The sequence below is a fragment of the Misgurnus anguillicaudatus genome, chromosome 22 (assembly GCF_027580225.2).
Source record: "Misgurnus anguillicaudatus chromosome 22, ASM2758022v2, whole genome shotgun sequence".
Lineage (NCBI taxonomy): Eukaryota > Metazoa > Chordata > Actinopteri > Cypriniformes > Cobitidae > Misgurnus > Misgurnus anguillicaudatus.
In genome coordinates this window covers 15404758-15476846 of record NC_073358.2, presented here as the reverse complement: position 1 = coordinate 15476846, position 72089 = coordinate 15404758, and positions in this window count along the sequence as shown.

The following is a 72089-nucleotide window of genomic DNA, read 5'->3' as shown; positions in this document are numbered from 1 at the left end:
GTTGAAGCCGAAAGTGATGACCCCCGCTACCCCTCCGGCTGACATGTTGATATCTGTTCTAAGTGGGCCTGGTGTGCGTACGAGAGGGCATGACTGATGATAGTGTTGTGATTCAGTCATGACAACGCCATTCTCAGCCTGCGCTCCAGCTGGGTCAACTTTATTTTTTTAAATAGTTTATATATTTTATATTCAAACTGAAAACATGATGTGATTAACACTCAAGTCATTCAAGTCATCGTGTCTCAAGTCAAGTCAATCCCGATCTTTAACTTCCAAGTCCGAGTCAAGTATCAAGTATTTTATTTTTTTTCAAGTCACAAGTCACAAAAATAGCGACTCAAGTCGACTCGAGTCCAAGTCACCAAGTCACAAGTCCTCATGTCTGATTTATACACAAATCCGGACACCTCACTAATGTGTAGAAAATACATTCAAATAAAAACGGGATTGTATTTTATTTAAATCCTTCCTAAAGAATGAATAAATAAAAATAAACGAATTAAGTTTGTTTATAAAGAAACATGTATTATATATTATTATAGATGTAGAGTTGATTTGCAAAAACAGAAAAGTTCCATATGAAATTCTAAAATGATCATTTTTATAAGGCTCCTGTTTATGTTCAGTAATTGCGCTTTAATGGCAATGAAAATAACCTATTCATATAAAAACATGATAACAAACAGACACACATGTTCTTTTTTGTTTACTGTTTGCATGTTTAAAAGCAGATGCTGACAAGTTTGTGTTGTGAACATGAAAATAAATACAGAGTTAACCGTCAGAAAAACATCTGTGTGTGTTTGAGATTTTTTCTCAAATTACACTTTATGTGATGTTAATGTACCCATTGCAGGACTGAGATAGGCTGCTTTACTTGTATATAAGCAGAACAATGAGACTTTTAGGGAGAAGTTTGTAAAAACCCTCCAAGTAGTCTGAAATTCAGTGCTTTTGCGCTACTACTCATCAGAGATCAGATCGGAAGTAACGAGTAACTAACTACTTGTGTAGTTTTTTCATCTAATACTTTTTTACTCTTACTCAAGTAAATAATTAGATTGATACTGATACTTTTACTTTTACTTGAGTACATTTTTGCATAAGTACTTGTACTTTTACTTGAGTACAGATTTTGGGTACTCTACCCACCTCTGAATAAACGTTGTGCAATGTTTTGTCGGGGCTGAACGCAGCGCACCGGTGTGAGATTGAACATCCCCCTGCATTACATTGCGAACTTGAAGGACTCTTATTCTGCCTGACACAAGGAAGCCGGGCCGCGGTTTGGCAAATCAGATGAAGGGGGCGTTTCAGCGCAGACCAGAGGCGTAAATGAAATATAGAACCTATTAACTGATTTGTAAACCACAAATGAAAATTAATCTAATTTTCCATTTTTTTTAAATAAACGGAAAAACAAACCTATTTCCCATTTGTCTTTACATGATTTCAGATAGGATATCAAATGAATAAAACTTACACGGACCGTTACATCGAATGAAACATTCATCCGCAATGCGGATGTTGCAGATAAACAAAGATAAAACCTTTAAAGCTAAAAATATTCATCTTATTTTTTTCGACAACGTCAACGTACTTCCGGCCGCATAGATGATGAGCAGCTGAGGCAGTGGCTGAAGGCGACGCATTTACTTAAAAAACTATTGCAAGCGCATATATGTTTGTTTCTTAACAATTTTAACAGACGGGAAGCGGACTGAGAAACACCCTTATCCCAAGTAATGATTCGACTACGATGTTCCGGTAACTTTAAACCACGCCGGGTGTTGAAAAGGTGGTCAGTTTCAGGTAAGCTATCTTAGCTAAATGTGCTTGTTCGCCTAAAGTTAGATTTGTGAAGTCCTTTCTACGAATAAACTTAAGATCAGTAACGTTAGTTTATAAAATGCAACTATTTTAAAAGGGTTTTAATTGTCCACCTATATTTTTATATTTACGATAGTACAACAAGATATTATAGTACATTACATTGTTACAGTAGCTTACGTGATTCCTACAAGTTACCGAGATTTCAGATGCTAGTTGGTCAGTTCATTTCTCATTCAGATATTGATAATGACCTATTAAACGACATATTATTTAACACTGAAGTTAGATGTTGTGTGTATAATGTTACTGTCTCTTTTTATACACTGTTCTGTTTAAGTATGGGTGCCATCTATATATTAATTCTCATGATGCAAGTTTGTTTTAAATGCTAACATAAAACTGTTTGTGGTTATATTATTTTTCACAGATGCATTGATGTGTAGTGATGCAGTGGACAACTGTGAGGATGATACCATCAACATGTTCCTAAACTGTGATGCAGAAACACAGTGGCCCTCATTTATCATTATTGCGTAGAAACGGCCGTATATGTTGGCGTAAGATTATGCTTACACCTCTCTCAGAGCCTGATTTATGAAACTGTGCTTACCTTTGATATTGAGGTGTACGGAATACCTGGCCTTCATAAATGCCGCGGCTGAAAACGATCGTCATTAGAATAACACGCCCATATAAATTCAAGTCTCCGCCTTCCCCATGCCCTCATTTTACGTCATGGAGATGAAGACGGCAAAGAAGAGAAGCCGGGGAAGTGGAAAGAAACAAAATTGTTTTATTTGGGAGTTTAAAGAGTGGGATTAAAGACACATTAATAATTGCATGACAATTTGTAATATTTTTTTTATTATTATTAATATTTAGAAGAATAATTATTTATTATTATTATTATTATTTACTGTTGCCTACATCTAAATTCTATGTCTGCTTAATGGTTCAGTTAAGTTTTTTTAAATAATATTTTAAAATGATGTAATAACTTTTGTTGTGTGTTGTTCTGTATTTACATACAATTGTTTGTTAGCTGTATCTTAGATCCAGTTTGATACGGAGCTCCGGATATAATTCAAATTAACAATTTGTTTCCACGACATCTAATTCACAATTTGAAGTAATAATAATTGTAATAGTAATTACGAAATATTATAATAATTAATTCCAAGAAACAAACTGTTAAATATTGGGAACAAATTCTAAATTTATGGCCATTCTTTAGACTTTAAGAAAAAGATGTGTCCATAATGTAGCATAAAAGATCATTTGTGGCCATAATTTTGTCCGCATGTCATCATGATCGGATTTACGGCTCCATTCAACACAAGCATTTTACCTTACCTCATCTGTATTTATTTATCATCGAATGGTATGTAACTAGCTTACCTTTTAATGCATTACCATGTTTTTGTAGCACATCCTTGTGCTTTCTTGCAATGTGCCGCTTCAGATTCCAGGATGAATATTTGCTAACTCTTACAGTCTCTCCGCACTCCCTTTCAATTTTTTCTTCCTGCTCAATCTTAACTTTGATTTTTACTTTACATTTATGTATAAGGTTTGAATTCCATAACTTATTGCTAAGTTTTTACAGATTCTCGAACTAGCAAATTATCAAAGCGGTGCTGAGCGAGCGGAATTTTCGGAAAGGCGCTTTGATGGTAATATTACCGCACCGATCAACGCTCCGCTAAGCTCCGTTCACATGCTCTGCCCTGAAACGTCAGGTAAAGCGCACAGGCTCTCAACTGAAGGAATACATATGCATACAAATCAAATGCTTTGGTAAAGTCTCACAAATTAAACATTGAAGTCCATGTTGCATAAAAATAAACACTGAAGTTTATAATTACTGTTTTTTTTTGTTTGTTTTTTACAGTGGGTCATAATATATCATATATTTTAGTTTGTCAGTGCGTTTTGTGGTGTTAGGAAGTGTTTGCGCATTTCTGCACTAACTCAAAATGTGCGTACACCACCTCCTGAGCTGGCGTAGGATTTGAGCGTGCTGTACGTCAACGTCCATATTGATAAATCTCAAAGTCACCGTGGTTTTGGGTGTACGCCAGGTGTACGCTGGAAATTTGGTGTACCCACTTTTGATAAATGAGGGCCAATGGGAGGATCAATCCTTCTCTGACCACAACTACACTTTAAAATAACATCTCAACCTAAAGCAACATACAGTCTTGTTCAAAATAATAGCAGTACAATGTGACTAACCAGAATAATCAAGGTTTTTAGTATATTTTTTTATTGCTACGTGGCAAACAAGTTACCAGTAGGTTCAGTAGATTCTCAGAAAACAAATGAGACCCAGCATTCATGATATGCACGCTCTTAAGGCTGTGCAATTGGGCAAGTAGTTGAATTAGTTGAAAGGGGTGTGTTCAAAAAAATAGCAGTGTGGCATTCAATCACTGAGGTCATCAATTTTGTGAAGAAACAGGTGTGAATCAGGTGGCCCCTATTTAAGGCAGAAGCCAACACTTGTTGAACATGCATTTGAAAGCTGAGGAAAATGGGTCGTTCAAGACATTGTTCAGAAGAACAGCGTACTTTGATTAAAAAGTTGATTGGAGAGGGGAAAACCTATGAAGAGGTGCAAAAAATGATAGGCTGTTCAGCTAAAATGATCTCCAATGCCTTAAAATGGAGGGCAAAACCAGAGAGACGTGGAAGAAAACGGAAGACAACCATCAAAATGGATAGAAGAATAACCAGAATGGCAAAGGCTCAGCCAATGATCACCTCCAGGATGATCAAAGACAGTCTGGAGTTACCTGTAAGTACTGTGACAGTTAGAAGACGTCTGTGTGAAGCTAATCTATTTTCAAGAATCCCCCGCAATGTCCCTCTGTTAAAAAAAGGCATGTGCAGAAGAGGTTACAATTTGCCAAAGAACACATCAACTGGCCTAAAGAGAAATGGAGGAACATTTTGTGGACTGATGAGAGTAAAATTTTTCTTTTTGGGTCCAAGGGCCACAGGCAGTTTGTGAGACGAGCCCCAAACTCTGAATTCAAGCCACAGTACACAGTGAAGACCGTGAAGCATGGAGGTGCAAGCATCATGATATGGGCATGTTTCTCCTACTATGGTGTTGGGCCTATTTATCGCATACCAGGGATCATGGATCAGTTTGCAGTTTGTTAAAATACTTGAAGAGGTCATGTTGCCCTATGCTGAAGAGGACATGCCCTTGAAATGGTTGTTTCAACAAGACAATGACCCAAAACACACTAGTAAATGGGCCAAGTCTTGGTTCCAAACCAACAAAATTAATGTTATGGAGAGGCCAGCCCAATCTCCAGACCTTAATCCAATTGAGAACTTGTGGGGTGATATCAAAAATGCTGTAAAACCAAGAAATGTGAATGAATTGTGGAATGTTGTTAAAGAATCATGGAGTGGAATAACAGCTGAGAGGTGCCACAAGTTGGTTGACTCCATGCCACACAGATGTCAAGCAGTTTTAAAAAACTGTGGTCATACAACTAAATATTAGTTTAGTGATTCACATGATTGCTAAATCCCAGAAAAAAAAATGTTTGTACAAAATAGTTTTGAGTTTGTACAGTCAAAGGTAGACACTGCTGTTTTTTTGAACACACCCCTTTCAACTAATACCCCAATTGCACAGCCTTAAGAGCGTGCATATCATGAATGCTGTTTCTTGTTTGTTTTCTGAGAATCCACTGAACCCACTGGCAACTCGTTTGCCACGCAGCAACAAAAAATATACCAAAAACCTTGATCACTCTGGTCAGTCACACTGCACTGCTATTATTCCGAACAAGACTGTATATCTGATATGGTAAAACAACCGTGCGGTTTCCCGGACAGTGCTTATGTGTCCCAGGCTAAAATGCATATTTGAGCTACAATAATTTAAAACACCTTGTACTGACATACCTCAATATGAGTGCCATTTTTTTGTCACAAGATGTGCACCAGTCTTGTTTTTTGTAGGGTTTGTTTGTAAAAACTAAAATGTCCTAATATAATTAAGGCCTAGTCTTGTAAACCCTGTCTGAGAAACTGCTTCAATGTGTTAAGCTAGCACAAATGTACATATCTCTGCTAAGAAACAACCATCTTTGTCAGCTTTACATGAAGTAGTTTATTTTAATCCAAATATGTGCATCATGACTTTACCATTATAATCCAACTATGCTGTATGTGTGTCATGTGGTATGCAGTATGTGTATCAGGAGTTTAAAAACCATCTGTGTGTATTTAAGAGCCAGCTATGTGTATTCATGTTTCATGTCAAAGGGCACAAAGGGTTTGAGTATAGTAAATAGCCAAGGGTCAAATAGGTCATGGGAAGGAGACACTGGTCTGAGGAATGTCATGTGGTTCTTCATATTACAAATCCTATATTGTTTTAAGCATGGAGGGAAACCTATATATTTACCAAGCCACGGCTCAAAGAGTCAGACGGATTTTGGAGGATCCTCCCAGGACCACACTCTGGTTCTGGGGGGATTCACCAGGGCTGCCTCGGCTTTTTATTTGACCGGAAAATAAAACTCTATCTCTTGAAATCAAAACCTAAGACTGACGATTGTGTCATTTGAGGAAAAGGAAAACCACAACATACACAGGGTTGATATTGCATTCATTACACAGTCGCCAAGCACTTTACCAGTACATACACCAACAGCCTCCAGATATACGCTTGGGATCAGCTCCTGATGACTCTGATAAAGCTGCGTCTTAATTTATTGCAGGGTGGTCTTGCTGAAAAGTTAGTTGTAGTTCATAGTTTTATAAACCTTTACAATGTGACCTGATTTTACCTGTTGTAAAGTTACATTAAACCTTCATATGTGATCAGATGTCATGCAGTTATATTAAACATTTACAATGTGATCTGTTGTGGAGTAATATTAAACATTTACAGTGTGATCAGATGTCATGCAGTTATATTAAACATTTACTATGTGATCAGATGTTACCTGTCATGCATTTATATTAAACCTTTACAATGTGATCAGATGTTGTGTGGTTATATTAAACATTTACAATGTGATCAGATGTTGTGCAGTTATATTAAATATTTACAATGGGATCAGATGTTGTGCAGTTATATTAAACATTTACAATGTGATCAGATGTTACCTGCCATGCAGTTATATTAAACATTTACAATGAGATCAGATGTTACCTGCCATGCAGTTATATAAACCTTTACAATGTGATCAGATATTATCTGTAAGGAATTTCTTAAACCATATGTGAGCTTTGTAGATTCTACTTTTAAATTTAAGTCTGCTGATTTGAAGGAATAAGTGTTGGCAAGTTTGCAAATTAATTCTATCATGGTACATTACCACATAAAACGAAATAGTTATTGGACTGGCTAAGGTGCACATTTGCTTTAAAAAAGACGAAATCACTGTGTAAATATTGGTAGGCATAAGTACTTTAATAATTTTCAATGCTGCTCCTTCTGACAGGATGAGGTAATTAAATATGTCCCATAGCTTACTTGCCGCGCCGCTTCATATCGTCTAACCACGAGACGATTGATGGGACATTATAAGACTATCCGAGCGTTGTATGAGGTTTTAACCATGCTCCTAATTTAAAACATGTACAGCAGTAGCGATATTTGTCATTTCGCTAAAGTTATAGTGAACTACAAACAATCTTTTAACCACCAAACTAGCTACCGAATGCACTGTGCCATGTTAGCAGCGGAAGTCGGTTGACAAAATGCGGAAGAGCGAAGAATTAAAAAGGGGCGTGCCAGAATAAGGTGAATAGAGCTTAAAATGTGAACATCACGGTTGTTGGGGTTGCTAGTTATTCCCTGCTGTTTGCTTCGCAATAGAACTGTACAATACGGGATTGCGATTACCGCGACAACCCTAAATCATATGGTTAAAGACAGTTGTAGCCATTTGTGATTGACAGCTATTCATCCAGTGAGTCTCTCCGCACGGGATTGAACACTTATCTAGATACAGAAGGCACTTTGATGTTGGCAAATATAAACGTGCCGCGATATATTGATGATACGATCTGCGAGATCGCATGAGATTCGGATGTACTACATCCGCCATGTTGCTACATCACGTGACATACGTCGTCATCATGTCATTCCAGCGCGAAAACAGCCGCATGCCTCTTTTTCTTTGTTGGATAACTCCTCTCCCGGGGAATCATGGGATAGTAACGTGTCCATCGTATGCACACAGCAAATCTAACCTGAAGTAATAAGTCATCCGGGTACTTTTCGCATACTGCTTTTCAAATACAATGTATTCGGACATACTACTCGCCTCGCTTACTGCTTTTCGCGTACTTATATAGTATGGAAGTAGGCGGTTTCGGACGCAGCATGAATTTTTTTGAGATGTTGAATTATTTTGCACAGAATTTTTTTGAGACATTAAATTTTTTTACACTGAATCTTTTGAGATGTTCCAAAATCCAAACAGCGGCCATTTCTCCAACAGAAGGCTGCATCCTTCGGAGGTCGCATATGTATCCTGCATACGTCACCAAGCCTGGTTTATTTCAGTTAACTGAGCATTGCATTCGCAGGTCATATGCATATTTCAACATTTTATGATTAATTAAGTATAATAGTAAACTTTATAGTTGATAATATTTTGAAATAAGACCGTCTTTATGACGTATGCAGCCTGCAAATGCGAGGATGCAACCCTCCTTTTGAGAAACGGCCAATCAGAAATCCTGGCGTCTTCAGCAACAGAGCAGCTGTGGGAATGCTGTGAGCAAGCCGAAAAATTAAGTTAGGCTATAATTTTTTTTATATTCGTTCATAGACAAAGGCTATACAAGTAATACATTACAGTGTTTTTAAATCTAATTGTGATTACGTTAATTAAAAATTCATTCATATTAAATCTTATGCATATTTTTATAACACATATCCGGAACGCGCTTGAAAATACGAGGTAATGCGCATAAAGTTACGTTAATATTAAAGGCAGGAATTATCTAAAAAAACTTTTTTACAAATTTGTTTAAACTGTCTTTATATATCAATACATAAGTAAAATGTAAGTACTCTGAAAAAGAGAGTATAAAAATCGAGTGTCTGTAGACCTCTCACCACTAGGGTGACCACCTGCTAATAAGCCCCAGGGGGGACAAGGGGTGTGTTTCTGAGGGACAATGTGGGACACTCCCTGGCCCGGCGGTGCACCCGACCCACGGGCCGACTTATTGATAGTGGTTTACCCATTTCTAGCACATACCACTGCAAAAAACTTATTTTCTAGAAAAAAAACCTTGTATTTTTGTCTTGTTTTCAGTAAAAATATCTAAAAATTCTTAAAGAAGATGCTTTTCTTGATGAGCAAAACGACCCAAGAAAATAAGTCTGGTTTTTAGACACAAGAAATCAAATTTGAGTGATTTTGTGCACAAAACAAAAAAATCTGCCAATGGGGTAAGCAAAAAAATCTTGAACATTTTTCTAAAACACTAAATTCAAGAATTTGTCCTTGTTTTATGCACAAAATCACTTAAATTCTATATTTTTGGTCTATTTTCTTGGGTCGTTTTGCTCCCCAAGAAAAAGCATCTTAATTTAAGAATTTTAAGATATTTTTACTGAAAACAAGACAAAAATACCAAGACATTTTGTTTCTTGAAAATCATTTTTTGCAGTGTACATGGCATATTAATAATGCCCTATTCCCCTAAACATTATGTATGCTCATGAATAGGCCAACCAATGTGTATTTTTTTTAAATAAAGATTCATAATATTTTGAACATTCAATGATTGACAAATGCACTTTCACTTACGATTTACTTTAGCTATTTAATTTATTTTTCATTATAATTTATTCACTTTAAATACATTATAATATAAAATTATAGAATTAACAGGAATTGAAGTTGCTCAACAACACAGAAACAGTTAAAAGTCTTAACTCACAACTCCAGGGGTTCACGGAACGAGAAGAGGGAGGTAGGATGGTGAACTTGCATGTTAGTAAAGGCAGGCGCAGGAAAAAAACTGTTCAGTGTTCTGGAAACATCTTTAGGACTTTCAGACACAAATATTTATTAGGGCTGAAACGATTCATCGAGTTACTCGATTTACTCGATTCAAAAAATCCCTCGAGGCAAAAATTCTGCCTCGAAGCCTCGTTAAATTCCTATGACGCGCACTACACGCGCCGAGATCTGATTCATACAGACCATTGTTCAATGTTCAGGAAGCACATCATAGCGCGTGGTACATTTTGAATTTAGTTGGCGCGATGGCGGAGAGTAAATATGTCCATAAACGGCAGAGAGAGAATGTCTAAAGTTTGGGATCATTACATTATCATTAAATTCAGCATCTGAACCGAAAACATCCACTGCTGTTACACCAAGCGTCTCTGAAACAGGGTAACGTAGCTTCCGCTGATTTTAATCCCATACTGTATGTAGCGATGTCGTTATGCGGTTTGACTAGATATGATGTTTAGCGTTTATGTTTTTAAGTAGTAAACGTATTAACGTTCAATTGCAGGAGAGTATATAGCTTTAAATAGAACCCCTTCACACACGCATGCACTTTACAGGTGTGTGTACCAAAAAACGGACCACAGTGCAATCATATATGGGCAACTTGTAATCTGACATATTTTGTTCAATAATAATAATCTTTGTCTTATTGGAGTTTAGCATAAGTTATTCTCTCTCACGCGAGTCAGACCGATCGCGCAATGCATCACATATGCTTAAACTTTTATGTAGCCACGCAACAATAATTTCAGCATGCATTCACTGTATACAGCGGGACGTGATGTTGTGATTTTTCAAACGGATTCTTAACCTAAAATGCACCGCAATGCAAGTGATGCAAACCAAATGCAGCGTTCTATTGCAATGAAGCAACTGGTCTGACTGGGGTATCACTCTTCTTCCTCATGCACAGAAGAACGCGTGCACACATACAAACACAGGTGTCACGTGCGCGGACACACACAGGTTATTACCATAGCAAAAAGGGTCACCCCAGAAATGATATATTATATGTTAGTAGCCTAATGGTAAATGCTGCAGGTGTAGAAATGTACATAAACCAGATATTTACTTTGATGTCAGGGCTAGATTACAGCATGAAACCTGTTGTGCATATTAATAAATTAAAGTGCTTCATTGTTGGCACTGGCACTTATAAACAATAAATGGGTAAAATTGAAATAAATAGGCTTATTGTTTGGAGCCAAATACCTCTGTTTTTTAAGAAATAAAAGCCAAATGCTTGAACATTTTACAGCCAAGTCATTTTCGTGATGCATTATTTGTTTTGGTTGTTTAAAAACACACACAAAATTTTATCCGATTACTCGATTAATCGATCGATTCAGTGCTAGATTAATCGATTACAAAAAGAATCGATAGCTGCAGCCCTAATATTTATTTTCCCAGTCTTTCTTGTACCCACACCTTCTGTTTTTAATTGATGATGGCGGTGCAGAGTCAGACTCAGTCTCTTTCTCCATTTTTCGAATTGGAAAGCGCGCATCTAAAAGGGATGCACGTGCGTGGCTGCGTGCGGACTGCGCTGTCATGACAATAACGAAAAGTTGACAACAACCAGTCAGCAGTTCAGCTGAGGGGCAACAGTAGCGTGCGAGTAGCGAGTGGCGAGCGAGCCTGAACTGCCTAGTAATGTTCGTTTGGCTGCCTGGGGCTCAAGGATATAGAGCGACCAACTTTTTTTAAGCAAGCATTGATTATGCGTGACACGGTCACAATTTGCGGGATGCATGAATTGGGCTTCAAACGCTGTGCGTTCACGCGCTACGCGGGATGGGTGGTCACCCTACTCACCACTGTTTTAAACACAGCTCATTTTTCCATTCACTCCACCCCCTTCCTTCTGGATTTCTTCTAAAGCCACGCCCCCAAAACACATGAACGCGTGACACCGACTGCTGGGAGAAGAATTTACCTTAGACAAGCGGAGAGGAAGGAGCGCGGTGCATGTAATAACATCAAGTCACAATCACATGTAATAATACACCTAATTTTATCACTTGGAATATAAACAGATAGGATGGCTTTTAGTACTCACTATTAAGCCAGTGTTTTGGATGGAAGAGTTTCCGTGATGAAAGTATTGTTGACTCTGATGAGGACTACACTCCGCAGACAATACCGCTACCGCATCATCGACTCGAGGAAAAGCCACGTGATATTTACTCTCGTTTGATTGCTTCGTTTAATTTATTTTTCATTATATTCATTTCAGCCTTGTTTGCCTTCGCTGACTGCATATGCAGGAACTGTGAGTTCTGAATGCACTTTCTGTGAGTTCTGAATGCACTTTCTCTGCCATACTTTTGCTCTTCCTAGAGTGCCTCGTGCACGTTCAAATCAATCGGGTGTGCGCATGTCTGGGCAGATCCCATAGCAACGGGTGGTGCCATGGTCGCGCGAGAGAGTGATATTCGTGCAAGCTAATCATTTGTTTCGTCCCGAATGGAAATAATTAACTGTGTTTAACACAGTCGTGGGAGGTCTACAGACACTTGAGTTTTATACTCTCTTTTTCAGAGTACTTACATTTTAATTATGCATTTGTACATATTGACAGTTTAAACAAATTTGTAAAAAAGTTTTTTTAGATAATTCTTGCCTACCCTGCCTTTAACTCTTGCAGGCAGCCAACATTTACAAACATGGACATATACGCACATATTTCAAGACCAAGATGGATCAGAACAACAACAATGCGTCAAATTCAAGTTTGCAGTCGACATAACAACAGTATTAAAGTTTGAAGACATTATTAACACACAAAGAAAAAAAACTAAATCTAAAAAATCTTTAAAATTCAAGTTATAGATTTGAATTTTTATGTTTTTATAACCTAAAGATGTTATGTGAAAGTTTGTAACAGAAAATAGTGTTTTTCATCTTGTCACTTTCATCTTGTTTTTACCGAGATTAGTCAAAATGGTTTATTGCGTTTTGGAACCAAACTCTTCATAAACACTTAAATTCATATTCAGCATGGAATTTTTTTTTACTTGAACACTGTATCTATAAATGTCTAGACATTTAACTTTTCTGCCCTATTCACATACCCCCCCTTCCCCTAATCTGTTATGTATGGGTAGTCATATTTTGTTTAAGAATCTGAGCAGTTTTTTGTGTGTTTTTCTTTTGTGTGTGTTTTTCTTTTGTGAGATGTCTTGTTCTTTTTGTATTACAGTGAAAATCCGATAAAATAATTTTGAAAAACATCTATCAAAGACATTCTCTATCAACAGTAGCAGCTTTTGTATGGGCCTTTCAATTATTGATGGTTTATCAACACCTTTAGAAATTTCATGTCAAGTTCTGAGGTGCCTAGATGTACTGTGTTTTGGCTTTACGAACAAGTCCATCAGAGCTAACAGTTGTCTCTTCTACTTTAACCAGTTTCCATTGACTTCTTGGCAAATCATCATCCTTTAATATAACACCAATTTCACCCATTTGAATATTCATATTAGGAATTGCGCCCCCAATTCAACCACGCCAACCATAATGACACGCCCCAGTTTCTATAGCATCAATTACTAGCTAAAATGAAACTAATCAGAAAAATGAACAATTTAACAATGAACATATCAGTGATAACACATATCTTAAAGGACCAAAACTATCTTTCAAAAAATTTTATTGGAAGTATAAATAATTTTTTCATTCATTTGCATGGAGAGGGCGGGTTTATAGCTTGTACTGCAACTAGCCACCAGGGATGATCAAAGAGCCAGCGGCCTCACTTTTCCAGACGTATGAGGCACAGCCAGTATGTGATCAGACTGTGTCCCGTTCATTCACAAATCCATCAGCACTCAAGCTTTATATGGTAAATAACCCCTACTGTATGTTGTGCTGGGTGCAGGTACACTGTAAAAAAATCTGTAGAAATTACAGTATTACTGGGTGTTACTGGCAACTAGCTGCCAGTAACTTACTGTAGATTTTACATTTATGTTATTTACTGGCAACAGTTTGTTCAAAGTTAAATGAACATGAAACATTTTTAGTTTTTTATCGTCTACAGTAAGTTACTGGCAACCATCTGCATAATTTTTTACAGTGTAGTGTTCATGAAAGTTGTTGTTTCCCAGTGTCGATTACGCATTGTTTATCTTTTCGCATAACTTTTAAGAAAACGACAAAAATGATTATATTTCAACCTGCCAAAGTGGCTAGTGGGTTTGGCTGTCTTACCCGCCACAGTGGATATCTACCCGCATTTTTAGGTGTTAATGTCACAAGGGAAGTAGTTTATTTTAATCCAAATATGTGCATCATGAGTTTCCCATTATAATCATGAGTTATGCAGTATGTGTATCAGGATTTTAAAAACCAGCTGTGTGTATTCATGTCAAATAGTTTCGTGTCAAAGGGCACAAAGGGTTTTAGTATAATGAATAGCCAAGGGTCAAATAGGTCATGGAAAGGAGACACTGGTCTGAGGAATGTCATGTGGTTCTTCATATTACAAATCATATATTGTTTTAATCATGGAGGGGAGGGAGCCAAAGCATATATCAGCAATGGTGCAAGAAGAAGCCAGTGGATCTTGCCAGATCTCCTCACAGCTTTATTTCGCTAACAATAAAGTCCATCTTTGAAATCAAAACCTAAGACTGAAGATTGTTTTATTTGAGGAAAAGGAAAACCACAACATTTGGCGTCACGAACAGGATTGAAAAGGGCTGGACAGTCGCACCACCTGGGCGAACCTGACGAACAACACAAACAACATGGCCATATACTAAGGTAAGCACTTTTTGCTTATTAATTAGGTTTGTTTTGTTGGCCAGAATTTGCTCAACGTGGTGAGAAATTTAAGCTCTTCTAAATTTAAGAACCATATATGTGAACAGGGTTTTGATTTCAAGGGTACAATCTAACTAAGGCATGCATGCATGAATCTGTATTGACTAACTGAGGAGTTGGCTTTGATGATCACGCGTAAGAGTTGCCTATGTCTGCCCTATAAATAAAGGGATAACAGTCTGGCTGAATTATACACCCTACAAATAAAGGGTTAGAGTATGCAAGAAATGAGTCCAAAAAATAAAGGGAGCCCAAATAAATAAAGGGATTGATATGAATGCTGAGTTATTACTGAAACATTCTTGGGTAACAATGTGGTTTATAGATTATTGAGCTAAAATATTGATGTATACTTTTGAAATTTAAGGTTTGGTCAAAACTTATTTTCTGTACCAAATATAAAAAGTTTAGGAGATATAACAGGTGGCTGATATTGTGGTTTGATATGTTTTGGATGTGAAAAACAATTTTAAAACATTTTGAGAAACTGTGGGGATTTTTTGGCGATATATATACTTAAAAGATAAGAACATTATAAAGTGTTCTGAGTAAAAGAAAATTAGAGGGCTGGTGTATTACAAAATAAAGACATGGCAGGCAGTCCTGTTGAACTCTTGGGAGTTAAATACCCATTGAGTAAAGATCTCATTAAGCATCTCTCTAAAAATTGGCAAAAACTTACAAAAAGTATGGTTAACAGATGGCCAAAAGAGGGGACTTTTGATGTGGCATTGTGTGAGGAAATGGAAACATTGGTTAAAAATTACAAAACCAAAGATACGAGTAAGAAAAACAAAAAAGAGAAGAAAAACGTGAAAATGAGCAAGAGGTGTTAGCATTGTTCAAAAAAGAAGGGGAATGTCTGCGTAAAAATTTAAAACAGGCCAAAAGGCTGTTGAAAGACATGGAACAAGAAACCATGATTAAGGAACAAAAATATGCAGACCCCCCTCCTTATTTGACCTCTTAGGGTCAGTTTCCATTGCTCAAGGGAACTGTTGAGATTTTGGGTAAGATGCAGATTAAGGGAAATGTGGAAATAGACGATGAGGAGAAAGAGGAGGAAGAGGAGATGGAAAAAGTAGTAAGACCTAAAACCAAGCCAGCTATAAAAACAAAAGAAACAACACTGCAGTTAGATTGTTACAAACAAGCACGAACAGCATTAGAAAAAATGAAAACACAGTATAAAATGAAAACACCAAGTGCAAAACAACCATATGACCAGGTAGAAAAGAAAAAAGAGATTACAAAAGAAATCTTACCAGAAAGAGAAGAATCTGAAGAAGAATATTTGTTTGAGGTCACATGTGAACCGAGCAGGGAGGGAGAAAGAGGAGCGGAGTCCCTGGTTGATGAGGGAAAGTGGTCACGCGGGGAAGAAAAATCACTGAGACCATTAACAAAACAGCTCCCCATTTTAATTAAAAGAGCGCACGGTAATTACGTGCCCTGGGGGTCACAAGATCTCAAAGGCCTTGTCTGCCGACTCCCGGACATCCACGAGGGGGCTGGTAAGTTCATCAGATTTTTGGAGGAAAAATTAGCTGGGAAGCTGATTGCAGTAGGAGACATCAAAGCCCTCCTAGCGAGAATTGTAGGGGGAGCTAAAACTGATCAAATCCTCCAGGACTCTAACATGCACAGAGCCGTTAATTCCTACGATATGAATGGGATTGATTTTGATGCATACCGCCCCGCAGTGTGGTGAGTTTTACGAACTGAATATGAAACCAGAATCGACCCCAAGGCACTGAAGGGGGAGGAACTGGGGTAAACAGAGGATCCCATCACTTACGTTCAAAGACAATTAAAGAGATGGAAACAAGAGACTGAGGCAGACCCCGAGGGGATCCTTTGATGACCACACTTTTCAGAAATGCCATAGTGGATCCTATGCCACAGACTGTAAAAAGCAAACTAGAAGATGTGGTAGGTCTAAACTCTAAATCACACAAAGAGTTTTGTGACCACGTGTCTCATGCTGTGGACTTATTCAGAAAAAATGAACAAAAGCTGAAAACGCAAGAGGAAGAACTGCAAAGAAAACTGACACAGTTACAGCTGGAAGAACTTTCAAATAAAAACAAGAGAAAGATTCAAGCAGCAGTACAGAAAGACGAACCCAACCAGATGTCAGTGATGGCTCCTGTGAATTCTCCCCCACCAGCTGTCCAGCAGACTCCGGCCACAACAAACCCTCCTAATGCACACCAGACCCCCGTACCCATCATCAATGTATACGCTCAGCAGACAGGGCCGATGGGGTGAAAAGAAATCCACCTCAAGGGGACAGGAGAGGAGCAGGCAGACTTCCTGAAGTAGCATGCTGGGGGTGCGGAGAGAGAGGACATATCAAGAGTGCTTGCCCGAGCAACCCATGAACTCAGCCCTCGAGGGGAAGAAGGGGGAACAATTGGCAGCGGTCTGTACGAGGTCCTGTGAACCCCTGGGTAGGCACAAACCAAGATTTTTAGAGATGCCCAGAGAATCCTATTGGGGAGAGACAGTTACCAATTTTAACCACTAATGCAAACCAAGAACCAATTTTACAGGTTGAAGTAGAAGGAAAAAACATACCCATGATGGTAGACACAGGAGCGGTTTATACATGTGTAAATTCAAATTATGCATCACATCTCCCCATGTCTGGCAAATTTGTAAAGACAATAGGATTCTCGGGACAAACGCAGTTAATTCCAAAGACTGCTCCGATTTGTCTACAAACTAAAAACAACCGTGTGACCTTACCAATCCTGATATCAAACCAGACTCCTATTAACCTTTTAGGAAGAGACGCATTGTGCAAATTAGGTCTTAAAATGTGGTGTTCTGCAGAGGGAGTGTATGTGGACATAAAAGGAACTCAAATGATGATCTCTGAGCCAAAAGCTAATGTGTACTGGTTAGGACAGATAGAGAATGATGTGAAACAAGCATTTGATAAATGGGGAAAATTCATTGAAGCACAGATTCCTGATGCACAAATACCAAGATCCCAGTTCCATTGCACAAGATGTATGACCCTTCAAGAAATACAGAACTTGAAACAAAATGGCAGGAAGAAACCGAAGGAAAAAATTCAATTGATTTCACATTCTATCATAATAGGTAAACAGGGAGCTGCTATAACCGTAAGTGAGAATGACTTTAAAAGCAATGGTTCAATGTAGCAGATTCTGTACCACATATATCGTCGTATGTAGGAAAAAATTGGAAAACAAAAGATATTGGGCCTATGCTAAAAAAGGCTACACAAAGTCACTGGGAGACAACTGACAATACATTGATTTTTCATTCAGCTGATAAAAATTACATTCAGATACTGTATGGAACTTCTTTGTTAGGTGTTCCTCAGGAAATCATGATTAACAAACAGGGACAAATTCAAATGATGTCAATACCTGAAACAGAGGAGAGTTTTTATGCTGAGTTACTACAAGATGTAGAACGACAAGTCCCAACAGAGCTATGGTCAAAATATGAAACAGATGTGGGTTTGGTAAAATCAGCCAGCCCAGTCAAAGTAAAGCTTAAGCCAAATGCATGCCATCCCAGGAAAGCACAATACCCGTTACGCCCAGAGGCTGAATTAGGCATAAAAGATACCATTGAAGGACTAATGAAAGCAGGAGTACTGTTTGAAACAGCTATTGTAACACGCCAATTTATCCTGTAATAAAAGCAAACAAGAATAAATGGCGCCTCGTACATGACCTATGAGCAATAAATGACAAAGTAGAGGATAGTCCGGTTGATGTGCCAAACCCACACACTCTGCTAACAAATGTCCCCCCTGATGCCAAATACTTTACTGTGATTGATCTATGTTCCGCATTTTTCAGCATACCAGTTGCGGAGGAAAGTAGATATTTGTTTGCATTTACATATGCGGGTAAACAATATTCATATGCAAAATTACCAATGGGTTTTAAGCAATCACCCACAATATTTAACCAGGTACTTAAAGCTGATTTGGAAGATCTCATGATAGACAGCACTTTGCTGCAATACATGGATGATTTAATGATTTGTTCAACCTCACTTGAACAATGCCATAGAGACTCAATAAAGGTACTTACTAAACTAGCTCAAGGAGGTCATAAAGTATCGAAAACCAAACTACAATATTGCCAGCCACAGGTGGAATATTTAGGGCGGTTAATCTCATATGGCACAAAGGCCATAGCCCCAACACACCTAGAAGGCATAAGTAAAGCACCATTGCCACAAAAAGTAGGACAGATGATGACTTTTTTAGGAATGACAGGTTTCAATGCTGATTGGATAGAAGATTATGCAATCAAAACAGCACAATTGAGAGACATCATGAAACAGGCAGGGTTACAAAATCTAAATGCCTCCTTAAATTGGAATGCAGATGCATTTGCAGCATTTGAATTGATTAAACAGGAACTACAACAATCACCTGTTATAAGTACACCTGATTGTACCAAACCCTTCCACCTGTTTGTTGCCAACAGAGCTGATGGATATGCTTCTGCAGTATTAATGCAAGAAACCTGCAGTGGTAGGAAAAAACAACCAATAGCATACTACAGCACTAAACTAGACAATGTAGCACAAGGGTATCCACCTTGTTATCAACAAGGTCTTGCAGCAGTATTTCAGACATATGAAAAAGCATCTACAATAACTATGGGGTACCCAGTTATCATAAATACTCATCACAAAATTGCAGAACTAATTGAACAAGGGAAATTTGTTTTGACACAAGCCCGTACTTTGGCATATTCATTGCTACTTACACATCCAGATATCACAATTAAAATGGTGTAATACAGTTAATCCTGCAAAGTTGATTCCTTTAGCTTATGAAGGTGAGCCACATGAATGTGCTGCTAACTCATTAGCATTCACCAGGTTACGACCTGATCTTGAATCTACCCCAATTACTGAAGCAGAAGTCAACTACTTTGTAGATGGGTCCAATTTCAAAGATCATTTAGGAATTCACACTGGTTATGCAGTCGTGAAATAAGAGGGAGAAGACTTTGTGCCTGTACTGTCCCAACACTGCACCCAGCCATGTTCCGCTCAATTAGCAGAATTAAAAGCTCTTACAGCAGCATGTAAATTGGCAAAAGGACAAACAGCAAACATATTTACTGACTCAGCCTATGCACACAGCGTCAGCCACTTTTTTGGGGCAGTATGGAAACAAAGAGGTTTTAAAAGGAGTGATGGAACTCCCATTCAACATGCTGAACAGATAGTTGAATTAATTTCTGCTATGATGTTGCCAAAAAGATTAGCCAATATCAAATGTCAAGCTCACAAAAAAGGAAATAATTTTGTCATCAAAGGTAATAATGCAGCAGATTCAGAGGCTAAAAAAGCCTCCGGGTGTCAGGTGGCAATAATAGCTCCAGAAGTTCTTATAGAACCCAATCCAACCATAGATGATATTGCTCAGATTCAGCAACAGGCAGGACCGTATGAGCAATCTATGTGGCACAGAAGAGGGGCTACAAAAGACTCCCAAAACATTTGGAGGTCTCATGAAGGTCACATTGTTGCACCAACCGCACTGTTAAATATTCTAATCCCAGACGCACATGGATTTAATCATTGTGCCAGAGCAGGAGTGATTAGAAAGATTAAAGAACAAGGGTATTGGTCTCCATATTTGTATGCAACCGTAGAGAAATTTTTGTAAACATGTGAAGTGTGTGCTAAATACAACGTCAGAAAAGGAATAACAACGCCAATAGGTCATATTCCGGTACCAGAGGGTCCTTTTAAACACTTGGTGATGGATTATGTGGATATGATCAAGAGAGTGCAGGGTAAGAAATATATGCTTGTTGTTATTTGTAGATTTAGTCGCTGGGTGGAAGCTGTACCGCCGGCTGAGAAGGAGCTGGGACAGTGATTACATTTCTGACAAGAGAGGTCATTCCTAGATTCGGAATACCATCAGAAATAAGTTCAGACAATGGATCTGCGTTTATTAAAAAACAGTAAAACAAGTACTACAACATTTAAGAATAAAGCAAAGATTAGGATGTGTTTATCATCCACAATCTCAAGGAATGGTAGAAAAAGCCAATGGAATCATCAAAGCAAAACTCAATAAAATATGTGCAAGTACTAAACTTAACTGGGTTGATGCTTTACCTCTAGCACTTATGAGCTATCACATGCAAACTAACAGAAATACACATTTAACACCACATGAAATGCTTACAGGTCGACCTATGCCCACTCCATATTGTAGAGGCCCATACTCGGGACCTCCATTAGAACAATTGCAAATGGAATTAAGGTCATACATGAAAAAACTAACTGCTATCCATAAAGCTATTTATGTGCAGGAAAAGAGAAAGCAGTTGTGTGAGGAGACGGAGACCACATGCCCAATTGCCCCAGGGGACCATGTCTATCTGAGGGTATTCAGGAGGAAATGGAACTAGGCCAGAAGGGAGGGACCCTATAAAATAGTGGCCGCTACCCCAACAGCAGTTCGAGTGGAAGGCAGCAACACGTTGTATCACTTGAACCACTGCACCAAAGCTCATACAGAAAAACCAGAGGCCGGAAAGGACAGCCTTGGAACGAACAACCAAGAATCATTGATGGATAAAAGCAATGAGACACAAGGTGTGGCATCAGGAAATAACCATGGACAGAACACATCTGACAACATGCCTGATCATCATATGCTTGTGCCCAATTCATGCTACGGACAACACAATGACACCAACCATTCAAGTTCAGAATCACACCACAACGCCATGGACTCCAACACCTGTAACTCAGATTCTGAATCATACTTCACTGTCATTAACTTCACTTGGAACAGCATAGATATTTAATCACACATCGCGGCCATCAATTTCACCTGCCATAACACAGACTTTGAACGACACATCCCTTACGTCACCGTCACTTGCAACCACAAAGACTTTTAATCACACCTCCTTTCAGCCAACCTCCCTCGCACCGACACAAAATCTCAGTCACATGGCCCTGTCATCAACTTTACTACCCTTAACACAAACGCTCAATCACACATCCCAGTAATTGACTTTTGCACCCACACAGGAACCTAGGAACAACACAATTGCAAATACAACTGAACTGACACTGAGTGGAAAACAAAGGAGAAACATTGAGGATGATTACAACATGTATGAAGAAGATACCCAACTAGATGTTTTATGGGAAACGGCACAAAGTAATCAATGGTATGAATGGAGAACCTTTACAGCAACAGACATACAAGAGAAAAACTGCCTATTTTGTTCTAAATCACCTGCAAGCCAAGTAATAATAGTACCAAATCCATTTGATTTTGAAAAATGTGCTGAGATGAATAGACTCTATTGTAATATGAAAATGCTTAAACCTACTTGTCCAGCAGAATGTTTGGGTTTTCTAAGTAATGCCAAAGACAGACCTATGTATCGACACATACGATCATTAGCAGCTAGATGTAAAGGTATCGATATATCTAAAATTTTGCAAATACAAAATAATCAAAAAATAAAGATTCCACAATGGTACACCATAGATTATAGTAAGGAATATGAGTGCTTTGTAAAAACCACAGGGGATATTAATATGGGACAATTTAAAGGAAAATGTAAAGTAATTGGACCATAGATAAAACAAAACTTCGACAGGCCGGCGACTCCTTAGATTTCCACCCTATTAGGTCATCAGGAATAAGAAAGGGTAAGAAAATAATTCCAGGAAAAACATGTAAAAATCAAACTATAGCATTACCTGATGCGGACACCTATAAAGATCAAACACAAGCGATAGCAGATTTTTTCTGGGTTTGTGGCCATAGAAAACTTTTACCGTTTTTGCCACTAGGATGGAGAGGAACATGTACAAGAGTACGACTAATACAGGAAATTCAAATAATGAAATAGGATTTTTATAATAAGTTGGAGAAAAAGGACACAAAGTATATTTAGACCCAATAGGTCAACCAAGAGGGGTACCAAATCAATTTAAAGCTAGAGACGACGTGAAATCAGGTTTTGAATCAATATTTATTTGGATTTCGCAAAATAAAAATACAGAATGGATAAATTAAATTTATTATAATCAGCAAAGATTCATTAATCACACCAATGAGGCTTTGATGTCGTTAGGAGAACAACTAGATGCAACAAGTAAAATGACATGGCAAAATAGACTTGCTCTAAATTGGATATTAGCAGACAAAAATAGAGTGTGTATTTTATTTGGAAATCAGTGTTGTACATCTATTCCTAATAATACTGCATCAAAAGGTACATTTACGAAAGCCATGGCGAAACTCAAAGACTTACAAATAGAAATGGAAAACAATGCAGGAAGGGATGAGAAAATATGGGATTGGTTCGATTTAAAATTAGGAGCATGGGGAGCTTGGTTTGCAAAATTAGGTATATTCTTGGGAGTAGCAAGCAGCATTGGAGGACTATTATTTTGTTGTATAATACCGTTATTAAAAGTCTTCATTATCAATGCCACAGTTAAACAAATGGAAGTGCTGAGATATCAAGATGATAGGAAATTGAAATCACAAAATAATCAATCTGTATATTACAAAGATCTGCTTTACAAGACAGTAATGAATTTACAACTAGTAAATGAGAATTCAAGCTCCTCTGATGAGGATGGAGATGAGGATTAAGAATGAAAAAAACAAACAAAAAAAAAACATTCATTTAAATTGTAGTCAAGAATTATTAAGCATGCTTTACTTAGTTGTATTATTGGTTATTTCCATTTACTGGTTTTATTTGAATTAATTACATTTATGTCTGTATTATACAATCTTTACTTAGTTTATTATGGGTTATTTACATTTACTTGTTTTATTTGGATTACTTTACATTTAATTTGTGTTGCAATCTTTACTTAGTATATTAGTGGTTATTCACATTTACTTGTTTTATTTGAGTTAATTTACATTTATTTGTGTTTATTATGCCATCTTTACCTAGTTTTATTATTAGATATTTCTATTTACTTTGTTTATTTTGTTTATTATACTTAATTTTTGAGTTTTTATGCTTCAGTTCAGTATCAATTAGTTATATTTACTCGTTTTGAATTTGAACATTGAATTTTTAACATTTATTTTGTGTTTATTATGCAAACTTTACTTTTGTTTTTATTATTTTTTACTTGGATTCATTAACTTTAACTTTATATTTACGATGTTTTATCATATACTCTACATAGCTATAATGATAACTGTAAGCGCAGAACCAATTGCGCACAAACTGTTTAGGACTTAAGTTCTTTTACTTTTACATTCAAGACAAAATGAGAATGGAAAGATGTGGTTTTTTCATATTACAAATCCTATATTGTTTTAAGCATGGAGGGGAGGGAGCCAAAGCATATATATATATATATCAGCAATGGTGCAAGAAGAAGCCAGTGGATCTTGCAAGATCTCCTCACGGCCTTATTTCACTAACAATAAAGTCCATCTTTGAAATCAAAACCTAAGACTGAAGATTGTTTTATTTGAGGAAAAGGAAAACCACAACACAAGATACCAACACAACCCCATGGTCATTATTACCAATCTAATGCGTCAAATCACCTACACTGTAAAAACAATTTTGCTGTCCTAACTGAAAATTTTCTAGTGACTCATAACATTGAAATTTTTCACTTAGGCCAATAGATTTTCTGTGAATTGAATTCACTTTATTGGGTGTACAGCTGCAGAGAAGTTGACCAATGTAAGCTGACAGTCTATGGCAGCTAGCACAGTAGCATCAGCTCAACAATGGAGAAAAAACAGCAGCAAGCGGCCCCTGCTTGTCCCTACAATCAAGGTTGGAAGAAAGAGAAAGTCTGTAGAGGAAAGAGCAGAGATTACAGAAAATGTGAAGAACACCGGACTCAAAGTAGAATCAATATAGGGTCCACCATTGACCGTTGGAGGAAGCTTCAGGGAGATTTGGGACTGAAAACCGACACTCACACGGCTGACTTTTTGTTGAGCAGGTAATGTTGTGGTTTTCCTTTTCCTCAAATGAAACAATCTTCAGTCTTAGGTTCTGATTTCAAGAGATAGACTTTTATTTTCCGGACAAAATAAAAAGCAGAGGCCACCCGGAGAATTCCTCCCAAACCCAGTCTGCCGGCCTGGGAGGAATCTCCAAATCAGTCTGAAGTCTGTGAGCCCAGGCTTGGTAAATATATATGGTCTTTGTTCCCTCCCTTATGCTTAAAACAATATGTTTCTGTTCAGGCAAAACCCACATGACATCCCTCAGACCAGTGTCGGTTCTTTAAATGAATACACACAGCTTTCCATTCTCATTTTGACTTGAATGTAAAAGTAAAAGAACTTAAGTCCTAAACAATTGGTGCGCAATTGGTTCTGCGCTTACAGTTATCATTATAGCTATGTAGAGTATATGATAAAACATCGTAAATGTAAAGTCAACGTTAATGAATCCAAGTAAAAATAATAAAAACAAAAGTAAAGTATGCATAATAAACAGAAAAGAAATGTTAAAGATTCAATATTCAAATTCAAAACAAGTAAATATAACTAATTGATACTGAATTGAAGCATAAAAACTCAAAAATTAAGTATAATAAACAAGTATACATGTAAGTTGATTCAAATAAACAAAGTAAATAGCAATAACCAATAATAAAACTAGGTAAAGATGGCATCAAAAACACAAATAAATGTAGATTAACTCAAATAACATAATAAAATGTGAACCACTAATATACTAAGTAAAGATTGCAACACAAATTAAAGTAACATACCCCAAATAAAACAAGTAAATGTAAATAACCAATAATACAACTAAGTAAATCATGCATAATAATTCTTGATAACAATTTAAATGAATTTTTCCCATCCTCATCAGAGGTGCTTGAATTCTTGTTTACTAGTTGTAAATTCATTACTGTCTTGTAACGTAAGTCCTGATAATATTTTTGTTAATTTCAAGTAAATTTTTCCATTATCCTGATATTTTAACTTCCATTTGGTTCTCTAACCAGACACCTACGCCTCATTTACCCACTAACCTCTAATTAAAATTGATTCAGTATATGTTATCATGTATTTCTAATGACTGCATCTAGTTTTTATCCTAAGATAAATTAATGCCTTATTTGTAAACTTAATAATCTACTTTTTGATTGTAGTGCTGTACATAATTTATTTATTCTGTATTCTTATTCTGACAAAACTTTATTAAATTCCTTATTTAGCTTAATCCCATGCCTTTATCTAATTTGGTACCCATTTGGTTGATCAACAGAATCTACATATAATTTATGATTAATTGTTTTGTTCATCCTTTTATAAGGATTCTAAATTCCTTTCTTTTGTAGTGATTTCCTGTCTCCATCATATTTAGGTACCTTTTCTCTCCCTCCTAATGATAACGAGGTCAAACATTTTCTATTTCTACAAATTTAAAATAATTCTCCAATCGAAATTATTTGATCTTCAAATATCTTTAATGTATATGTTTCTCTGATTTGATTATATTATTCTTCTAATAGCATTTCTTTTCCCACTTTTACACCTTAAGTTATACTTTTTGATGTCTTCATAATAGATCTAGAGGTTTTTTTAGTTGATTCGTTTAACATTCCTGTTATAAAGCATTTCCTATTTAATTTTCTTAAGTCTATAATTCCATAAGGCTTATATTTTCTTGAATGTAATCTTACTGTACCATTCAGAATTTTTACTGTACCATTCTGAAATATCTGTCCTTCCTTTTTTATTTTTAATGTTTTGTTATTTACTACCATTGACACAAATTTCCAAATTGTGGCCTACAAGATGTATTTTTAAACTCAGAATTTCCCAAAAGACCTAAATATTATCCAGGTAAGTTGACCTTAACTTTTCCTCTTATCCATAAGAATTCTTGTTGAATTAGCACCTTTATTATATTTATGTGGACTTGAAATTTTTATTGCATTATTGAAATCTGGTTTAGTTTAAATCATAAAAAGCAACTTTGTGAGCATATTTCCTTAACTTTAAATATTCCCCATTTGTATCATTGTTATTTTTGGGATGTTTCCCATAAAATGTCCACCTTATGTTCTCTGTTCAATGTCTCTATGTTTTCAGTCTTTCTTTCAGAGTCTGTTCCTTTGAAATTGTTGCAGATCTTTCACTGGGCCTCGTTTAAGGCAAAAGTCCATCGCCAGGAAGTTTAATTGACTGTAGCAACGCAAATCTTCTGTAGTAATCGGCTTCGTTTGTAGCAATGCAAATCTTCTGTAGTAATCAGTTTCGTTCTTTAATTGACTGTAGCAATGCAAATCTTCTGTAGTAATCGGCTTCATTTTTTAGTTGACTGTAGCAATGCAAATCTTCTGTAGTAATCAGTTTCGGGTTTTTTTCAATTCAATTTCTTTTGACAATTTCTCTTTTTCACTTTTTCCTCCCGGTGCTCAAAACTTTGCTCTCCATCCATCGGTATACTTGAATTGCTTTAACTTTGATTTGGTTTTGATGTTTCTTCTTTCATATCATTGGCATTCTTTATCCTTCTCTCCTTCCTACGAGCTCTGCTACATTGGCTGCTCCTCCCACTTGGACGTTCTGGGGCTGGTCTCATCCTGTCTCCCCCAGTTAGGCCCCCTGTGGCCGTGTTTGGCCTCCTCCGACCTCTCGAACCTCAGATAAGCTAGATCATCTCGCACTCATCAAGTCATGTTGTCTCATCTCCTCCTCAACTCCTTTCAGCTTTTTCTGTACACAAATAACTCAATACATAGACAATTAGTTTGTTCATATAACACTTAATTCCAGATGTTTTTACAATACGCATAGTTGTACGTTTGTTAGTTTACATGCTCATTAATACAAGGTAAAACATAACTTCTGTTACGATTAGTATTTTCACACATTTTGTTAAGTATGGCTTTGATGATTATTCCTTTTCTATACCTTTTTATCTACCATCCTTTGTGATTATAGATGATAGTCAATTTTTTTTCTTCTCTCTTATCCGTCACATCAATTTTTCCCTTCTTATCTCAACTCAAAATATTCATTCTCCTCATGAATCAAATGACTTATTTTCATTCCACTTATTTCCCCCATGTACATCTATGATAATAATATTTATGACTGAGATTTCTCACTTCTATACAATCTAAAAAGATCTCCTGACACTCTGAGGCCCTTTTTAGCTTCCACATCTGTTTGTCCATGCTGGCAAAATCAACTGTTCTCTGTGTCCCTATAACTCAATGACAACCAATCATTTTATCAACTTTTTAGCATTAATCAACCAAATTAACCTTTCCGCATGTTGGAATACTAGTTCATCCATTCTAAACCTGTATAATATTTTCCCTTATAATTAAATACGTAAATACAAGTATCTACTTCTTATGCAAATCATAATTCACAGTAAAAATGTTTATCAAATGGAGAAACACTTGTAAGCAAAGTATGTAATTTTTTGGATCATCAATCTTTTCTTGTCATTAATTGCTCTTAAATCGTGACTAGATACAATTTAGATTTATTTCCTTAAATCGTATGTTTGTTACAATAATTAGTTATTTCTTTTTTCTATTCTCACAGCTTTTTCTTGTTTACCTATTATAGTATCCTATGGTGTTTTTTCAATTTATTTCTTTTATCTATTTTATTTCCCTTTCTGCCATAGCTGTTCGATGCCATTTATATTTGCTTTTTAGCTTAGTACCATCATTGGAGTTCTAACTTCCTCTGTAGATACCAAATTCAAACCCCCCAATTTTCATTATTAATTTCTTCCTGTCAGATTAATAGGAGTCTGATTTGATTTCAGAAAAGGTAGTCACACCTAACAACATAAGTTCTTGATCAGCCTTTAAATTTGTCTAGCTGATTTTCACCTAAAGATTGTATGTGTCCCTACAGTTATAAGGTCCTAGCCAAACATTGAACGGCTGTTTACTCTTTCCCCTCTTTCACTCAAAGGCTCGTATGAAAATGAAAAAGTATAGTCCAGTTCCCTTTCAGTCGGTCACTACGACGTCACGTCGTGACCGACGAATTGGGAACTCGCTTAGAGAGACCAATCTGCTTCGAATACTACTAAAACGCTAATGAACTTGGCATTGAGATATTTGCATAATGCTGGCGCCGCCCCGCCAGGTGCGTAAGGAGCACGTGCAAATAGGGAAATCGGCTTTTTATCGCTTCGAAAGCCGGCAGTATCTGCTACTGAGAAGCTACTTTCTGCTCTTCTGGGAACGGTTGCTGAAGTTGATTGACAAGCAGTACTAACACAGCGGACGCTCGCAGTATTCCACTGCTCTGCATATTTTTTGTTTTGAGTTTAGTGTGTGCGTTGCCTTTCCCTGTGCGCATCATCAGCTGAGCACCTAAAGAGTGATTTCCCTAAAGAGTGATACGTGAGAGCTCTGTGTCTTTTTAAAGACAGCCACTCTCTCGTATATTCAGAGATCAGCGTTCTTTTCAGGATTGCTTTTCGTCCGTGCGATCTTGGATGTGAGAGGTATAAGGGTTCCAGTTACGGTCACGAGCGCTGTCTTCATGCTTGGGCATCAAGCACTCTGAGGCTGCGTTCGTGGAGAGTTTTTGTTCTCTCTGTGAGAGCATAACCCTCTTGGATTGCGGAGATGACTGACGTTTCTACGGGAATGCTGTCCGCGCCTTTGCAGTGCTGACACTGCCATGGTGCGGCTGTCAAGCGCTCCCATGACGCTCTTCGCATCACTATGCTGAGTAGGACGGAGGATGCGTCCTCCACCTACCGGCCTTTCATCCTCAGCCGGTTGAGGCTCCGGTGGAGATGGCAGAGTCGTGTTCTACGATTTCTGCCGAATCCATTGGACCTCCTTCTGGTCCCGTTCACTTCTGCAGCATCTGAGGGGTATCCAATTTTCCTCCGAAGTGGAGTCGTTCCGGAGATGGCGGCCGTGCCCGCTCGAGCGGCGGAAACGGTAGAGTTGGAGAGGTTAACCCCTCTCCGCCCGAACCGTACCGCCCACGTGATTGGTATTTCGGAGCTGCTCGGACCTTTCGGTCCTCTTCTCCTGTGCCTTTCTTCCCGACGGCACGAAGAGCTGACGTGATTTGCGGCCATCCGGTCGTTCAGCTTCAGCTTTCACTCCTCACCTCCCTCACCAATGGAGCCGCTAAGGGCGGGGACCCCTTTAGTGGCGCGGGGGGTTGCGATGCAGCTGCGTTCCTGGAGGGACCACCCAACCCTTCCCTCCCGTGTTTGTAGACAGTCGTCCGGTTACGGGCGCTGTCCGTCAGGCATGCGGAGAGGCGGCTTCAGCCCTGCACGCAATAACGTTGCTACAGGTTCACCAAGGATTTACGAGGGAAGCCGCGACCTTCAGTCGTGCGATGTCCACCACAGTGGTTCAAGATCGCCACCTTTGGCTGTGTCTGGCTGACGGACGTGGGCGAGAACAACTTCTTGAATGCTCCTGTCTCACAGACCGGCCTCTTCGGCGAGGCCGTGGAGTCGTACAGCTCCGCTGCGCAGACTGAGGTGATCTCTTAGGTCATGCCCCGGCGAAGGAGAGCTGCCCTTGGTAAAAACCACCACGCCGGCTCCTCAGTCGGCCTCTCGCCGTCGGCGTCCTGCGGCGACCACCTCCGTTCCCCTCCTCGGACCCCATCTCGGCAGCGCGGGGGAACCGGTCGTCAGCAGCTCGCCCCGCCCGGATTGGCAGAGGGTCACTCTTCAGGAGACTGTGATTCGCTCCTTCCCCCGATAGAGGGTCGGGTGGAAAATTCTTGGTTTGCATGTGTTCCACCGGCTGTTTAGCCGGTACCCACTTAACCACACATAGAGTGCATTCCTCTTCCCTCTCCAGGTCTCCAGAGGATCGAGAGAGCCGTGAGCGGGCACACACCAGCTCACCCTACCTCTCCTCTATCGCCAGCGGGTGTTCTGAGGAGTCCGAGCCCTCCACTGAGGAGACCGGACCACCAGCACCCTCATCGGAGTCTGTGCTCTCCGCAGAGGAGACCAGACAACCGTCACCTTCAGCGGGCTCAGGTCAGTGTCACACACACACACACATACTGTAGATGCTTATGCTGTCACAGCAGACGCACCGGCAGTCTCACCTGTCTCGCTTCGCTGCCCCACCGCGGGTACTTCGGTAGTGTTGTTAATTCTCCTCGTTCGGTGCCTGGGTGCTTGGCTTCAGTTCCCAGCCCGTTTCGTTGGGTTTTACGCACGTTCCGCCTCGGTTATGAAATACAATAACCGGCACAACCCCAAAATTCTCGGGCTTTCGTTTTACTATAGTGAAAGTGTCCGATGCACATGTACTGCGTGCATAAGTCGATGTCCTGCTGGCGAAGGATGTATCGAGCCGGTCCCTCTTACCGAAATGATGATATGATGATAGGGTTTTTCCAGCCTTTATCTCATAGTACCCAAAATACGCGGTGGGTTACGATCGATTTGATTTACGCACCGGCTCTACAAAGGTGGTCTTTTTTTGGATGATAACGCCGAGGCTCATATTTCAATATTCAGATCGGTTTGCAGCCTTAGACCTGTAAGACGTGTACTTTTTGTGTCCATCTCCCCTTGCCTTAGACCGTTTTTTCGCTCTGCGTCGTGGGGTGGGCATATTAATATTAAGTACACCATTCGAGCTGTCTCTCTCTCTCCGTGTCTCCATGAAAGTGCTAGTCACGGCATTAAAATATCAGAGAGAGAGCGTTGTTCGCATTCTGCTTTTATTTACGTTGACTTATAATAGCCCGTTCTTGGCAGACGTGCGCGAACACAGAGAGTTAATGCTTTGGCATCTCGCTCGTTTAAGTCATCAGGTCGACTGGGAAAGAGCAACTTTGCCCCGTGCAGAGGATCCTTTTTCTCAGTATGGAATTAGACTCGATCAACTAATTGGCGTGTTTTACAAGAGCGCGCAACTAGTCAGTTCTGACTTGCCTCGGTTTAATTCGAGGGAAGTACGCGGTCCCTCTGAAACAATTTCAGAGGCTCCTGGACATATGACAGCATGCTGCAGCTGTGACACTGCTCGAGCTGCGTCATTTGAGACCGCTTCAGCGTTGGCTTTACGATCGAGTCTCGAGGAGAGCGTGGCGCACCGGCATACATTGTGTAAACACTACACCTGTGTGTCATTTAAATTTCCCCGTAGTAGACCCAGCATTTCTGATAGCAAGATATGCCTCTGAGGGGTCTCCTGGCATTCTGTAGCATGCAATGCCCTAAGCACGGGATGATCAGCCACGTATGACGGGCTTGCAGTCTCTGGGGTATGCATAGCACCCCAACTGCCGCGAGCGATGCGCTGTATATCTGGGACTTGTACGCTCCGCTATGGAGATGCGAGGGAAGGATGTATTAGTAGACACCGATAACATTGCGACTGTTGCGTTATTTACCGTTAAGGCGGTTTTGCGCTCTCGTCACCTGTCGCATCTCGCTCGTCATCTCCTCCTTTGGAGTCAGAAGCATCTGAGGTCCCTTCGTGCCATTTACATCCCGGGATCGCTCAATACAGCGGTGACGCGCTCCCGAGCTGCGCCCCCGGCGAATGGCGACTCCACCCCCAGACGGTCCAGCTAATTTGGAAGAAGTTCGGTTGTGCGTAGATCTGTTTGCGTCGCCGGACGATACCCACTGTCGCCTATTTTATTCACTAACCGAGGGCAGCCTCGGCGTGGATGCATTGGCACACAGCTGGCCGCGGGGGTGCATAAATACGCATTTCTTCCAGTGAGCTTTATTGCGCAGACACTGTGCAAAGTCAGGCAGGACGAGGAGAACCTTTTATTAATCGTCCATACTGGACGACCAAGAATTGGTTTCATAGTTAATGCTCCTCGCGACAGCCCTCCCTGGCGGATTCCCCTGAGGAAGGACTTTCTTTCTCAAGGAAGGGGCACATTTGGCACTCGCGCCCCGACCTGTGGATCTCCATGTATGGTCGTTGAGCGCGCGCAAGGTTTAGGTGATTTATCGCAAGCGGTATCTAACACCATCGACGCGGTTCGAGCACCGTCCACAAGACGGGCTTACGCGCTTAATGAAACCTTTTCGTCACCCGGTGCTCTTCGCAACGCGAGGACCCCAGAGAATGCCCTTTAACATTATGCTTTTATATCTTTAATATAGGTTAGATGGTAGGCTGGCCCTCCCTCTTTACTCCTGAGACCTGTCCATGGTGCTGAAGCCTTGTGGTCTCATATTTTAGCCTTTGCAGTCTGCGAGTCTGCTAGCATTGGCCTCCATGAAGAGAGTAGGGGATTTACATGCATTCTCTGTTGACGATTCGTGCTTTTAGTTTGGCCCTGCTGTCTTGAGTGTAACATTGAGACCCAGACTAGGGTACGTGCCCAAAGTTCCCACCACTCCCTTCAGAGATAAGGTGGTGAGCTTGCAAGCGCTGCCCTTGGAGGACGCAGACCCAACCATGGCTTTGTTGTGCCCCATACGCGCACTGCGATTCTACGTGGTCCGCACGCAAAGCCTCAGGACCTCAGACCAGCTCTTTGTTTGTTATGGTGGCCAGCAGAAAGGGAAAGCTGTCACTAAGCAGAGGATGTCTCATTGGATAGTTCATACTATCGCCCTGGTATTTCTTGCCCCTTTAATTTGAGAGCGCACTCCACACGGAGTGTTGCCTCATTTTGGGCTATCGCTCGTGGTTCCTCGCTAACAGACATCTGTAGAGCTGCTGGTTGGGCGACACCTAATACGTTCATTAGATTTTACAATGTTCGTATCGAGCCTGTATCCTCTCGTGTTCTTTCCTCACCAGGGAGGGCACAGAGAGCAGACTCGCAAGTCGGCTTGCAGCCTCCGACTGAGGCTCCAAATTGAGTTTCAGTATGGAAGGCCATCAGAGCAAAATGCGTAATGGTTTGAATTGCTCTTCCTCCACTGCCTTGGCAGCCTTTGTTGCGGAGCATTGGCTGTCAGCCTTTCACTAGCTGTATTCTTACGAACCTACGTGATTGGCTTGGGCTCCACATTGTGTCCCAACGGGTTCCTTTGTGAGTATTATTCCGTGGGGTTAATCCTACTAGCCCACGTTTCCCTTAGCAGAGCACTGCTTTGCTGACACAGCCACGGCTGTCATTTAACCTCAACTACGGTTGACTTTCGCCCACCATTAGCCCTTAAGAGGGGCGGTGGCTTCCGCAGCGTTCCTATCCCGCTCTGGTAGGGCGCTTCCCAGTCGCTGGCACTACTGTGGGGTTAAAGGAACATCTAGTGCCCGGCCTTTCTGCCTTATCCTATTTCTCCATTCTCTTAAGGGGATTCGGAGGGCTTTTTGCAGACACTGGAAGAGGTCGGCCCCTAGTGGCGTTTTGGTAGGGATTCCCAATTCGTCGGTCACGACGTGACGTCGTAGTGACCGACTGAAAGGGAACGTCTCGGTTACGGATGTAACCCTCGTTCCCTGAAGGAGGGAACGGAGACGTCACGTCCCGTCGCCACAGGTGCTGCCACCTGCTGTTACGGCCGGTCACCTTTCTGGCTTTCTCAGCGAACAGAAGCTGATTTCCCTATTTGCACATGCTCCTTATATACGCACCTGGCGGGGCGGCGCCAGCATTATGCAAATATCTCAATGCCAAGTTCATTGGCGTTTTAGTAGTATTCGAAGCAGATTGGTCTCTCTAAGCGAGTTCCCAATTCGTCGGTCACGACGTGACGTCTCCGTTCCCTCCTTCAGGGAACGAGGGTTACATCCGTAACCGAGACGTTTTTCTCTTGTCTCCAAGAACAATATTGTCTTTGTGGGTCTCTCTGGACTCCACTCAGTCTTTTTTTTTGTAATTGTCATTGTGCAGTGCCCCATTCACTGCTTCATATAGTCCCATTCATGTAGGATGTGTCCACGGCTTAGTTTATGAATTCTCCTCTCTTTGCAACTCCAACACTTTGATGTCACACAGTTTTTGCCATTGTCTTTTCATCGCCAGCTTTTATTCACTTTCTTGAATGTCAAAGGATGAGAGCTTTCAGCTTTTCAATGTTTAACTTAACCCATTGCAAAATATTGCCGTTTAATTTAAAATAAAATTTATTTTGTGACCACCTTCAATCATCAGATGAAGACTCCTCTTCATTTTGTAATAATTTATCTTTGTATAATTTATCTGTGTCATTCACCTTTTAATAATTTTCCTGTGCTTTTTATTTTTCTCTTTATTTCCATCTTTAATAACTTGGTCTCTACTTTTTTTCTCTAATTTGTTGTTTTTTCTTTTCAAAGCTTTACTTCTGTCTTCCTGCTAGATTTTGCTTAATCCCACAATTCCCTTGAGCTATGGGAGTTGACCTTCCCCCTCCCTTTCTCTCTCTCTCTCTCTTTCTCTCCTTCTCCCTTTGAGCATTTCTTTGTCTGTTAATTATCTCCTCTTATCTTTCATTAGTTTATATTTTTATTTAATTGTATTTCTCCTCACACAATGCCACATCAAATGTTTCCTCATTTGAACTCCAATTATTTTATTTTCTAATTCTCCACACACCAATTGTTTAATCCTTATTTTTCCATTAATTTGACTGCTGTCAGGAAATACTTCGGAGACAATTGCAAGTTAACAGAGTTTATTTAGAAAAATATACACCCTCGACTCACTCTGGATGAAATCACTACTGTGGGAATGAAGCACGCCCACAGCAGGAGGAGTGAGCCGGCACTACAAAAGTCCAGTACAGATCTGAGAGAGAGAGAGAGCCACCCACGCTCTCCGTCGAGAACACCAGCACTGTCACCCACACGACAGAGGGATGAAACACGCCGCCCTGACGGCGGATGACAGGCGGAGATGGAAGATGGTAATCCAAGTTCACCGACGGAGTAATCCACTGAAGATTCCTGATGCAGATATAGACACCCGGAAGTAACTGGTATACCGCCTAATGACGAAGCGAACCAGTAGATCCGAGAGACAGACAGTCATTAGAGTCAATGTAATCCACAGTCGTGAAAATGTATAATCCACTCACGGGTGATGAAGTCAGCCGGTGGGAAACTGAGACAGCTGGTGTACCGCCTAAAGACGAGGCGAACCAGTAGATCCGAGAAACAAACAGTCAGTAGAGTGAAGTGTAATCCACAAGCGAGCGGTCCAGGCGAAGACGCGCCTCCGGATGCCGTAATCCAAACCTGGGGTAACTAGAAGAGGAAACAGGGAAACGTCCGACAAGACAAGGCAGAGTAGCAAGACTGTGACCAAACAAATGAGCGCGCAACGAAAGACAGGACTACGTGCAATATAAAGGAAAAGGTAAACGAGACACCACCGGTGAACAATCATCGAAACAAGGGGGCGGAGTTAGTGAACACACGAGGAACCGGCACCACAGGTAAACAAACACACACACACATATATCCCACACAACAGCCATCGATCACCCAGCAGTCATGACAGTAGCCCCCCCTCCACGACCGGCACCATACGGACCGGGAGACTCACCTTGTCGCCGACGGAGGTCCTCGATCAGCCCACGATCCAGTATATCCCGAGCCGGAACCCAGCTCCTCTCATCCGGACCGTATCCCTCTCAATCCACCAAATACTGAAATCCTCTGCCCCTGCGGCGAGAATCTAGTAACCTCTTAACAGTATAGACAGGGGCACCATCCACTAGACGAGGGGCGGGAGGGTTAGGGGCAGAGACAGGAGGGTTATAGCGGGCAAACATCACAGGTTTAACCTTGGATACATGAAAAACAGGGTGAACCCGACCAAGAGAAAGAGGTAACTTAAGCTTTATCGTCACCGGATTAATGACCTTAGAAATGCTGTATGGCCCAATGAATCGCGGAGCCAGCTTACGAGAAGGCTCACGGAGAGACAGATCCTTGGTAGAAAGCCATACCCTTTGACCACAAACGTAACGGGGTGGAGGTCGCCGATGACGATCAGCTGCAGCTTTGGTTCGTCTGGAATTAGATAATAACAGAGTCTTAGCTCTCCTCCAGGTGCGTCTGCACCTGCGTACGAAAGCTAACGCAGACGGAACCGCTGCCTCGGGCTCCTGTGATGGAAACAGGGGAGGTTGATAACCGATGGAAAGTTCAAACGGGGACAAATTGGTAGACGTAACGGGAAGAGAATTATGAGAATACTCAACCCACGGAAGCTGATCGCACCAGGAATTCGGATATTTAGACGACAGACAGCGAAGCGTTCTACCGAGATCCTGATTAGCCCGTTCGCATTGCCCATTGGTCTGCGGGTGATAACCAGAAGACAAGCTGGCCGTAGCACCAATTTGTCTACAAAACTCCTGCCAAAAACGAGAGATGAACTGAGGACCCCTATCTGATACTACGTCAGTCGGAATACCATGTAACCGAAAAACGTGATTAATCAAAACCTGAGCCATCTCCTTTGCAGAAGGAAGCTTGGGCAAAGGAATAAAATGAACCGCCTTAGAAAAGCGATCCACCACAGTAAGAATAACAGTGTTACCATTAGATGCCGGTAAACCGGTGACAAAATCAAGGGCAATATGAGACCAGGGGCGGGAGGGCACGGGCAAAGATTTTAGCAGACCAGCGGGTGGTAAATTAGATGCTTTATTACGAGCACAAACCGAACAGGCTAATACAAACTGTCTGACGTCTGTGGCCATAGAAGGCCACCAAAAACGCTGACGGACGGCAGCCAACGTTCTCCGAATACCTGGATGGCCGACAAACTTGGACTCATGACCCCACCGGATGACATCGGAACGTAACCGCTCAGGAACCCATAGGCGACCCGCTGGACACCCCTCCGGAACTTCCCCCTCCCGACCGGCCTCTCTCACCCGCTGTTCGATTCCCCATACGAGGGCGCCGACCACCCTCCCCTCCGGGAGAATGGTCTCAGTCCGCTCTGAATCAGACTTCTCGAACAGATGGGAGAGAGCATCAGGTTTAGTATTCTTCGAGCCAGGCCGGTACGAGAGAGTGAAGTTAAAACGATCAAAGAAGAGTGCCCAACGAGCCTGCCTAGATGTTAGTCTTCTGGCTGAACGGATGTATTCAAGATTCTTATGATCCGTCCAGACCAGAAAGGGCTCCGAGGTTCCCTCCAACCAGTGACGCCATTCACCCAAAGCGAGTCTAACCGCCAACAGCTCCCGATTACCTATGTCGTAATTACGTTCTGCTGGGTTTAACCGGTGAGAGAAAAAAGCACACGGATGTACTTTCCCATCAATAGACGATCGCTGAGATAAAACGGCGCCTACCCCGACATCAGATGCATCCACCTCCACTATAAATTGTTTAGCCGGATCGGGAATAGAGAGACAGGCGCAGAGATGAACCGGGACTTTAACGCATCAAAGGCCACCTGAGCCTCTCTATTCCAACGGAAACATACGTTAGGTGAAGTGAGAGCGGTAAGAGGTTTAGCGATCTGACCAAAATTTCTGATGAAACGCCGATAAAAATTGGCGAACCCCAGAAATCGCTGAAGCTCTTTCCGAGTGTCGGGTACTGGCCAATCGGCCACCGTCTTAACTTTAGCGGGATCGGGCCGAATCTCTCCCTCGGCAATAACGAAACCCAGAAACGAAACCGACTTTCTGTGGAACTCGCACTTCTCCGCCTTAACAAACAATTGATTCTCTAAAAGCCGTTGTAAAACCATGCGAACGTGCTGAGTGTGTATCTGCATGGAGGGAGAAAAGATGAGAATGTCATCGAGATACACAAAGACAAATCTGTTAATCATGTCACCCAGCACTTCATTGACCATGGTCTGAAAGACAGCCGGAGCGTTACAAAGCCCGAACGGCAGAACGGAATATTCCCAGTGTCCTGAAGGGGTATTAAAAGCTGTCTTCCACTCATCGCCCTCTTTAATACGTACCAAGTGATAAGCGTTACGCAGATCTAGCTTGGTAAAAACGCACGCTCCCTGTAACAACTCGAATGCTGATGACATTAATGGCAAGGGGTATTTATTCTTAACAGTAATGTCATTCAGCCCTCGATAATCAATGCATGGACGAAGAGACCCGTCTTTCTTCTTAACGAAGAAAAATCCAGCACCGGCTGGAGACGAGGAGCGGCGAATGAGACCGGCTTTAAGAGCGTCATTGATATACTTGTCCATAGCCTCTCTTTCTGGTTTAGATAGGGAAAATATACGACCCTTAGGCGGAGAAGTGTTGGGAAGGAGTTTGATTTCGCAATCATACGACCGATGAGGAGGCAGAGAAGTGGCCCGGGATTTACTGAAAACCTGCTGCAGATCCGAGTACTCCGCCGGGACCCCTGAGAGATCGACAGCCGGAACCTGTGAAACAGAACAAGAAACAGAAGAAGGAGCAGGACCAAGACATGAAACATAACACGAAGACTTCCAAGATAACACAACATTATTCTGCCAATCAACGTGAGGATTATGTTTAGATAACCAGTCATGGCCTAAAATGACTGGTGATTGTGAATCATCTAAAATGTAAAATTCAATCTCCTCACGATGATTGCCAGAAACAAACAAACTCACAGGGGGTGTACGATGCGTGATCACAGCCATATGCTGACCCTTCAATGTCCAGGCAGACAAAGGAGAGGAAAGAGGGATGAATGGAATACCCCAGGACTTGGCCAACCCAGCATCCAAAAGACACGCCTCCGCACCGGAATCCAGCAACGCCTGTGAATGATGGGAATTAATAATGACAGGAAGAGTGGTACTGCTTACGGGAGATTTAAATGACGATGCGCCCACCGAGACTCCCAGGTTCATCGGCGGGCGTGAGCTTTTACCGGACATGAAGCTGCCAGATGCCCTGACTTGCCACAATATAAGCAGAGACCATTAGACAGACGACGACTTCTCTCACCAGCAGAGATGCGAAACTTGCCCAGTTGCATAGGCTCCTCGGTGGAACTCTCCGAGACCATCTCCCCTGGTTCTGACGTCAGATGGCGAAATGAACGACGCAGATCTCTTTGCCGATGGCGAGACTCAACCCGCAGAGCCAAATCGATGGCAGCTTCTAGTGACGGGGGTGGCTCTCTCAGTGCAATCTCGTCTTGAATCGCCGGTGTGAGACCCTCGAGGAATTGAGCTCTTAATGCCGCGTCATTCCAGTTGCAGCAAATAGCGAGAGTCTTAAATCTAATAGCAAAGTCAGTAACAGAGTCATTACGTTGCCGTAATCTCACCAACTCGGCCGCTGCCATGTCTCCCTTGAGCGAACGATCAAATAACTTCAACATCTCCTCCTGTAGAGCCTCAAATGATAATGTAAATGTAGCCTTAGCTCCCCAGGCAGCCATACCCCAGTCTCTTGCTCTTCCCGTGAGTAATGTCAGAACATAAGCCACCTTGGAAGTGGATGAAGAAAAGCGACGGGGTTGAAGTGCAAAGACGAGAGAGCACTGTTGCAAAAAGGACCGGCAGGTGTTGGGATCGCCGTTGTAGGTAGGAGGTGTTGCCGTGTGTGGCTCCCGTTCAGTTGAAACAGCTCCTCCGGGTGTAGCAGGAGGTTCCCTGTTCGGTGCCACTTGGTCCAACCGATTACTGAGTTCCTTGAATTGCTCAGACAAAATGCTGAAATCTCTGGCCGCAGCAGACAATAAAGAAGAGTGTTGTTCAATGACCGCCCCCTGCTGGTGAAGGGCGGTCTGCACCTCCAGACTCTCCAAACTTGCTGCCTCCATTGTTGGCGCGCTCATCTGTCAGGAAATACTTCGGAGACAATTGCAAGTTAACAGAGTTTATTTAGAAAAATGAGAGAGATGGAGAGCAAAGTCACTGGTAATCCACACACGGCATACACCCTCGACTCACTCTGGATGAAATCACTACTGTGGGAATGAAGCACGCCCACAGCAGGAAGAGTGAGCCGGCACCACAAAAGTCCAGTACAGATCTGAGAGAGAGAGAGAGCCACCCACGCTCTCCGTCGAGAACACCAGCACTGTCACCCACACGACAGAGGGATGAAACACGCCGCCCTGACGGCGGATGACAGGCGGAGATGGAAGATGGTAATCCACGTTCACCGACGGAGTAATCCACTGAAGATTCCTGATGCAGATATAGACACCCGGAAGTAACTGGTATACCGCCTAATGACGAAGCGAACCAGTAGATCCGAGAGACAGACAGTCATAGAGTCAATGTAATCCACAGTCGTGAAAATGTATAATCCACTCACGGGTGATGAAGTCAGCCGGTGGGAAACTGAGACAGCTGGTGTACCGCCTAAAGACGAGGCGAACCAGTAGATCCGAGAAACAAACAGTCAGTAGAGTGAAGTGTAATCCACAAGCGAGCGGTCCAGGCGAAGACGCGCCTCCGGATGCCGTAATCCAAACCTGGGGTAACTAGAAGAGGAAACAGGGAAACGTCCGACAAGACAAGGCAGAGTAGCAAGACTGTGACCAAACAAATGAGCGCGCAACGAAAGACAGGACTACGTGCAATATAAAGGAAAAGGTAAACGAGACACCACCGGTGAACAATCATCGAAACAAGGGGGCGGAGTTAGTGAACACACGAGGAACCGGCACCACAGGTAAACAAACACACACACACATATATCCCACACAACAGCCATCGATCACCCAGCAGTCATGACAACTGCCATAATCTTTTCTTTGCAATATAACACACCTTATATTTTATAATTATTTCTCATTTAACCACTTCACAAACTCATTGTTTTTATTTATCCAATTTATATATTCTCCAAATAATTACTTAGATTTCCAATGTGTCTTTAAAATAAAATTTCCTTTATAATATTTTGTAGTGTTTTGTCAAATAGAATCAAATACCTTCACCAACATCTGTCCTTTTTTGGACTAGCAATCTTTTCCTATTGAGCACAATTTTTTTTATTTTAATCAATCATTTAAACGAATTATTTAATTTCTAGAATTAGCTGTATACTTCACTGTAATAACTAATATTTTTGGTTACAATACCTCAGAACCACAATGTCTTCAACTCTAATCTTTAATTCCCAGCATTTATAACTGTCTCTTATCCATAATCATATTCTTACTCTTATTCAAACTTTCAAACTTTATCCCCTTTTTTATAGTTTTAACAATCTTCACTCCTGTAACACAGAGAAAGACACACCCACTTCTCAATCAGCCCCCACTCTTTCCATGTCAGACATTCACACACAGACTCACTGTATCACAGACACATTGCATTCTCACACAAATAAAATAAAATAAAACAACTCTATCTAGACCACCTGGCCAAGTTCATCTTTCCACTACACTTCAGTCGACATGGAAAAGATTCACTTACACAATTTACCAATCCGACATGACAAATAAAACAAAAACAATATCTCTCATCAGCCCGGGCGTTTCAAAACAACGAGACAAATAACACATAGACCGTACCTGACCTACCGGATTTGAGTACTCTTCTCTCTGAACCCCAACGTGTCTGCCCCGACACGGTAACACTCAGGTTCCTCACGACTCTTGCGTGAAACTTCTTAGGCATTTTCTCAACTTAACATTAAATCTTTATCCAAGCCACTCAACGACAAAAAATAAAACTCATTCACACAATAAACCATCATCTGTCCTAGTACACATTCCTTTTGAAAATGAAACCCTTTATTCTTATAATTTAAGCTAATAATCTTTAATTTCCCCTTTTTATTCTTAAATTTGGAAGAGCATTTGTGAGTTGACCTCCCCGAGCCCTCTCAGGTGAACAATACAATCTTTTAACAAGCAAAACTGCTCATCTCTTTAGGTGGCCACCTGATTGCATTGTCCATTGAGAAAGCCAGCTTTGGTCTCAGGTTCTGTGCTCCTTTTGATGTCCCATCTGATGTCAATTGTTTTTACCAAACCTTAAATTTCGAATGTATGTTTGATAACCTATAAACCAAATTGTTAACCCAACCATTTTTCAGTAATAACCCATTAGCATTTATGTACAACCCTTTATGTTTTTATTTGGGCTCTCTTTATTTATTTATTTCCTTAGGGCTCATTCTTCCACACTCTAACACAGTAGTTATTGCCCAAGGGAAAGTCTCTCCCTGCTTTACCAGATGCACGTTCACATTTCTCTCACTAACACACTCTGCAGCTGCATACATACACACTCAAACACAAATCATTAAACAAATAACCAATCGTTAATTCACATAACGATTTAAACTTTTATCCGTTCTCTTAACTTAAACCTCTTCGTCATCCACTTACTGACAGACGCAGCATATGCAACCTTGCATACAAAACTCTTATTCGTTGTCTTAACTTAAACCTCTACGTCATCCATTTACCCGATAGACGCAGCATATGCAACCTTGCATACAAAACTCTTATCCGTTTTCTTAACTTAAACCTCTACGTCATCCACTTACCCGATAGACGCAGCATATGCAACCTTGCATACAAAACTCTTATCCGTTCTCTTAACTTAAACCTCTACGTCATCCACTTACCCGATAGACGCAGCATATGCAACCTTGCATACTAGGGGTGTCCTCGACTAAGGATTTACATATTCGAATCAGAATTGTCGAATCTTTCCATAGTCGACCGATAGTCGAATCATCTATGCTTGTCTGCATGGGTTGGGAGGGGGCCAGACCAGGTACAAATTGGTAACTTTTATTTTCTTTCAAAAGCAGCACACATAAACAACTTTCTGTTAAAGTGACCAAAACTGTCTTTTAAGTGATGAACGAAGACAAAACTGACGATGCATTTATATATTTATTTTTTTAAGGTAAAATATATAAGGCAACATTTGTTTATTTATTCCTCATAACATTTTAAAGCCACGATCTACAGAACATCACACAAAAATACATTTTGATAACTAAACCTAAAAAAAACAAAGTTGATTCTGCCTTGGAAACCCCGGCTATATTAAATGTTTTTATTTAATTTGGAGATATAGTGCGTCAAAGCAGTCATGACCAAAAATAACCCGACAAATGATAAATGACAATTAATTTGTGATTGTGACTGTAAATGATAAAAACTAATCTTTATTTACAATTCATTAAACGTTTATTTATAACATGAAAACACTGAAATTAATGATTTTATAGACACTACGCGTTATTATTTAACACAGAAATACCTGCTTGCTTGCTCTGACTTTGATCATCTTTGTATTCACTTTAGATACAGAAAGACCGGATGATATTATTTATTTCAGGAATCTCTTTGCTATCATTTAAAAGTTAACACCAACCATAATATTAAATCACAAGAAAGACATTCGTGTCAGGCAGAAATAGGTTCGGTGCAGATAGTTTCCGTTTCATCACCGAAATTTTAAAAACCGGCTTACCTGTTTTGTAGTTTAACTTTTGACAAGCTAACCAAAATGTATGATAAATACATTTTAAAAACTTATACCCGTCGAAAAACATCCGTTTTTGTTTAGTTTGATGAACTCCTAAATATGAGACGCAGACAAGGTTATTTTCGTAAACGAAAACTGAAACTAAGACTAAAACTATCAGCTAAAAAACATTTTCGTTAACTGAAATAAAATTAAAAATTCATAAGAAATGAAAAACTAAACGAAACGAGCAAATGTTATTGAAAAACTAACTGAAATAAAATAATAATTATCAAAAATAAATATTCGTTTTCGTAATTAATAAGCTCTCATCCCATTGCGGAAAATCTGAACAGGCTTTATAATAGACCCCTTAATCGCCGACGTCACTGTGACATCACCGCTCTAGCTGGAGGCAAAACATAAGGAAGAACTCATAACAGGAGAGCTAAAAGTTGAGGTTTTGACTTTAAAATGTCGTCTTGTTGTGTTTTTGGCAACCAAAATAGAAGGACCAGCACTTTTGGTTCAAAGCAAAAGTTTAACCGGGTCCCGGCAGACATTCCTTCACAGAAATAAAAAGGACAATTGTGGTTGAATGGACGGAGACGATCGCAAATAATGCTCGTGTTTGCAGTGCACAGTTCATATCAGGTAAATTAATCTATGCATCTGTGTTGGTCTTATCTAGTACAAATCAGAAAGTTTCTGTTTTATAGGTGATGATAAGTCAACCGTCAGTGCACTAGCTAGCTTAAATGTTAAACAAACATACAGCGATAGATGTGTGTGCCATCCTTTGAATGATCTCTTAAAATAATCCCCATTGCTAATCATAGTTAGCCCAGCGATAGGTTACATTAGACAATAAGCCTTGACAAAATTCCACAAACCAGCCGAAAATACTTCATATGTAGGAAATATCCAAAATCTGGTTAAAATGTTTCCAATGAGAACAAGATACAAGAACTAATTGTTACAGCGTTAATTTACAAAAATAGCTGTTACGCAGAGTCAGTAACTTTACATATTCAGACAGTTCCGAACCTTCTTCTGCATCTATGTTTAATAAATCCCTTCTAAAATGTCCTAGCTTACGCTTGTCAGCATTGCGTCCGCGCCTCTTTTTGGCTCCAACTAATCCCGGCCCACCCGGAGACGTTGCAATGTTTACAAACTTTTAAGGAGTCTTTACTTGTAGATGGTGCTTTATGCATGTGAGATTAGCTGAGGCTGACAGCAACCTCAGTTAACTGATAAAAATGTCAGACAGTCTAGCTGCTGTTAGCTGCTAAACTATAATTACTAAAACTATAACTGAAACTAAATAAAATAAAAACTAAATAGAAATGTGTTTGCAAAATAAAAACTAAACTAAAACTAACAAAACCATTCATGAAACTAACTAAAACTAAACTTAAATTTAAAGCAAAATTGAAAACGATACTAAAATAAAAACTAATTTAAAAAAGCAAAACTATAATAACCTTGGACGCAGAACACCTAGCCCGTTCGGCTAAATTACAGGCGCAAACATGGCCAGCACGCAATAGCGCAACATCGATACAACGAAAAGCTATCCAAAATTTACAGACTTAAATTAGATCAGAATTTACGTTTATAATAGATACATTTTTAAAAAAAAAATAAGGTCAGAAGTAACAAAGTGCAGAACAAATATGCAAAATGCCTCAAGTGCACAGAAACAAAACACAAGCCAAATAGTTAAATCAGATAACCCAGAGTGATTTATAAATAAAATAAAATTAATTATTAAAAGAATAGAAAAGTATAGCCATAATATAATTGCCAGCTTTGTCTTTTAAATGTAGAAACAAAGAGGCAATGGTTAATTAACGAAGAAACCTCCGTGTAGTGTAGCCCGGTCACAGGGGATGTTGGATTAATATATTAACGCATTTTAAAAAAATATTTATTGAAAGCTGTTACTTCACATACTATTTGCAGCATTATCATAATATGCTGTATATTGTGAGAAAGCTGTTATATGTGAAATCAGATAATATGTGCACCCATATACGGCCAAAATTGAATGATCCTCATTTCATAACACATCTGCGACGATTCGACTGTGAGATTGGTAGTCGAATCAGGCTTCTCCTATCGATGCATCGAATCTTCGACTATTCGGGGTCACCCCTATTGCATACAAAACTCTTATCCGTTCTCTTAACTTAAACCTCTACGTCATCCACTCACTGACAGACGCAGCATATGCAACCTTGCATACAAAACTCTTACGCGTTTTCTTTTACTTAAAATCTGTTTCAATTCACCTTGATCATCAAAGCCAAAGTAACTTAATACAGATTCATGCATGCATGCCTTAATTAGATTGTACCCTTGAAATCAAAACCCAGTTCACCTATATGGTTCTTAAATTTAGAAGAGCTTAAATTTCTCACCACGTTGAGGAAATTCTGGCCAACAACACAAACCTAATAAATAAGCAAAAAGTGCTTACCTTATATATGGCCATACCCTGTTTGTGTTGCTCGTCAGGTTCGCTCAGGTGGTGCGACTGTCCAGCTCTTTTCTATCCTGGGTCACGGCACCAAATGTTGTGGTTTTCCTTTTCCTCAAATGAAACAATCTTCAGTCTTAGGTTCTGATTTCAAGAGATAGACTTTTATTTTCCGGACAAAATAAAAAGCCGAGGCCGCCCAGAGAATTCCTCCCAAACCCAGTCTGCCGGCCTGGGAGGAATCTCCAAATCAGTCTGAAGTCTGTGAGCCCGGGCTTGGTAAATATATATGGTCTTTGTTCCCTCCCTCATGCTTAAAACAATATGTTTCTGTTCAGGCAAAACCCACATGACATCCCTCAGACCAGTGTCGGTTCTTTAAATGAATACACACAGCTGGGTTACAATAGCAATCCCATGGCAAACAAACTCCTGATCCACACACAGCCTAACACATGACATGCATAACTTCCTAACACATAATGCACCACACAGATGGCTTTTAAACTCATGACTCACACACAGCATAACACATGACATGCATAACTTCATGGTAAACAAATTGCATGTGATTATAATGGTAAACTCATATTCATGTAGATTGGGATTAAAATAAACTTCTTCAGTAAGCATTTATTTATACTTTTATGGTGTGAGGTGTTACATAAATATCTTTTTATCAGTCTGACAACATGCTCATGCTGCCGGTCAGCATTGGAATGTTAGCCATTTAGCATCACCTATCACGGGTCAAAGTAATTATATTTCTTGAAGTGCTTGAATATATTTCAATAGGGCTAGCGGGTTTCTGTTTGAGCCGATCGGAATTTGAACAAGATGCGCTGTGTGCTGCTATAACAATTACTCAAAACCTTAGAAATTCTAACTAATAATTATTGTGCAATTAATGTGGGCCAGGTAGCACTTTTGACCAGGGTAAACGGGGCTCGGGGGGGAAACGCATGTCAAACTTTGTTGTGAAAGTAAATGACGTCAATCAGTCATAATTGTAAGTGTTCATTCCTTCAAGGCTTTATGTGTTCACTGCTTTCAGCTAAATCTCTGTAAATCTCGATAAATCTCTGTTCAAATGTTTACTACCAGTGATCACAGCTTGACTGAGTGACGTTGTTCAGGTTGTTTCCCGGTGGGAGGGATCAGGTAGCACAGAGGGGAGGGGTGTGTGTGTGGAGCAGAGCATGTGAGCGGTGCGGAGCGTTGAGCGGTGCGGTAATATTTCCATCAGAGCGCAGAGCGCATTTCCGAAAATTCCGCTCCGCTCGCTCAATACGCTCAGCACCGCTCACTCATCCCAGAATGCCCTTTGGTAATTTGCTAGTTCGAGAATCTGTAAAAATGGCTAGCAATAAGTTATGGAGTTCAAATATTGTTTTAATGAAGTCGCCAGCCTTATATATAAATGAAAGAAATGAAACTAAGATGACAGAATTACTGTAGCGTCGTCTGCATCTAGATGCAGTTTTAAAGATTAAAATAACTTTAATCCAACTGATCAACACAAATACAAATATATTTGTACATAATATAACTGATTGCTTACCAGCATTAAAACCACTTAAAATAAAAACATTTATAGTTCTTTGTGTATGTACAGCGGCCACTCCGTGGATGAGGAAGCTGTAGCCAAAAACGCCGGTGCCTTTAGTATTAACTGACTGAACACTTGACTTACCTGGACATTTAGATATTAAATTTTTTCATCAACAGTATCTGCGTGGAACATTATAAACATTGATGATAATCTGCCGACTTGACTGATTCAGCACGTCCTCTATTTTACAGAGAGTCCGCTTAATTAACGGCTTTTCGTTCGGTCCGCGTGACCTAAACATTTTTGTTCTGTAATTTGTTCTCGTATAGGCTATATTTCTACATATTTTCGACCATGTAACATTTGGGATAAAATGTACGTTGTTATAGATAGCATTTAAGCTTGTTCTTGTTCTGAAATGATGAAATGTTTAGTCTGACTGAAATGATCTATCCAGATTAATTTAGCCAAAATAATGATTTATTCGTTTTCATAGATACATGTTAATTTATCTACTAATATACTATTGAAAATGCCATAAATAAATATTCTGTATTGCATTCGTTTTGTACATTTACAGGTTCATAAATACTGTCTAATTTTAATTTCTTTAAGACACTGTGTTCTGTTTTTACCGATGCACTGTAAATTCGCACTTAAAAACCTTCTTGTTAGAAATTGTTCTTCAATTTATTTTAGTTTTTTCAAATAATATATTTATATTAGGGCTGTCAAAATAACGCGTTAACGCAAATTCATTTTAACGCCACTAATTTTATTAACGGAGATTAACGCAACACGCAATTTCTGTTTGACACTTGGTCCAGCCCATAGTTGAATGAACAGAGACGCAGACAAATGTGAACCTGTCTAAATGAGTCGAAAGTTTTCATAGAAATAAGAACATTAAGCAAATCGTCTACCAAATCCAATGCTCTAAATGCTCGTTGGACATCTGATATGATCTTTATTTATACGTCTGAGAGGTGTAACGTTACCGTCCTCCTAATGCTTAATCTAATACAAAAATGCGTCTCAATTCATTTTGGTTTCGCTTTCATGCATGACTTAGAAAATAGACTGCAGGACTTGCTTGATGTTAAAAGAGTCATTAAGAGAGATAAAGTTCGGTACCTGATTAATGTTAAAGAGTTATTAAGAGCGACAAGACTCAAAAGCGATCCCCTCACGCTGACTGACTGATATCTGAAGCGCGTGCACACAAACGCGCGAGTGCGCGACCCGGATATATAGATCTACACAAAATTACAGTTTTACAAATATCTGTTTTGATAAGAATTCACGCAGGTAGGCTCTATAATCTGTTATGTTTTAAGTAAATGTTTGGTTAACTGTTGGGTAAAACTATCTGATGTGTAACATTATATTAGATCACTTAGATTTTTAGCAGTCTGTCTCAATGTCAATCAAACAAAAGGTAAAAAAGTTGAACATACATTGATGATGTTTTTGCTTTGTGTGTGCTAAATCTATTAGTTTTACCAGTGATTTTAAGGTATTGATGTGGTAATATAATGTATGGATGTGGAAATTTTTGTGGTAATTTGACTCTTTCAACTTCAAACACGTGTAGTTCTGTCATATTTTGTTATATTTCAACAAATCATGCATTGTTCTATGTTTTAATAGAGAATGTCAAAATATGAACAACTATTTTTTTTTTAATTTGCTTCCGACTCAACTTGCCAGCACAGGTCACAAATGATGCAGCAGCAAACAAAAATGGAGAAAGAAAAATCTTCTGAAAGGAAAATTCATATACAAAACAATGGCTGGTGATTCTGTTAAAATGTAAACAGGCTGTTGTTAACATACATTTGCATAAAGCATCTATATATGTATATATGATTAGAATATTAAAAACCTGAAAAGTGTTAAATTAGGGTAAATTTAGAATGGATAAAAATGTGCGATTAATTTGCGATTAATTGCAGTTAACTCATGAAATCATGCGATTAATCTAGATTAATTTTTTTAATCTATTGACAGCCCTAATTTATATAATATTATAGTTTGTTAATCTTTTTCTCGTAAGGGGAACGAATTGTTTCGTAATTACTTATTACATTTATTATAACTTAAAATTGTGAATTAGTAAAACATGTGGATGTCGTGGAAACAAATTGTTAATTTGAATTATATCCGTATCAGTTAAACTAGGTCTAATAGCCAACACACAACTGTACATAACTGCTATTTATCAGCTAATACTTTAATTAAATGCAATTATCCAAGAATGTCAGTACAGAAAACAATTAGGCTTACTAAATATTTTTTTTATGTCGGAGCGGGATCTGAGCGGGAATTGGTTTATTTGCGAGCGTGAGCGGAAAGTTAACGGAGCGCTTGCTTGGGCGGTGAGCGACTGAGTGGGGCACTTGAACAGTAGAGCGGAATATTTAGCGGAGCGTCACACCGCTCCGCACCGCTCACATGCTCTGGTGTGGAGGGGCGGGATGAGTTTTTTAAAACTTCCCAACCATCTCAGGCTTTCTCGACCGATTTTCAACATCGTAGACTACAGCTTTAAATATCCCAAAAGGACAGGCAACCAAATCCAAAGAGGGTAATCCAAAACGTAATCCAAATACAGGCAAAATAGGTCAAAATCCAGAACATCCAAAACAAGAACCATGAAATAAGAATATCAAACATAAAGCAAGACAATGACAAGGTCCACAAAATGCTTGTTAATGCAGTTGTTACACATACAATCAGGGCCTGAAATTAACACCCGACCACGCAACAAATGCGGGTGTATTTTGCAATTGGCAGGTAACTGTCAATCAACCGGCCACATTGGCGGGTAGCCAATTTGAATCAGTGTATAATCAACCCGCACCCGGACAACGTTTTTTACTAACCTGCGCGCAACTCGGACCGCATCCTGGCCCGCATTTTTTAAAAGTAGTGATTGTTTAAAATAGTTAATTGGCATCTTAATTTCAAACCACCCAACCGACCGCAGCACGAATATTATAAAAAATATTTTTGGATGACTCTTAACCGCGGGTGACCGCAGGCACCCGCTCATTTTGGATCAACCCGCGCATCACTGATGAGTCACTTGAGAGGATGCGACTGCTGTTTTGCAACGTTCATGCATTTGGAAAGAAGATGAGGCACTTCTCTGACTACGTTTGGATGTGCGAGTAATTATTAAACTGTTGATATTACTTCCGGTTGGAGTCGAACACACCTTGAGCATCGTGCATCAGAGCTCCGTCGAGTTCATCATCCAAATCCTATTTTCTGACTACCTTGTTCCTATTTATATAATATAACATATTAGTTTATCTCAAGAATACTTTACCGTGATGACTATTGAGCAGTACTACCACGTGAAACGATTTATCACTAATAAACACCCAGTGTTAGCATATAGCCCGCTAGCATCAACAAACAGTGCCGGCTTTAGTTATCATTTGCCGATCTAATGGCGGACTCATCCGATTTATGCTATTCAGACCTGTCTTCACCTGAGCAGGAAGCTGTGGAGCAGTTGATAACTGGTTATCGCAGATATATCCCATCCAAGACCCCCCTGGTAATTTCTAACAGGTTCTATATTCTAAGCAATACACCGACTGAGACGTCTGTTAAAAGTGCCTTGGTTATTGGAGATTCAATACTTAGGAACGCGAACATTGAGGCACCAGCCACCATAGTCGATTGTATACCGGGAGCCAGGTCTTCAGACATTAGATCAAAACTTAAAGTGCTGACTAATGCTAAGCATAAGTTTTCTAAAATTGTTATTCACGCCGGCACGAATGACACTAGACTCCGCCAGTCGGAGATCACCAAAGATAATATTAAAGAGATATGTGAAATTGCTAAAACAATGTCAGACAATGTAATATGCTCTGGTCCCCTCCCCGCCTACCGGGGGGATGAAACTTACAGTAGATTCTTGTCTCTTCACGACTGGATGTCAAAATGGTGCCCTCAGCATAACGTAGGGTTTATAGACAATTGGAAGCATTTCCGGGGGAGACCTGACCTGCTAAAGAGAGATGGCCTCCATCCGTCTCAGGAAGGAAGGGCGATTCTCTCTATAAATCTGACCAATAGTCTTACTTCTAATACAGTCTGACTATCCAGGGTACAGGTCAGGAAACAGACGGATCGGCTTAACGGTCCGTCTGTTAGCTGCCGTGATATGTCAAGATCACTTATATCCCAGCACTTCGAGTCAATCTTACCAGAATATCAACACATTTCAACTGTATCTGTTCCCCGAACAAATAAATACAGAGCACCGCTTGCAACGTCTGGTACGAATGTTAAAATTCTGCCTTCTTAACATTAGATCGCTTACCAATAAAGAACCTATTGTCAATGAAATAATTACAGACCAAAACTTAGATGCACTCTGTTTAACAGAAACCTGGCTTAAAGCAGACGACTACATTAGTTTAAACGAATCCACCCCACAAGACTATTATTATAAACACGAACCTCGATTAAAGGGGAGAGGGGGTGGTGTAACTACAATATACAACAAAATTTTTTAAGTAAACCAAAAATCTGAACTAAAATTTAAATCATTTGAACTAATGTTGTTAAATATGGAAATAACTGATCGTAACCACAAACAGCTCTCTTTTGCCTTAGCTACAATCTATAGACCTCCGGGCCACCATGCAGATTTCCTTAAAGAAATAGCAGATTTCCTGTCTGAGCTTGTAGTCACTGTAGATAAAGCTCTTATCGTTGGTGATTTTAATATTCATGTGGATAACCCAAAACATGCATTAGGACGTGCGTTTATGGATGTTCTAAATTCTCTCAATATTAGACAAAACGTGACAGGGCCAACGCATACTCGTAAGCACACATTAGACTTAATTCTGTCACTCGGATTCAATATTAATGACATCAAAATATCACCTGAGAGTGATGCAGTTTCTGACCATTACCTTGTGTCATACACTGTACTTCTAGATAGAATCACTCAATCCACAACATGCTACAGATTAGCCAGAACAATAATTTCCACCACTAAAGATAGCTTTATTAGCACTCTTCCAGACCTGTCCCAATTTAACATGTAGCAGATAACTGTGACAATCTAGATATTGTAATAGAAAACCTAAACAATGTCTGTTCTAACACATTGGATGCCGTTGCTCCCATTCGAAAAAGAGAATCAAAGAAAAACCGCCAGCTCCATGGTATGACCATCACACCGCAGCCCTCAAAAAGGCAACTAGGAAAATGGAAAGAAATTATAGAAGCACAAAGTTAGAGGTATGGCGTGCAGCATGGAAAGAGAGTGTTTAACACTACAGACAGGCTATTAAAACTGCCAGATCTACCTATCTTAGCAAGCTTATAAATGAGAATCATAATAACCCTTGTTTCTTCTTTAGCACAGTTGCAAAACTGACTAGAAACAAAGAACAAACAGAAACCAATAGTAAACTTCAACACAATAGTAACGACTTCATGAACTTCTTTTCTAACAAAATTACGGCTATTAGGGAAAACATCGTAGCTACCCAGGCAGCCCCACTCTACCCATTAGTTCACTTAACACTAGACTACCATACGAACATCTTGATTCATTTAAACCTACTACAATAGATGAGCTCTCTAGACTAGTTACATCATCCAAATCATCGTCCTGTATATTTGACCCCGTTCCCACAAAACTACTTAAAGAGGTATTCCCTGTAGTGTCAACCCCGGTTCTAAATATCTTTAACTCATCGCTAGGAATAGGATACGTTCCAACAGCTTTCAAACTAGCAGTTATTAAACCGCTGATTAAAAAACCACAGCTTGATCAGGGAGAGCTTAATAACTTTAGACCAATCTCAAATCTCCCTTTTCTTTCGAAAATATTAGAAAAGGTAGTGGCAAGCCAGTTACGCACATTCTTGACAAATAATAGTACATATGAAAAGTTCCAATCAGGATTCAGGCCCCACCATAGCACAGAGACAGCGTTGCTTACAGTTATAAATGACCTCCTATTAACATCCGATCGTGGTGAAATCTCAATTCTTATATTACTAGACCTTAGGGCAGCCTTTGACACAATAGATCACACAATCTTACTCAATAGACTAGAAAACTATATTGGTATCAGTGGTCAGGCGCTAGCCTGGTTTAGGTCGTATCTAACCAATCGCTATCACTTTGTTTATGTAAACGAGGAAGAGTCATATCACTCCCTGGTTAAATACGGTGTACCGCAGGGATCGTTTTTAGGTCCTATCCTGTTCTCATTATATATGTTACCCCTAGGAGACATTATCAGGAAACATAACATAAGTTTTCACTGCTATGCGGATGATACCCAGCTTTACATCTCACATCCCAGCGAAACACATCCATTTTCTAAGCTAACAGACTGCATTAGCGATGTTAGTGACTGGATGGCACATAACTTTCTTAAGCTCAACTCCAATAAGACAGAGATACTTATTATTGAACCGAATCACTAGAAACATAATATGTCAGATTACAAGTTGCACATAGATGGCTGCACTGTGGTGCCATCTTCCATGGTTAGGAACTTAGGTGTGATGTTCGACAGCAACTTATCCTTCGATAGTCATATCGTCAACGTCTGCCGCACAGCATTCTTCCATCTTAGAAATATCTCGAAAATACGCCATATACTGTGTACATCTGACGCAGATAAGCTTATCCATGCTTTTATGACCTCTAGAATAGACTATTGTAACTCGCTACTCGGGGGATGCCATGCAAATCAAGTAAACAAGCTTCAGCTAGTTCAAAACGCTTCTGCAAGGGTACTTATTTGATCTAAAAAGTATGACCACATAAGCCCAATTCTGGCATCTTTACACTGGCTACCAGTTAAATATCGCATACAATTTACAATATCACTAATCACCTACAAAGCTTTAAATGGCCTAGCACCCTCATATCTTAGGGAATTACTATCAGAATACAATCTATCACGCACACTACGGTCGCAAAATTCTGGTCTCTTGATTATCCCTAGACTATCAAAAGTGTCTAAAAGTGGAAGATCCTTTTCCTACTTAGCCCCTAAGCTCTGGAATGATTTACCAACCGATGTCCGAGAATCAGACACAGTCGATCATTTTAAATCTAGACTTAAAACTTTTCTCTTCAACAAAGCATTCGCATAATTTGTCTAGTAAAGGTACTTAACTCGAAATAGTTATTTGTACGGAACAAAGCACTCGCGGTCATAACACAGACCAACCAAATAAATAAATAAAAACCTTATCGTATGGTCGGGTTGCGATTTTGGAACTTTCGTGTGTCTTGTGAATAGGATGCCATACAGACCCGTTTGCCACTGAACCTGCATTAACGATGACAGTGGGGCTCCCAGCCTTAGTCAAACGGGTTGGCACGTATGGTCGGGATTTTGGCATTTCGTGTGTCTTGTGAATAGTATGCCATACAAACCCGTTTGCCACTGAACCTGCATTAACGACGACAGTGGGGCCTCCAGCCTTAGTCATACGGGTTGGCACGTATGGTTGGGTTGTGATTTTGGCGCTTTCTTTGTCTTGCGAATAGTATGCCATTCAGACCCGTTTGCCACTGAACCTGCATTAAAGACGACAGTGGGGCTTCCGGCCTTAGTCATACGGGTTGGCACGTATGGTTGAGTTGTGATTTTGGCGCTTTCTTTGTCTTGCGAATAGTATGCCATTCAGACCCATTTGCCACTGAACCTGCATTAACGACGACAGTGGGGCTTCCGGCCAAAGGCAGAGCAAGGGCGATAGTATCAACTATCCAATGAGACATCCTCTGCTTAGTGACAGCTTTCCCTCTCTGCTGACCACCGTAACAAACACAGAGCTGATCTGAGGTCCTGAGGCTTTATGTGCGATCCACGTAGAGGCGCAGAGCGCGTACGGGACATAATAAAGCCATGGTTGGGTCTGCCTCCTCCGGGGGCAGCGCTTGGAAGCTCACCACCTGATCTCTGAAGGGAGTGGTCGGAACTTTGGGCACGTAGCCTGGTCTGGGTTTGAGTGTTACGCTCGAGACAGCAGGACCAAACTGAAGGCACGAATCGTCAACAGAGAATGCATGTAAATCCCCTACTCTCTTCACGGAGGCCAATGCTAGCAAGGTCTGAGTTTTCATTGACCAAAACTTCAGACTCACAGACTGCAAAGGCTCGAACGTGGTCCCTGCAGGGCTTTCAGCACCATGGACAGGTCCCAGGGATGAATAGAGTGAGGGCGCGAGGGGTTTAGCCTATGAGCGCCTCTTAAAAACCTAATAACTAAATCATGCTGGCCAACCGATCTGCTGTTAATAAGTGAGTGATGAGCAGAAATAGCGGCGATATCAACTTTAATGGTGGAGGGTGACAGCCTACGCTCCAAACGGTGTTGAAGATATGAAAGCACAATGTTAATGGGGGCACTCTCGGGGGTCCTCGCATTGCGAAGAGCATGCTGTCCCTGAAGCTGCATCGAGACGGGTGCTCGCTCGCAGCACGCCTCGGCCGCCTACAAGCGTCTGTGGTAAAGGGTGATGTTAGGCATGCTGATTCTGCGAAGGCCAGGCATCAGCTCCTTCACAGCTTCCCGATCTGGTGTGGACAGACCAGAAAAGCATACATCGGATGAATCCGCCATTAGATCGCCAACGAAGGAAGGAAGGTTTAAGTAAACAGACAGTAAGAAATGCTAGTGTCACAGGTAGGGGTGGACCCAGATGTTAATAAGGTCACGCCCCTTTTTCCACCTCGAGGAGGTTCCCAAGACCACCCCAATGACCAGACACACAAGGTAAGCATAATATAATCTTTATTTATTAAATATTTAAAATATACTGGGGAGATGGGGGAAAGGGGAATTAAAACTAATATCGGGCTCTGTTCTCCAGGTAAGCCACGGCCAAGAGTGTGGCAGAGAGAGGGGGCAACGGGGGTCTAGGGGCCAAGACCAAAGGGAGGGGGGACGTGGAAAGCAGGCTCCTGCCTGTCCCCGTTATCCGTGGCGCCCTCCTCTTCTTTCCTGGAGGCAAATATAAAATAGTGTGAGTAATTTGGGGTAAACTCTCTTCTTCCGCCGTTCTCCGAAATCGGCCGACACACAAACGGGGAGGGCTTTCAGAGACCCACGTCGTCACTTCACACTCCAAACAGCGCACTGCGTATAATAGATGATTCTTCCTAGGACCGTTAGCCTCTCCGTCTTTTCCTCAATGAAATGGATGGTGTGAGGTTACGTCTGACAAAACACACAGCACTGGCACAGCAACCCACAGCAATTACACAGCACCACTTCAACGTGAAAAAGTTTGCAAAGTACAAGGACTCACCCACCACACTACAGGTGTACACAAAAAGATGCCAGACGTCCTCCACTTCACTTGGGTTTGGTGAGAGCGATGACAATACGACCCGGATGAGTTGGTCTGTGCCGTAGCTGCTTAGATAAATGTTCCTGCGGCTCGCCTACCACGCTGGTTCAGGGGTAGGGCCGCCCCCCTTCTCCTGGAGGTATCCAATAAATGCACAGGTAAATTTTCCACTTCGTTTTAATACTGGAGTTTATACTCACAGCGGTCCGCCTTTGTTTACGTTGCGAAACACGATACTTTTCCTTCCTCCTTTGTTTCCTCAAAATGTGCCACTAGACTGATCCTTCTTCCACCCGTAGGGTTTCCCATCACTCCAGCATTTCCACTGCAGACTCAGCTCACACGAAGCACGACAACACACTGTTCTCCTCGGGGTGCTCCTTTACTCCATCCACGTATCGCCTTTCTTTCGCCCCTGGCGGCTCCTGTCCTCTCTCCGCGCGCTTCCAAGCGCAGCCCGGATCAACAGAGCCTGCGGGCTCTTCAAAAAGGTGCGTGTCCACTTTCTGCCCTCGGCAGAGGAGCTTTCCCCGCGTCGATCGCTTCTCGTGCCCGACCACCTTCTTTGTGTTCCTGCAGAGCTATTTATTCGTCTCCCTCTCACACAGCCTCCAATCACACTTCACTCGCTTGACTCTTCACATCTGTGGCTCATAAGCCCCGATTATGTTGCCCTGGAAACCAGGAAGTGAGAAGGTCCGTCCTCGAATGCGGCCCGGTGGGAAACCTTCCGGGCGGAACCAAACTTCCCTAACTTTGGTTCCACCCCTGAAAAGATCGTCACCTTGTGACACTAGCTTTAGCCGGCACCGACTGGTGATGCTAGCGGGCTATATGCTAACACTGGGTGTTACTAGTGATAAAATCGTATCGCTTAGTAATACAATTCAGTAATCGTTAAGGTAAAGTATTCCTAAGATAAACTAATAAGTTATATTATATAGATAAGAATAAGATAGTGAAAAAATAGTATTAAGTTGATAAGCTCAACGGAGCTCCGGGCTTGCGACTCCTCGTCTCTCTCTCAGCATCTCTCTCATGTAAGTAAAATGCCTAAAGTATTTTTTTCTGTGATTAGTTATGTGTCTAGATCATGCAGATTTTAAGATACAGCTGAATGTTTTAATTATATAAGATTTTAAGCTTGTTATGTCAATGTTGTAGTTTTACAACGTTGGGTTGAAGGGTAACAAAATGCAGAGGTGGGACAAAGTCATTGTTATGCAAGTCACAAGTAAGTCTCATGTCTTTGCTTTCGAGTCCCGAGTCAAGTCGAGTCAAAGACGAGGCAAGTCCCGAGTCGAGTCACAAGTCAAAGCCAACAAGTCTCAAGTCGAGTCCAAAGTCCTACCATTTTACTTTCGAGTCATTTCAAGTCCTCTTATCACAGAAATAAAATGCGTGCTGTGGACAGGTGGAGGGAGGCCCCTATACTGCATTGCATTCGCAAAAGATTAAATTGGCCAAAAGTCTGTCAGTCATTTGTGCGCGATAGGGACGCAGAATGATGCCACCATGGCTGAAAACTCCCTTCACTGGAGAACTAGAAGCAGGCACTGCCAAGACTCAGATGGCTACTTGAAAGAGTGAAGGAAGGGGTCTTACTGTTCAGTGCCCAGAACAAAAGGGCATACTGTCCTTCTGCCATGTCAATGTAGTGACTTAGCTGCAGTGGTGTAGTCTAGATTTTTGTTTTCCCTTTGACCCTTATGCTCACTCGTCCCAGAGCGACACCCCATATGCACCACTACACTCACAGATGCATACAGTATAGATATTCATGTAACAGAGAGCATTCTGAAAGTTTACTCATAAACACTAGCCTGGGTGCCAGCCGATCTTAGCCCCGCCAACCACATTTTGAAAAACGGGAAGATCTGACTAGAATTGAGTATGACAACGTCAGGCTACATAAACACATAAACCGAATGTGTATGAACATGTCAGTTTATTATAAGAGAAAAAAAGACTTTAATAGCCAATTTGCATTTACAGCTGGGGAAACTGGACTGATTTTTAGACTAGTTTAGTGTTAATTAACATCTAACTCAGGGCCAAAAGCTACTCAACTGTTAATTAAAATTAAATAAACTGTTTACAATCTTCAAACCATGGCTAACACATGCATTGAAGGAGAAAAAATCCACTCTTTCAATAGCTATTATCTGACAACTATTGATAACATTACCATGTGCAATTTAATGGTGTAAATGTTTTTATTTAATACACATTTAAGATGACCATGAATTAACTCTAATTTGCATAGTCTTTGATATAAAAAGATTATTTGCATATAATACAAGCATTGTCTAAAAATGAAAATAGGCTTTTACTTAATTATTGTTACAAGATTATCATATTGCCTAATATTAGACACCCAAATCAAACAGAAGTTTAAGATCATATACATTTTGAACGTAGATATATAAATGAACACAGAGAAGGAAAGTTTAACACTGTGAAGCACAAGCAAACATGCTGAAAGCAGCTAAAAACCATCAGGACATAAACACGGGCTTATTTTAGTGCATTTGGAGCCTTACCTCCAGATAAAGTAATAAACTGGACTGATGATTTAAATGTTTACTCACATGTGCATTGTTAACTCTCCGGATTTTATGTTGCAGCACTCGTTCACTTCACATGGATTGTTTGTTTACAGTGTCGCGTGAGCAGCTACACTGCAGGTTCGACTTCATTTGGCTCTAAGCAGACCTCTTGGTGATGTCAAAGTACCGCGAGAGCGATTCAAAGCAGATTTCTCCATGTGATAACTGGAATCACTCTCGCGGTACTTTGCTGTCACTCGATCGCCTGTGGCGCCACATCGGTCTGCTCCCCAGTCACTTTCGCGCCGCTATAGTAATTTCATATGCTGATCGGTTCGCGCAGTCGGCAGGAAGTCAAACACACCAAATATATAGCCTAATATGTATATGCATTTCAACCCGCTAAAGTAGCAAGTGTAGCATGCTGGTCAGTGCTTCACTATGACTAAAAGTTTGAAATGTCACAAAACCATGCTGTTACGCATCCTCGCGCTATTTTTAGTGGGTATACGTAGGTATGTTGCTAACTCCGCTGTCGCGGCTGACTTTTTGGTTCGGTTCAACGAAACTCAAGATTTCCTCAGGCGGCGCGCGGTGATGTGGAAAATAAAGGCTCTGTTGGTTTGTTGATGGCGAAATTTCTGAGTTTTTATTGTTAACATCACCGGAAGAAGCATAGGTACCTTTTTGTTTTCAGTCACCACCTTTCATGTTTAACTACTGGCCATGCGAGTTCGCCAAAGTCTGTTGTTTGTAAAATCGTCGTTGTTTTTGCTGAAGTTGAGTAAAGACATTCTTGAAATTGTAAAGACATTTAGTTTAATTGCTAAACTACAAGTGAACGAAATTTTAATAAACCACAGGTGGTTTTACCTCTACCAAAATCTGCTTGAATGGTAAAGAATGGGAAGCAGCCGTATAGCCATGTAGTAGATGTCTGTATATATAGACGGAATAAAGAGTGTTTTTTGGTGTAATTAGTGGTTTGTTTTATTATATATCTGACTTTTCACAAGTAGAATATGTAGAGGATATATCAAACAGCTTTTCCTGAAAGATTCAGGTCAATATCTTAAAAATGTAAAAAGTAATAGCAAAAAACTTCATGTTTTCATTTTTCGGTCACACATTTTCTTGAATTTTAATGGAAAACATGGGACAAAATAAAGTGATGATTTTCGAGTTTCAAATGGCCAGTATTTTGTTATTCTTGAACCCATAAACATGATCTTGGTCTCATTTAAAAGCTTTTTTCAAGTTCCGAGCAACTAGTTTTAGCATTTAACCATCTTAAAAATTTTAGCAACATACCTAGTATACGGAATTCCTTGACAATTCCTAGTGGGTATAAGGCGTGTACCTGCGTATCTTGAGACTACACCACTGCTGAGCTGTACTGCTGGTACGGTCCCAACATCCAAACCAACGTGGGACTACAGTGATTCGCTGTCGTGCAGGCAGTGCGCGTGCCCTCTGCATGCAGGTTGTGCACATTTTTTTTCACAGATGCAGATACACTGAGAGCGGCGCGGCCGTGTGAAAAAAAAATTCCCCAGGTTTTCGTGTGAAGTAGCAAGTCTTCTCGAGTCATAAGGCGCAAGTCCAAGTGAAGTCACGAGTCATTGATGTTCAAGTCCAAGTCGAGTTGCAAGTCTTTGTACATTTTGTCGAGTCGAGTCTGAAGTCATCATATTCATGACTCGAGTCTGACTCGAGTCCAAGTCACATGACTCGAGTCCACACCTCTGACAAAATGTACCTGTGCACCTTGTACATTACATGAATTTGCTGTTCTTCTAAACTGTTAAAAATTTACTTTTTTAATCATTTTTTTTTTGTAGCAACAAAATATAATATTGATGTTAAAGGTCTATTTTGAGTTTTAATCAAAGTTTTAAGATAATTAAATACGTTTATAATAAATCAATAATTTATTTGAGAATTTGAAAGTATTTATGCGCCAATATTTGAAACTATTTGTATCTTATTGTTTATAAAATATTCTTAGCTGGTCCTGTTATCTTGCCTGGGCTTTGTTTGCTCAAATATCTGTTTTCTGCATGACGGTCAGGTGATAATGTTTTGGAATGTGGGGTGGGGGGTATAGGTGATATTAGCATTATAAATAGAGAACAAAAAGCTTCCTAGACAGTATTGGTGTATTCTGTGGAATGGGTGAATCCCTTGAAATGTAGAAATGTGATTGGAAATTATTTGCATCAAGATTAATAAGCATGAAAATAATCAGTGTGTTTTTATTTCAGAATTCTACCAGCCATGACTGTCTTATCTACAATGTGGAATGATGCCATTTACATCATCTAAATTTGAAAAAAGTGACTTTGAGATGGGACTCTGATATAACTGATGAGGAGGAATGTGGTGATGCCTCTCAACTATAAAAGAGAAATTAAAAACTTTGTCTGTCCGTATGAGGATAATGTGGTCATGACGCCAACAAAGCCAAGCCATTCATGAACACAGACCTTCAAGACTGATATCTCCTTTCATATATCACTGGAGAACCTTCAAAGGTTTGCGTCAGAAGACATGATCACGGTGTCACAAAGAAGGTCTCAGAGTCAATAGCAAGTTCACAATGTTTATTTAGAAAAAGGAGAGATGTGCAGAGCAAAAGTCAATGTTCAATGAGACCACACAAGGCGATCACCCTCGACTCACTCTGGATGTAATCACTACTGCCGGTATGAAGCACACACGACAGTAGAAAAGAGTGAGCCGGCACTACAGGAAAAAAGTCCAGTTCTGATCTTGAAGAGAGAGAGCCACCCACGCTCACAGCCGATGACAACCAGCTCAATCACCACACGCAGCAGAGGGTATGAATCACACACAACTGAAGGTGGGTGAAAGGCGGAGATGGAAGATGTTAAATCCAACAAGCAAAGACTGGAGATAATCCACTGTGGATGCAGATGTAGCTGACGCAACCCGGAAGTAGCTGGTGTACCACCTGAAAACGAAGCGAACCAGCTGTACCGGGAAACAATCAGAGTTCAATATAGTTCAAGTTCATATAATCCACAATGTTTGATACCTGGAGATATCCACTCACGAGTGATGGTGATAGCCGATGAAACCCGAAAGCAGCTGGTGTACCGCCTGAATACGAAGCGAACCAGCTGTTCCAAGAAACAATCAGAGTCAAAAGAGTTCAAGTTCATTGTTACGTTGCTAAATGGTCATGGTTAACTTGGTTAACTGCTGCTGAGTGCGGTTGTTTCCACCTGTTCTTTATTTCCTGTACAGATCACCTGGAGCCCGTCGGCTGTGATTGTGGGCGGGGCAACTGCTTTAAAGACGCCAGTTTGGAGACCGTAGACTCTCTCTCATTTCCCATCCGCTCCTGGTGGCAGACGGAGCCCTCTAGCTCTGATGCGGGCTCGACCTGCTGTTTTCCTTTTTGAATTTGTTTAGACCCTAATTTACGGTTGTTTTTCACAAGCATGTTTCCGTTAAGGAATGGATGTTTGTTATCTTTTGTTCATCCTATTTATTTAGAGCTGGTGGTAACTGGTGATGGGTTTTGCACATTTAGTGTAGATTAGTGGAGAGCAGGAGAAAGAGGACCCGGAAGACTCACACAATACTCTGTCTTTTGTTTTAAACGGGAGGCAGGCAAGTTTCATCTGCTTTGAAGAATAGTGTGGCTAAGGGTTTTTCTGTTTCTTTTATTGCTCATTCTAATCACCATGCTCTGCCTACATCAAGGCATGTTATTTAATTAAAATTATTTACTTTAACTGTCATCGAATCTCTGTGTCTTTTATATGTTATGTTGGTCCATACTTTATTTGATGGGCACGTAACATATAAATGGGGGCTCGTTTAGCCGGGTTTTGAACAAGCTATATTTGTCAATATTTTTTTTTTGGCATTTTTGAAGTCCGATTTTCATTTAGTGAAAATCTTTTTCGGTGGTGGTCGCACTGCGCGCTGTGAGTGCGCCTTAGTTTGTTGTGAGCGCCTTGTGTTAATTATGCCATGGATTTTCGGTGATAGTCTTTAGTGTATTTAATTTTTTTTTCTCGTTTAGGGTGGACCTATTTGGTATTTTTCGCAATGTTTAATTTAGAGGCCTTTATTCTCGCTCCTTCACAGGAGATTTTCTTAACTGCTACGCGTGATGATCTTGTTAGAATTGCTGGCCACTATAAACTTGAGGTGAGTGGTAACCCTTCCAAGACTGAACTTCAGGATAGGCTTCTGGAAGCTTTACGAGAACTTGGAGTATTTTTGAAAGTGTCTTCGGATGCAGCTACATTACCTGATGGTAAGCGTTCCCCTACTGAACCTCCACCTTCACCTAGTAAAGCAACGCTAGAATTGAAACGTTTACAGTTAAGAGAGAAGGAAATTGAATTGGAACGCGAAAAAACTAGATTAGAGGCTGATAGACAGACAGTACGAGAACGGGAGAAGAGGGAACATGAATTTAGATTGAAAGATCTTGAGTTTGCGCAAGCATTACGCATCAAAGAGCTCGAGCTGAAGGCTCGGGAGGCTGGTGTTTCAGTTAGGCAAGATCAATTTGACATAACTCGTAACATTCGCCTTGTTCCACCTTTTAATGAGAGCGAAGTTGATACGTTTTTTGCACATTTCGAGCGCGTAGCAACAACATTTAAGTGGCCCAAAGAAATTTGGACGATGACGTTACAGTGTGTTTTTACTGGGAAAGCGCAGGAAGCTTATTCCTCGTTAACTCTGGAAGATGCAGCAGATTTTGAGAAAGTTAAACATGCTGTTTTACGCATTTATGCTCTTGTACCGGAGGCGTATCGACAGAAATTTCGCAATTATCATAAACCTGAAGCTCTTACACATGTCGAGTATGTTAGAGAAAAAGAAATGCTATTTGATCGCTGGCTTAGTTCGCAAGAAGTGACAACCTTTCAGTCTCTTCGTGATTTGATTATTCTTGAAGATTTTAAAAACGGTCTTCCTCAAATAGTCGCTACCCATGTGAGTGAGCATCAGAATCTGACCCCGGCCCGTGCGGCTGTGCTTGCGGATGAGTATGTACTCACACATAAGCGTGTTCCTTCTAATTCAAAAAGTTCACAAAATGTCTCTAGTCATCCAAATGTGCCCAAAGTTTTTAGAGAAACTGTGCCGGTTTCTGGCCGCCCTTCGGACTGGCGTCCGCCGGGGTCTAATGTTATAGCTCCGACCTGCGCATACTGTAAGAAACGTGGTCATGTTCTGGCAGAGTGTTATTCTCTAAAACGTAAAAATAAGGTAGCGAGTCCACCAGCTTCTGGTAGATCAGAGGTGGGGTTGTGCGTTTCGAACCTGCCTGTGAGTAGGGACGATACTGCTACTGATCACCACAGTTTTGCGCCTTTTATAATGGATGGCTTTGTTTCTTTGCCCGGTGAACGCTCAAAAATTCCTGTAAAAATTCTGCGTGATACTGGCGCTTCACAGAGCTTTATCGTACAAGATGTGTTGCCTTTTTGTGAGAAGACTTTTACTGGGGATAGTATTCTTGTACGTGGATTTGAAATGGGTTATGTTACTGTCCCCCTGCATGAGATTTCTCTTGAGTCTGATTTAGTCACTGGCAAAGTTACCGTGGGAGTACGCCCTTCCCTGCCTGTTGAAAATGTAGCTGTGCTGCTTGGTAACGATGTGTGTGGTGGAAAAGTTTTACCTTGCCCACTAGTGTCTCATGCATCTCCAAAATTATGTATCGATGACCTGTCAATTAAATTCCCTGAGGTTTTTTCGTGTAGTGTGGTTACTCGTGCCATGGCGAAAAACGAAAAAAAAGACGAAATTGAGGATCAACTTGATCTTAGTGATACCTTTATTGCTCGACCTTCACTCGCTAGCGATAGTGATTTATCTTTCAATTCCGCTTCACCGTCGTTTTCTTCTGTTCCTAATTTATCTATGAGTCGAGAGCAGCTTATTCAGGAACAGAAAATCGACCCGTCTCTGTCTTCTCTTTTGTCAGAAGCTATGTCTGAAGAAGACATTGAGTATTCGCCGCACGGCTATTTTTTACGAGATGGTGTCTTAATGCGCAAGTGGAGACCTCTTACGGCCTCAGCGCAAGATGAGTGGAGAGTTCTTTTTCAAATTGTTGTCCCAATTTCTTTTCGTGATAAAGTTTTGAGTATAGCTCATGACCATCACTTTGCAGGTCATCTCGGCGTAAATAAGACTACTGACAGAGTTTTACGCCATTTTTTTTGGCCAGGTATTAAAAGAGATGTTGTGAAATACTGCCGAACATGTCATCTATGTCAGGTAACTGGTAAACCGAACCAGGTGATTCCGCCGGCGCCTCTACAGCCGATTCCGGTTACATCTGAGCCGTTTGAACATGTTATACTAGACTGTGTTGGCCCATTGCCCCGAACAAAGTCTGGGAATCAGTGGTTACTCACCATAATGTGTAGCTTGACTCGATTTCCAGAGGCAATACCGCTCCGTAAAATCACAACTCCTGTCATCATTAAAGCCCTGATGGGTTTTTTTTCTGTTTTTGGCCTTCCGAAAACCATTCAGACTGACCGCGGTACTAATTTCACGTCCCGTGCGTTTGCGCAAGCTATGTGTCAGCTCGCTGTCCATCATGTTACCTCTAGCCCGTATCACCCACAGTCACAAGGTGCCCTTGAAAGGTTCCATCAAACTTTGAAAAGTATACTCAAGTGTTTTTGCCTCGAGTTCCAGCGTGATTGGGATGATGGTGTACCGCTTGCTCTTTTTGCTGTACGTGAGGTGGTGCAGGAGAGTTTGGGTTTTAGCCCCGCAGAGCTGGTTTTCGGACATACGGTTCGTGGACCTTTAAAGCTGCTGAAAGAGTCGTGGCTCGCCGAGCCTAAAGAGTTTTCCAGTTTGACTGATTACGTGTCCAAAATGCGTAACAGGCTCAGCCGTGCATGTCAGTTGGCTAGGGACAATTTGTGTCTTTGTCAGAAGAGAATGAAACAGAGGTTTGATCAGAAGGCTGTTTCCCGAAGTTTCAGTCCTGGTGATCAAGTTCTTGTGCTGATTCCGGGGATGGGTTCCGCTTTACATGCTCGTTATAGCGGACCTTATCGCGTTGCTCGCAAAATGATTGATTTGAATTATGTCATCTTTACTCCGGACCGAAGGAGAAAAACCACACTGTGTCACATTAACCGGTTAAAACTGTACTGTGATCGAGGAGAAGATTTAATCTCGGAACTCACCCCGCCTAGCACTTCCACTGTCTGTGAAGATGCTCGCGCAACTAAACTGGCGCTGTCCAAGTCGTGTGGTGCTGAAGTTGTTTCTTCACTAGCGGTTGTGGGACAAGGAGAAAATGTGTCTCCGTTAGTACAACACGGTACTGTGGCGAGTTCTTTTCTTGAAGATGAGGGTCGTACTCCATCGATGGAGGTTATTGAAGGGAGAATGAAGAATTCTGAAGTTCTTAATGATTTAGATTTATTTTTGTCTAATTTATCAACATCAGAACGCAGTGATTTAATCTCCTTGATAAAACAAAATGAGAGTTTGTTTCCTGATGTGCCTCGTCGAACAACGGCAATTGAACATGACATTGATGTGGGGGTTACATGTCCAGTTAAACAGCATCCTTACCATACAAATCCACACAAAAGGTTGTTGTTTCAAAGTGAGGTAAAATTCATGCTGGAAAATGGCATTGCAGAAGCTAGTCATAGCCCATGGAGTTCGCCTTGTTTGCTTGTTCCAAAGAGTGATGGTTCTATGCGTTTTTGTACGGATTTTAGGAGGGTGAATGCCGTTACAAAACCTGATAATTATCCATTACCGCGTATTGACGACTGTGTTGATCGTTTGGGCTCAGCGGTATTTGTCAGTAAAATCGATTTATTGAAGGGTTACTGGCAAGTTCCGCTGATACTCCGTGCTAAAGAGATCTCGGCTTTTGTGACACCCGATCACTTCCTGCAGTACACCGTCATGGCCTTCGGGCTTCGAAACGCTCCCGCCACCTTTCAAAGGCTTATCAATGGCGTTCTTGAGGGTGTGCCTAATTGCGAGGCCTATTTAGATGACCTAGTCATCTATAGTGCTACTTGGCCTTCGCATATGGCCCATCTTTCTACCGTGTTTCGTAAGCTATCAGAAGCTAATTTAACTATCAATTTAGCTAAATGTGAGTTTGGCCAAGCCACCGTGGTGTATTTGGGTAAAGTGGTTGGCCGTGGGCAGGTGCGTCCTGTCCAGTCAAAAGTTGAGGCGATTTTGAATTACCCTCCTCCAACCACTCGTCGCGAACTTCGCCGTTTTTTGGGCATGGTAGGTTACTACCGGTCATTCTGTAAAAATTTTTCTGCTTTTGCCTCACCCCTCACTGATTTGCTTAGTTCAAAAGTGACCTACGATTGGACTTCACGGAGCCAAGCGGCTTTCGAGTCTGTTAAAGCATTGCTGACTACTGCCCCTGTGCTGGCTGCTCCTGATTTTTCTCTGCCCTTTTTGCTCTCGCCGTTGATGCGAGCGATCTGGGAGCGGGGGCTGTTCTCTTGCAGAATGACAAGGAGGGTTTGGAACATCCTGTTTGTTTTTTTTTCGCGCAAGTTTAACCGACATCAGCGTGCTTATTCAACTATAGAAAAAGAAGCCCTTGCTCTTGTGCTTGCCATTCAGCACTTTGAGGTATATGTCGGAGGTGCCGTATGTCCGGTTGTGGTATATACTGACCACAACCCATTGGTTTTTCTCGATCGCATGCGAAATTCCAATCAGCGCTTAATGCGGTGGAGTTTGATTTTGCAAGGGTACAACTTGCAAATTAAGCACATCCGAGGACGCGACAATGTAGTTGCAGATGCATTGTCCCGTGCTTGATGGAAATATGGTACATAAATTGTGTTTAAGAAAGAAAAAAAAACACTATTGATTGCACTTCAAATTTTTTTTTTTTCAGTAAAGCAGGGTTTTTTTCCCCCCTGTTGAATATAAATGGTTTGTATATTTTATATTGTGATTTAAATCCCAATTTATGTTTTTTAAGGGTGGGGGTGTTACGTTGCTAAATGGTCATGGTTAACTTGGTTAACTGCTGCTGAGTGCGGTTGTTTCCACCTGTTCTTTATTTCCTGTACAGATCACCTGGAGCCCGTCGGCTGTGATTGTGGGCGGGGCAACTGCTTTAAAGACGCCAGTTTGGAGACCGTAGACTCTCTCTCATTTCCCATCCGCTCCTGGTGGCAGACGGAGCCCTCTAGCTCTGATGCGGGCTCGACCTGCTGTTTTCCTTTTTGAATTTGTTTAGACCCTAATTTACGGTTGTTTTTCACAAGCATGTTTCCGTTAAGGAATGGATGTTTGTTATCTTTTGTTCATCCTATTTATTTAGAGCTGGTGGTAACTGGTGATGGGTTTTGCACATTTAGTGTAGATTAGTGGAGAGCAGGAGAAAGAGGACCCGGAAGACTCACACAATACTCTGTCTTTTGTTTTAAACGGGAGGCAGGCAAGTTTCATCTGCTTTGAAGAATAGTGTGGCTAAGGGTTTTTCTGTTTCTTTTATTGCTCATTCTAATCACCATGCTCTGCCTACATCAAGGCATGTTATTTAATTAAAATTATTTACTTTAACTGTCATCGAATCTCTGTGTCTTTTATATGTTATGTTGGTCCATACTTTATTTGATGGGCACGTATAGGCGAGTAAATTCCGGACGAAGACGAGCCTCTGGATGCCGAAACCCAAACCTGGGGTAACTAGAGAGAAAGCACAGAAATTTCCGACAAGGCAAGGCAGCAAGACTGTGACTTATACAATGAGCATGCAACGAGAGACAGGACGGCGTGCAATATAAAGGGAAACGTAAACAAGACACCACCGGTGAACAATAACCGAAAGGAGCGGGCGGGGCTAGTGAACACATGAGGAACCGTCACCACAGGTAAATGAACAAACACATACCCCACACACAACCATCGATCACCCAGAAGTCATGACACACGGCTCTGACAGATAACACCACAGTACAGTTTCCAAAAGAGAGGAGTTTTCATAAACAATAAAATGGGATTACTATCATTGAACATGTCTGTAAACACAGTAAATACCAGTTTTCTTTCAGTGTATCTGGTTTTGTAAATACAATCTGAGCATATTTTTATAATAAAATTATTTTTCATAAAAATATGGTTTTGTCTGGTTATTATGTATTGTGTGATTATGTTTATGGATATATAGGATACTATTATTGAGGTACATAAGCAGTACACCCTTAGAAGTAACTCTTAGATGTTATTAACATTTGTTAAGACAGTGAGTGAAATCACAGCAATTCTGCTACACCAAAGGCCCAATGCTGTAATATTACAACATTTCCATAAAAACTTACCAAAATGTCAAAAATGCAAAAACCCAATGATTTTTGCAATAGAGGACTCCTACAACAACATATAAAAGGTAAAATATTTTTTTCAAAGTTTTTTTCTATATTTGGGTCTTACAGGGTAAAAATTCTTAATTCCCTTTAGATTCCTGTCAAGTGACAGGAAAAACAAAATGCTGCCAGACATAAAAAAAGATGACGGGGCATCCTCTATATCAGTGGTTTTCAAACTGGGGGCCGGGGTATTAACAGGATGTATACAGTATGTGTTTAACAAAACATAAGCACCTATATGGAAAACGTGTGAGTGCAAAGCTGAAGTTCACATTCACAGTCTGAGTTGTGCATACGAAAGTGCTTCTTGCAAGATAATAAAATAATTTCAAGCTGTATTGGGTTCTGACTATAATTATTCAACAAAGTAAAAATTCCACAACAGTGCTCTCACTGTTTGCTTTATGGCCCTGTCCCACACTTCCTTATGTGAGCCTTCCATTCAACTATGTTATAGTACAACATGAATTTACGTTGCCTTCGGTTAGGTGTTCCACATTTCCTGATGTGGGCGTACCATTTAACTACTTTATACCACAATGTGAATTTGTCTGCTCATCCCACACTAGTGGACATACGTATCAAGGCAAGTCCACTTTAGTAACTTTGAATTGGAATTTCACTAAGGAGGGGGGTTCTATATGCTGCAAAATGATACTATCAGGCCACTCTGTGATAAAACGTGTCTCACTCACTTAGCATGCAAGCTGAGTGTCATGCCATGATGGCTTTTAACCCCAGATATGGGAATTTGATGGCAGACCTCAGAGAAATGGGCATGGTAATTCCAGAGTGAAATGTAGTCCCTCGTAGAAAGGTCAAGGTCAAGCCAGGCTTAAGGTCTTTTCTGCTCGCTGGTACAAGCCTGACCACTGTTCTCCTCTACAGATCCTGCAGATATTGTCACCTTCCATCCATGCAGAGGACGTGAAAGCTGTGGGAAACTGTTAGAGAACAGGAAGGAATCTGATGAGGGGAGCACCAAAAAAACTCCCCATCACAATGAGAGATTTAGATGTGGAAGTAAGTTTGTGAATGTGAGGGATCGATACCTCGACTTGTCTTGCTTGTCTCAAACAGGCAAGTGCACCAAGGGTGCAACGGTGCTGTCTCACTCTGGCTCATAATGAGCCTGTAGGCTCAAACACTGGCAGATGGGATACTTGCGACCGTTGCAGCGCGTGTCACTCAGCTGTGATAAGATGTATTAGAGAGGAACCACTCTTTAAATCATGAGAGTATCAGCATATGTTGTTTACTTAACTTTGCTTCTGGCTGGCTTTTTTCTGCATGTTTTATTTGAGAACTTGCTGTGATGTGGTGGGTCTTTAATAGCTGTCTCAGTCAAAGATGTTTAATCTAGTTAAATTTGTGGAAAGGAATCAGAGCTTGAGATGAGATGTTACAAATGGTTAAATGAGCCATGATATGATGTCGCTGCTTTGTTGTTGGTCAGTAAACTAGAATATAAAGTACATAGTTACTACAAATACACATGCACAATTTTAATATGAAAATGACTAAAGTAGTTTTTGCAGTTGTTGAAGATAACCTGTGAAGAAGCTATTGAATTTATGACATTTATTAAAAAGATACAGTTGTTTGGCTGGCAAAAAAAGGTTCAAAGCCCCTTTATTAGAATCCTAATCTCTAAACAGAGTGAAGAAAAAAACAAGATGGAATGACAGGAAGAATTAACTATAATTTTCCTCTCAAACACACCATTAGTTCATTATTTCAACTTGAAGGGAGCACCAAAGTATATTGTTATGTTAATTACAGAGAAACATATGTGC